This window comes from Salmo salar, chromosome 05, assembly GCF_965601325.2.
Source record: "Salmo salar chromosome 05, fSalSal1, whole genome shotgun sequence".
Classification (NCBI taxonomy): domain Eukaryota; kingdom Metazoa; phylum Chordata; class Actinopteri; order Salmoniformes; family Salmonidae; genus Salmo; species Salmo salar.
In genome coordinates, this window is record NC_138295.1 from 81,975,406 (window position 1) to 82,047,132 (window position 71,727).

General features: G+C 44.8%; 3 protein-coding genes across 8 annotated transcripts; 2 read left to right on the forward strand and 1 right to left on the reverse strand.

The window, feature by feature from the left end:
• The first annotated feature begins 7,119 nt into the window (after positions 1–7,119).
• Positions 7,120–14,534, forward strand: LOC106606067 (T-cell activation inhibitor, mitochondrial). 2 transcript variants are annotated; one of them, XM_014202150.3, is made up of 11 exons: positions 7,120–7,354; positions 7,695–7,799; positions 8,186–8,318; positions 8,707–8,857; positions 9,076–9,340; positions 9,628–9,750; positions 10,130–10,227; positions 10,395–10,486; positions 10,593–10,825; positions 12,078–12,209; positions 12,331–14,534. In XM_014202150.3, the coding sequence occupies exons 2-11, from the start codon at positions 7,765–7,767 to the stop codon at positions 12,554–12,556; spliced, it is 1,488 nt and encodes a 495-aa protein (XP_014057625.2). In that variant the 5' UTR covers positions 7,120–7,354; positions 7,695–7,764; the 3' UTR covers positions 12,557–14,534. The 2 variants fall into 2 exon arrangements, with proteins under 2 accessions (XP_014057625.2, XP_014057626.2); XM_014202151.3 differs by having other exon boundaries at positions 7,120–7,259.
• Positions 14,535–17,198: 2,664 nt separating this feature from the next.
• On the forward strand, positions 17,199–38,775 carry LOC123724061 (E3 ubiquitin-protein ligase TRIM71). Its single transcript, XM_082975725.1, has 4 exons — positions 17,199–18,946; positions 27,615–27,782; positions 31,779–31,913; positions 32,056–38,775. The coding sequence occupies exons 1-4, from the start codon at positions 18,218–18,220 to the stop codon at positions 33,505–33,507; spliced, it is 2,484 nt and encodes an 827-aa protein (XP_082831851.1). The 5' UTR covers positions 17,199–18,217; the 3' UTR covers positions 33,508–38,775.
• Positions 38,776–39,456: 681 nt separating this feature from the next.
• LOC106606068 (CCR4-NOT transcription complex subunit 10) lies at positions 39,457–55,783 on the reverse strand. Of its 5 annotated transcripts, none has more exons than XM_014202153.3 (20): positions 55,555–55,783; positions 54,837–54,880; positions 54,491–54,652; positions 54,150–54,300; positions 53,831–53,967; positions 51,999–52,100; positions 51,553–51,639; positions 51,363–51,446; positions 50,942–51,059; positions 48,196–48,354; positions 47,650–47,852; positions 47,420–47,541; positions 47,055–47,234; positions 46,769–46,849; positions 45,339–45,452; positions 42,010–42,140; positions 41,818–41,853; positions 40,975–41,102; positions 40,698–40,773; positions 39,457–40,285 (listed from the first exon to the last, which is right to left on the reverse strand). In XM_014202153.3, exons 1-20 carry the CDS (start codon positions 55,571–55,573, stop codon positions 40,119–40,121), a joined length of 2,301 nt encoding a protein of 766 aa, XP_014057628.2. In that variant the 5' UTR covers positions 55,574–55,783; the 3' UTR covers positions 39,457–40,118. The 5 variants fall into 5 exon arrangements, with proteins under 5 accessions (XP_014057628.2, XP_045575040.1, XP_045575042.1 ...); XM_045719084.2 differs by having other exon boundaries at positions 53,831–53,970; XM_045719086.2 differs by lacking the exon at positions 51,999–52,100.
• Positions 55,784–71,727: the final 15,944 nt, after the last annotated feature.

A 71,727-nucleotide genomic window follows, 5' to 3' on the forward strand; every position in this document is an offset into this window, starting at 1 on the left:
GTGTGTGTGTGTGTGTGTGTGTGTGTGTACATTACTGTATTGTTGGGATATTGTTTTTCAACAGGAAAAGTTCCAAAATAGCAGGAGTGCCTCTTTAATTGAGTCAAATGACTCTAGTTGGATTTCTAAACTTCACTCTAAATAAATGGACATTTGCACATTATGTGAAACCTCTCCCTCCCAATCATTTTACTTGTCCACCCCATCCCAAACCCAGTGTAAACAGAGGTGGATAGAGAACTACAGTCGTGGTCCCCAGTTATTCTCTGCTCCATCTATCTCTGACTTGACCTCAATACACTTCCAGACTCTAAAATAGAAACCTCTGCTCCACTCTGCATGTTGGTACAGTATCTGCCACATCTGAAGACTGCCCCTAATTTACCTGAACCTCCTCACACCCAATACTACACTCTAGATTTGGATAAGTATTTATTGTTTAGACATTGCATTTGTAGCCATGTTAGCAGTTTATTAAAGTGGTGATACAGTCTAACCTAAACTTTATTGTAATTATTTTTGCCACTATGGCCTATTTATTGCCTTACCTCCCTAATCTTACTACATTTGCACACACTGTACATAGATTTTTCTATTGTGTTATTGACTGTACGTTTGTTTATGTGTAACTCTGTGTTGTTGTTTTTGTTGCACTGCTTTGCTTTATCTTGGCCAGGTCGCAGTTGTAAATGAGAACTTGTTCTCAACTGGCCTACCTGGTTAAATAAAGGTGAAATAAAATTTAAAAAATGAACTGAATGGCACTGAATAGGAATGAGTGTTTACTGTAATAATAACTGTAATACTGATGAATGAATGAATAATGATGCTGTTGTTTTTATCAGACTTCCAGGTTCTCTGTGGATCAGCCCCTGAGAGCTGTAGGATCCACGCAGGAGGATGCAGGGCCTCAGGAGGAACAGCTCCAGCCAGCTCTGACTTCTGGTGGGGCAGGACAGCTGGTGTTGTGAATCAGGCCGCTATAGTGCCAGACACGGCTTCTTCCCAACACCAGGGTCACACCCCACTGTCCGCAGCACCGAAGCCCCGGAGCCCAGCCCTCTCCCTCACCGGCAGCAAGGCACAGCAGCAGATCACAGGAGGACAGATCAAAATGCATGCCGAGACTAGTGGAGGATGTCTTTCAAAAACAGACTAGTCGAAGTTAATTACAAATAAACTAAATATTCCACTGTGTGTCTGGGGCATAAGAGGAGGATTTGAGCATCGTCCGAAGCATAACCACCATTGTTTAATTCTCAATTGTGATTAAAGTAGAGTTGTATTGTATTGACTTGCCCTATGACAGTTTCTGTGTGTCTGCACACTAGGACTAGGATTCAACATCAGTGAACTATCAGAGCATAAGACAGTACAACTAGAGAGAGGACAGTGCCTCTCTGAACAAGTGTGATGGGAACAGTGGCGGTTCTAGACCATTTCAACTGGGGGGGGGGCCAAGCTGGGGCCAGTTGTACTGTTAGAGGGGCCAGTTACATTAGACGTTATTGTTGTCATATCGTTTTCTTCACTGCATTGCAGGCATTAGCAGGCAAAAGACCATGTTCATAATCATTAGTGTTCCGCGTTGCCACTGTCTAATAACAGATGTAAAAAAAGAAGGATAGCAAAAATTTGTTATGTAAAAATTATTTCATACTCCACAAAGCATGACAAATGAAAGGCTGGGTGTATTCCTTTGTCTGGGATTAAATTGAAAATGGATTTTGATGTTAGTCTCAGTCTTAGTATCAGTACGCTTTGTTGGCATCCCTCTGTGCTGCTTTTATTTCACTTTATATTATATACTTTTATTAAAACTCATCAAAGGACTTTTTATTTGTTATTCGTTACGGAACGAATGTTATGTTTTCATTGTGTGGTGGTAGTTTGTGAGTGAAAGTGTTTAAGTACAATTGTGAATTAGTTTTTGCATCATTATTCCAATAATAAAGCAGGATACATGTGAACAACTACATCTATGTATCTTGTCATTTATTTGATTATCTTTGCAAATTATTTGAGTATTTTATTGTGTAAATATTATTTCCATTCAGACTGTACGATACATTGGAAATTAATCGTATAATTCATACACCCATTTCATCATAAAATATATATAGAGTTGAAGTTCCCGTGCAGTAGAATTTCCAAATTCCATCCCCAAAGACCTGCAAGCTTGTCCACTACCGGTCAAAAGTTTTAGAACACCTACTCATTCAAGGGTTTTTCTTAATTTTACTATTTTCTACATTGTAGAATAATAGTGAAGACATCAAAACTATGAAATAACACATATGGCATCATGTAGTAACCAAAGAAGTGTTAAACAAATCAAAATATATTTTATATTTGAGACTCTTCAAATAGCCACTCTTTGCGTTGATGATGGCTTTGCACACTCTTGGCATTCTCTCAACCAGCAACACCTGAAATGCTTTTCCAACAGTCTTGAAGGAGTTTCCACATATGCTGAGCACTTGTTGGCTGCTTTTTCTTCATTCTGCGGTCCGACTCATCCCAAACCATCTCAATTTGGTTGAGGTTGGGGGATTGTGGAGGCCAGATCATCTGATGCAGCACTCCATCACTCTCCTTCTTGGTGAAATAGCCCTTACACAGCCTGTAGGTGTGTTGGGTCATTGTCCTGTTGAAAAACAAATCATAATCCCACTAAGCCCAACCAGATGAGAAGGCGTATCGCTGCAGAATGCTGTGTTAGCCATGCTGGCTAAGTGTACCTTGAATTCTAAATAAATCACAGACAGTGTCACCAGCAAAGCACCCCCACCCCATAACACCTCCTCCTCCATGCTTTATGGTGGGAAATACACTTGCGGAGATCATCCGTTCACCGACACCGCATCTCACAAAGACACGGTGGTTGGAACCAAAAATCTCAAATTTGGACTCCAGACCAAAGGACAAATTTCCTCCGGTCTAATGTCCATTGCTCTTGTTTCTTGGCCCAAGCAAGTCTCTTCTTGCTATTGGTGCCCTTTAGTAGTCGTTTCTTTGCAGCAAATCGACCATGAAGGCCTGATTTGCACAGTCTCCTCTGAACAGTTGATGTTGAGATGTGTCTCTTACTTGAACTCTGTGAAGCATTTATTTGGGCTGCAATTTCTGAGGCTGGTAACTCTAATGAACTTATCTTCTGCAGCAGAGGTAACTCTGGGCCTTCCATTCCTATTGTGTTCCTCATGAGAGCTAGTTTCATCATAGCGCTAGATGGTTTTTGCAACTGCACTTGAAGAAACTTTCAAAGTTCTTGAAATGTTCCATATTGACTTTCATGATTTAAAGTAATGATGGACTGTCATTTCTCTTTGCTTATTTGAGCTGATCTTGTCATAATATGGACTTGGTGTTTTACCAAATAAAGCTATCTTCTGTATCCCCCTACCTTGTCACAACACAACTGTTTGGCTTAAAGAAGGAAAGAAATTCCACAAATTAACTTTTAACAAGGCACACCTGTTAATTGAAATGCATTCCAGGTGACTACCTCATGAATCTGGTTGAGAGAATGCCAAGAGTGTGCAAAGCTGTCATCAAGGCAAAGGGTGATGACAATATATTTTGATTTGTTTAACACTTTTTTGGTTACTATGATTCCATATTTGTTATTTCATAGTTTTGATGTCTTCACTATTATTCTACAATGTAGAAAATAGTAAAGATTAAGAAAACCCTTGAATGAGTAGGTGTTCTAAAACTTTTGACCGGTAGTGTATGTGTTTGGTAAATGTGGAAACACCTCATACATAGTGTGTTGTGGTGAATTACACATTCCTAATGTAGGAGGTATGCATCCTATGGCCTGATTTGGGAATACAATTGTTTTATCTCTATGGAGGATACACTGTATTGTCAAATGTGTAATGAGGAAGAAAACATACGCTACTCTTAGAATATATATTATGCAATTTATTACTTTATAAAAATTGATGTTGAATTGTAAAATAGATTACATTTTGAACATTACATGTTATATTGTTCCATTTGGGTATATGAAAATATATTTTTGCTAATGTCTTAATACCCTATAATACTTAGCAAACCAAATAGATTTATTTTACAAGCACTTGACCACGAATGTAATCCATTGGTATTCACAGCACAGGAGTTGGTGGCACCTTAATTGGGGAGAAAGGGCTTGTGGTAAGGACCTGTGGTGTAAAGTGCTGAAGTAAAAATACTTTAAAGTGCTACATAAGTCGTTTTTTGGGGGTATCTGTACCTTACTATTTGTATTTTTGGCAACTTTTACCTTTACTTCACTACATTCCTAAAGAAAATAATGTACTTTTTACTCCTCGGCACCCAAAAGTACTCGTTACATTTTGACAGGAAAATGGTCCAATTCACACACTTATCAAGAGAACATCCCTGGTCATCCCTACTGCCTCTGATATGGCAAGAGTTTGCCCCTGGCTACCCGTCAATAAAAATAAAAAAAACGTCTGGTTTGCTTAGTATAATTAAGTTGGAATGATTTATACTTATACTTTTGATACTTAAGTACATTTTAGCAATTCTATTTACTTTTGATACTTAATTATACTGCTCAAAAAAATAAAGGGAACACTTAAACAACACATCCTAGATCTGAATGAAAGAAATAATCTTATTAAATACTTTTTTCTTTACATAGTTGAATGTGCTGACAACAAAATCACACAAAAATAATCAATGGAAATCCAATTTATCAACCCATGGAGGTCTGGATTTGGAGTCACACTCAAAATTAAAGTGGAAAACCACACTACAGGCTGATCCAACTTTGATGTAATGTCATTAAAACAAGTCAAAATGAGGCTCAGTAGTGTGTGTGGCCTCCACGTGCCTGTATGACCTCCCTACAACGCCTGGGCATGCTCCTGATGAGGTGGCGGATGGTCTCCTGAGGGATCTCCTCCCAGACCTGGACTAAAGCATCCGCCAACTCCTGGACAGTCTGTGGTGCAATGTGGCGTTGGTGGATGGAGCGAGACATGATGTCCCAGATGTGCTCAATTGGATTCAGGTCTGGGGAACGGGCGGGCCAGTCCATAGCATCAATGCCTTCCTCTTGCAGGAACTGCTGACACACTCCAGACACATGAGGTCTAGCATTGTCTTGCATTAGGAGGAACCCAGGGCCAACCGCACCAGCATATGGTCTCACAAGGGGTCTGAGGATCTCATCTCGGTACCTAATGGCAGTCAGGCTACCTCTGGCGAGCACATGGAGGGCTGTGCGGCCCCCCAAAGAAATGCCACCCCACACCATGACTGACCCACCGCCAAACCGGTCATGCTGGAGGATGTTGCAGGCAGCAGAACGTTCTCCACGGCGTCTCCAGACTCTGTCACGTCTGTCACGTGCTCAGTGTGAACCTGCTTTCATCTGTGAAGAGCACAGGGCACCAGTGGCAAATTTGCCAATCTTGGTGTTCTCTGGCAAATGCCAAACGTCCTGCATGGTGTTGGGCTGTAAGCACAACCCCCACCTGTGGACGTCGGGCCCTCATACCACCCTCATGGAGTCTGTTTCTGACCGTTTGAGCAGACACATGCACATTTGTGGCCTGCTGGAAGTCATTTTGCAGGGCTCTGGCAGTGCTTCTCCTGCTCCTCCTTGCACAAAGGCGGAGGTAGCGGTCCTGCTGCTGGGTTGTTGCCCTCCTACGGCCTCCTCCACATCTCCTGATGTACTGGCCTGTCTCCTGGTAGCGCCTCCATGCTCTGGACACTACGCTGACAAACACAGCAAACCTTCTTGCCACAGATCGCATTGATGTGCCATCCTTGATGAGCTGCACTACCTGAGCCACTTGTGTGGGTTGTAGACTCCGTCTCATGCTACCACTAGAGTGAAAGCACCGCCAGCATTCAAAAGTGACCAAAACATCAGCCAGGAAGCATAGGAATTGAGAAGTGGTCTGTGGTCCCCACCTGCAGAACCACTCCTTTATTGGGGGTGTCTTGCTAATTGCCTATAATTTCCACCTGTTGTCTATTCCATTTCCACAACAGCATGTGAAATGTATTGTCAATCAGTGTGGCTTCCTAAGTGAACAGTTTGATTTCACAGAAGTGTGATTGACTTGGAGTTACATTGTGTTGTTTAAGTGTTCCCTTTATTTTTTTGAGCAGTGTATATTTAAAACCAAATATTTTTAGTCTTTTCTCAAGTAGTATTTTACTGGATGACTTTCACTTTTACTTGAGTCATTTTCTATTAAGTTATGTTTACTTTTACTCAAGTATGACAATTGAGTACTTTTCCCACCACTAGTAATGACTGGAGTGGAATCACTGGAATGATATCAAACACATGGTTTTCAGGTGTTCGATGCCATTCCATTAGCTCCGTTCTGGCCATTATTATGAGCCATTCTCCCCTCAGCAGCCTCCTGTAATTCACAGGTATGATGAAGCACAAAAGGGGTTTGCTGCAAATAGACAACCTGGACTGGAGGGAAAATGTGACGTTTAAGAAACAAGCCAAAGAAAGGCAGTAAGGAACGTGTCAAAAAATAATTTTGTGGGTGAAGAAAATGAACATTCATGATCCATCAGAATCTGACATTGGTTAAAGATCCAATACAGCCGTTTTTATATCAATATCAAATCATGTCTGGGTATTAACCTTAATGTAATAGATTTCCATTAAAATGGTCAAAAATAAACAAAAATGTTTTTTTTTAGCAAAAAACTGTTTCTCAAGCAATATTTTTACTAGGACATAGTGGTCTGAGTGGGGAGGGGAAAACCCAAAAACTAGCTGTTATTGGCAGAGAGGTTTGGAACTATCTTTGTTATTGGTCTATTAACTCATTTACGCCTGATGTCACCATGGAAAAACGAAACTTCACCCATGCAAAAACCTGCTGATTAGAAGGTCCTGTGTAGATTGTAGTTTCAACCAGCAACTATCAGGAAATAACTTCTGATCACATTTTATCACTCTTTTACGGTGTTAGTTTCATCTGCTGTTGTTGTAAAATATCATACAAAATATAGAAAAAACTGAATTTGGACTGCGTTTAGAAGAGGTGCAATGATGAGCGAGATATTGCTTGTAGCTTTCTAAACTCACCAGCAGAGGTCATTAAACGTCCATATCAGAGCTATCGATGCTTTAGTATAGTAGTGCGATTGCTTTTGTCTGTCTGGTTGCTGTGAATGGACCACTAGCTGACATTGGACTCAAAATCTATGTAAAAAAATTCACTGCCATGTTACCAATTCAGCAATGCAGTCTTTAGAAGGTAATCTGTAGCCATTAATTTTGATAAATTCCCGAGCCAAACACTTATCGACATGTGGTTGCTTATGTTCAGCTCACAGCAAGGAAGCTAGCTAGGTGGGTAAACTAGCTGAACCTGTTTGTTGTTGTGATTTTCTGTTAGTTATAACAAGTCTCAGTTTTGTGCTGGAATAAACAGGATGAACTTGCAAGCCATACGATTTGATAGCGTTGTTGTTTGGAGTGTTTTCCAATATGTCCCCTTGGCCTTGCCTTAGGCTAGTCCTGTGAATGCCAGATATACTGTAAATAAGACCTATTGAGTTTGCCCCACAAACCAAGGCTTAGCTGGCTAGCTACTGCTGTAGTATAAATGCTACTACAATCTTTATTAAGATGTGTCAGTTTGGACCAGTTAGCCAGTCAGCTCATAATCTGTAAGCTATTTCATCAACAGGAGAGAATCAACACCTGTGGATGTCACAAGTCAGTGATTTGATGGTGTCCAGGTAGACCTAGCTACAGCTATGTCTGTGGCCTCTCTCCTGCGAAGTGCCATGAGGTAAGTAACCCACTATAGTACTTACATTATCATATTTACATCATCACCTGCACTCAGAGTTGATTTTGTGAAAAGGGCCACTGTTAGTGATGTAATCCTAAACTCGGTGCTGGGGCCTCCCTGGGTGCATGTTTTGGTTTTTGCCCAGGCACTACACAGCTGATTCAAATAACCAACTCATCATCAAGCTTTTACCATTTCAATCAGCTGTGTAGTGCTAGGGGGAAAACCAAAACATGCACCCAGGGGGGCCCCAGGACCCAGTTTTGGAAAAGTGGTGCGGCAGAAACCAAAACGTGCACTGGGGGGGCTGAGTTTGGGAGACCCTTTGGACTTCATGGTGACAACCCTTTATCCTCACTCTCTGGTCCATGTTGTTTTTCCAGAGTGGGGAACAGACATGTCGCAGCACATTTGGTCCATCAGAGAGCTCTTTCAGGGGCAGATGCTATCAATGCACTGAGACCTTTCTACTTTGCAGTGCATCCAGACTTCTTTGGCCAGCATCCCAGGGAAAGGGTGAATGATTATGTCCTGTTGTAGGCTAAAAGAGCAATAATGTCCATGTATCATAGAATTATGTCGTAGGGCAATTCCATGGTGACTTAACAATATCCATTTAACATTTTACAAAAACACATTTACTTGAAGAACAGTGTAGATGCAGCACAAACCGTCATTCTGTTACCAAACTTTGCATCTGCACTGTTATTCAAGTAAATGTGTTTTTGTAACATTTTCAATGGTAATTGTTAAAAGTAGTCCTTGTGCATAGAGTTGTATGGTTTGTTTAACTTTGCGTTCATTGTTTTTTGTTTGACATTTTAAAGTGAAAAATATGAGCCTCAGAATCATTCTGTTATTGTGGAATTGCCAATCAAAACGTTCTTTGTGTAATTCTCTTCAGGAAGTGAATGAAAATTCCCTCAAGAGACTCAGTGGTTATTTGGAAAACCTTCAGAAACCGGGGACCCGCTCAGTCCAACCAACAAAGCTCACCTTTTATGTCAGAGAAATAAAGGACAAGGAAGACATTCAGAAAGACATCCTTCCCCATGGTAACGTCCTTTTAGCCTGTGTAAAATATAGACTATACAGTATTGGTGTTTCTTGATCATTTGTTTTTTTCATACCGTTTCCTCTGAGAGAGTGAGTATTATGCATTCCAAATGACACCCTATGCACCCTGGTTAAATGTAGTGCACTATATAGAAAACATGGTGCAATTTGGACATTTGGAATGCATAATTTGAATACATTTGACTACATTTCCCAGGGTTCCGTTCGGTCAGCTTCACTCTGCAGACCAAGGATGTCCTGACCACCGTAATGGACGTGTTGAAGTCCTGCAGTCTGTCCACAGAGCACATGAAGGGACTCAAGGCCAGCTCAGAGTCACCCAAGAGCCGGCAGCCAGTGGCTGGGCATGGGAACCCTTTCTACAGACCCATCAAATGGGACAAAAGCTACTACAGCTTCACTGGCTTCAGAGACCCAGAGCAGGAGCTGGAGCAGGCCAAGAAAGTAGAGCCCACACTAAGGTACTGTATAATGACTACCTAGCCAAAGCAAACGCTAACTTCTTATGTATGTAGAATGACACATTAGACATTAGCATCGCTTTAGCTTGATCACTTTTTAACTGTCAACTCATTCACAGATGCATTCCGAAGACGGGTTTAAAAAGAAACAAATGATCTTGCTGTCTTCGTCACTGCCTGTGTACTTGCATTCTTCTAGTTGGCTCATTCCACTCACGCCTTGAGAGAAGTGACATGCTCTACAAGCGAGCCATTGGTCTGTCTGAAGAGTTGTCTTTCTGCTGCAGCTTGTGGCTGAGAAACCATGAGAAGGAGGCTACGAACAAGCAGAATGCCAGTGTCCCTCGACGGGAGGAGCTGAAGAGACTCAAGAAGGAATTGTGTCAGAAATTTGCCTTGGAAGATATCAGGTAATCATCAGCACTCTGAACAACAGCTATTCCATTATGATAGAAGATGAAAACATTGGTGAGTTTCATTAAGTGCACCAACTCCCATACAGATAGAAAATGGAATTGTCACCTGCACCGAATACAACATGACTCTGATGCAAAGTGCTGGTCCTATGAAGTTAAGTGCATGGACCCTTCAGCTTCATAGGGTGCATGTTTGAGTTACTGTTTGACTGGGTTCTACTGGCCTGCGGTACAACAGAAGGTGGTCAATGTCATTCCAAAGTAACGTATTATCAATGTTCTGGAGACTTTGAGCCTCCTCCTGTTGTTACATCACGACTGGCGACCTCTGCTTCCACTTGAACACCTGATCTGAGGACAATACCTCCTGCAGGTGGCAGCGCAGCTGGGGAGTGACTCACAGATGCTGTCAGCTCCAGAGTCTGAGCCGTCTCTCCCAGCAGAACCCTGAGGCTGTGCTCAACCTGCGAGGTATACACACCTGGAAGAGAGTCAATAAGGCTCTTTATGTCTTAAGAGTGGGCTTGAATTGTTCTATTCTGTTGACATTTTGAAAGATGTCCTGACTGACAGAGAATGATGAGTGAATTAAAATGATGTATGGTAAATTACTTTATCCATTCCTTATTTTATTTTAGGACACACTATAATATTCACTGACCAATCAGGGATGAATGCCTCAGGTCATGTGATGCTGGGAACAATGGATGTTCATCACCAATGGACAAAAGTAAGGTACATGTTACATTTCAGCTGGAAAAGTTACCAGTCTTTTTTATTTTCCTGTTGCTCATGTTCCATGTTTGTTTGTGTGTGCGTGTGTACATGTGTCCTAGCTGTTTGTGAGTCTCCCTAGCTACCGTAGCCTGCACCAGCAGACAGAGTGGCTGAAGGAGAGGATCAGCCATGTGTTGGGAGGTATTCAGGTGATTGACATAGAGAGACTGGGACCTGTACAGCCTATAGAGGAACACTTCAGCATCCTCAACACCTTCCATAAGAGACTACTGGCCCGACGCCTAGCCCTGCATCCCAGGAGCCTGCAAGGCCTGGCCATGACCCTGGAGAAGTAAGAGAGACTTCCCTATCCACCCAGAACACGTACCCGACTGTCTACCGCGTACCCGACTGTCTACCGCGTACCCGACTGTCTACCGCGTACCCGACTGTCTACCAGTGGGCCAAAATACTCTGTTTATGCAGCACATTGCTGTTCAAGGGTGTGATTTTGATGCTACTGTAATACCAGTCTGTAGAGTGGGGGTCCCCAATTACACTGAACAAAAATATAAACGCAACATGCAACAATTTCAATGGTTTTACTGAGTTCATATCAGGAAATCAGTCAATTGAAATAAATGTATTAGGCCCTAATCTATGGATTTCACATGACTGGGCAGGGGCACAGTCATGGGTGGGCCTGGGAGGGCATAGGCCCAGCCAGTTGGGAGCCCGGCCCACCCACTGGAGAGCCAGGCCCAGCCAATCGGAATGAGTTTTTCCCCGCAAAAGGGCTTTATTACAGACAAAAATACTCCACAGTTTCATCAGCTGTCCAGGTGGATGGTGCATGTAAAAATGCCGGATGTGGAGATCCTGGGCATGCCAATTGCATGCTCCCTCAACTTGAGACATCTGTGGCATTGTGTTGTGACAAAACTGCACATTTTATTGTCCCCAGCACAAGGTGCACTTGTGTAATGATCATGCTGTTTAATCAGTTTCTTAATATTCCACACCTGTCAGGTGGATGGATTATCTTGGCAAAAGAGAAATGCTTACTAACAGGGATGTAAACAAATGTGTGCACAACATTTTAGAGAAATAAGCTTTTTGTGCATATGGAACATTTTCTGGGATCTTTTTCAGCTCCTGAAACATGGGGCCAACACTTTGCATGTTGCGTTTACATTTTTGTTCAGTATACATTTAGCCGTGAGCCGACTTTTCCTGATGGCCGGAACATAGTTAGAAATTATTTGGATCCCAAACAGATATAGTATTTGACAAAAGCAGAATCATTTCAAACCTTGATTACATTGGGATAGGATCACATAAGCCTCGCTATTAATGTGTGGGAATACTTGGGAACAGATTTCCTAAATTAAAATCACGTTGAGCAAATTTCTTTGATTTTAGTCTTTTATGTCCAACAACAACAATTCCCAAAAACGTTTTTAATTATTATTGATTTATTTTGCTCAAAGAACTTGGAGGACCAAATGAAATCACCGGCGGGCTGCCTATAGGGGAACCCTGGTGTAGAGGCATGTGAGAGATTCCCCGGCCACTGATGATGTACCTGTGGTGTTTTGTCCCAGTGACCGCTCCAGCCCCAGCCTGCATGAGATGGGTCACTTCGTCATCCCAGCCACCTGTGAGCCTAGCAGACTACAGACATTCCTCCAGAGCATGGCCTGGGAGGCCCGACAACGAATCAAACACCGGAACCAGTGAGTGTCTCTGTCAGCCTTGTCTTCCTGCCCTCCTACTTCCTACATGTCTGTGTACATTGTTGTATTGATTATCTCTCTCTCTGTCTGTGTGTGACCCTGACCTGTGTCCGTCCCCCAGGCTGCAGGCGGAGGAGGAGGAGGTACTGCTCCACTGCCTGGAGGGTCTGGCCCTGAGGAATCTGTCCAAGGAGCCCAGTGTCAGACACAACCAGATGATCCCCTGCTGCAGGCGGTTGCTGGAGGAACGCTCCCCACTCATGGAGGGCCTCCGGGTGGAGGTCTCCCACTTCTACTCTGTCATGCAGGACGGGGACTTGTGCATCCCCTGGGACTGGAAGGGCTGAGGGGACAGGGCCAGGGGACATGCTGCAGCACGCCTGGTTGAGCCAGACTGAATGCTGTGCTCACCATGTCTACCACCAGGCTACACTGCAGCTGCCACACAGAGAAACAAACCAACCGACTCTCACAAGGTCAATCACGTTATCCTTCTACTGGAGAGGACAGATAAACAGACCTTTTCACACTATCGTGCTGAACCAGGCCCCGTTTCCCAACAGCATCTTAAGGCTGAGTTCATAGTTAGAACCTTTGTAGGAGCATTGTTGGATCTCTGACCTGTTTTCCAAAGCCATCCTTACTGAAGTTGCACTTGAAACCGCTTGTTATTTACCGCCTGCCTCAGATCACTCCTAGAACAGCTAGTGTTATTTTCCCCTTCCACTAAACATAGAATCAAGATGCTTATCCGTCTCTCTGTGACGACCGATAACTTCACAACGATGTTGACTACAAATATAAAGCTGCCGATGTCTATGCATTAGAAACAACCAAAGGATAAAATGATGCTTAAAATGAAAACCTATATGACTGCATTCAGATATAAATATCCTACCTACGGTATAGTCTACATAGGCCTATATTTCAATGAGTTTTATTTATCTATTTGGCTACCGTCTGTAATTTATGCCTCTATATATTTCATGATGTGTCAAATCTTGATTTAGTGTATTTATTAAAGGGTAAGCGTTAGAAAAAGCCGTCTCAATATTTGCATTCGTACAAGCTGATCTGTTGTCAGTATTGTGGAATCCTGATCCGAGAGCAGCAGTGCTCGGTTTCAATCTTGTCAGTATCGACACACTTAGCGAACGTTCTCTCTGCGTGGCGTTACATCTTCGGCTGTTGTAGGAAAGATGCATCGTTAAAACACTCGGAAGCCTAAATTCCATTCCATCGATATCGGGAAACCAGGCCCAGTACTGTGCTGGCTTGCATACGTTGTTTTCATAATGTCCTTTCCAGCACGTTCCAGTAACTATGGTGGATATGATGGGTAACCAGACTAGCTCAGCTTGGCTTGGTAGTGTGAAAAGATTTGGTCAGAGCAGGCTGGTGCAATAGTTAGTTTCTATTAACCAACAAGAAGGTCTAGTATCTTGAAGTCAGTCAGTGTTCAGGAGGGTGTGCGTGTGAAGAAACCAACACAGAGTAATAGTATTAATATTTTTATTAGGGGTGTATGAGGGGAAATAATCTGTTTGTTAATGTAGTACAGTAGCACTTTTTATTGATTGTTATTTTAATGAACATGTTGAGTATTATTTCCGAGACCATCTACGAAGACAACTATGACACTTATTCAAATCTATTACACTTTAAACTGTACAGGAACACACTTTGCTATCACAAAAGAAGAGCTAAGAAAAGAAAAGCCTTGGTATTACAAACTGTCTCATACGATGATCAGACGGGAGACGTCCTATACTGCTGCAGTGTTTAAACTCTCCACGAGATGGAGCGCTCTCACTAAACTCAGTATGGGGTTCATTGGTTTTTGTAATGATGTATATTCTTCCGAGTGAGAGTTGATGTTCTGGTGTTTCTCAGAGTAGGAGTGCGGATTTAGGATCAGTTTGACCTTTTAGATCACAATTTAAAACAATTACATGGACAGGAGAGACCTGACTCTAGATCAGATGTTTGATACTTAGAGCCTATGGTCAGTGGTCTACTGTAGGTTGACCTTGACTGAAATGGACAACAGCTATTAGAAGAAGAGCTATAGTTCTGGAAGTGGATCCCACCGCGTTGATGCAGCTCTCGGGCGACGGGACAGTCAAATGGAATGGACACTTTATACTGCAAGATCAAGTAATACTAACTGTATTTTGCATCAGTTACCTGACTAGCTAGAATACTGTCGTGACGGCTGGGAACAGTAATGATGAATATGTTTGTTTTTACCTCATGTTAACTTTAACACAACCAATACCACAGAATAAAGACCTGCTAAAATAAAGTGAGTGATTTTCAAGCGTTGGGAGAAGATGGATCATTTATTTCATCTAATATCATTTAGAGATGCTAAATGACTCGTGTGTATGACTATTGCTGGATTAACACTATTTTCAACACTCTTGTTTGTTTGCCATTGTCCTTCACAAAGTGTGTTGTAACTTATTGCAGAGCTGACTGACTCCATCCCGAATCAGCTCTGTGCTGAACGGTTGTCAAAAGCCAATTTGATCCAAACACACCCATTCATAAACTCTACATGAACATGTGGACGTCTCTCTCACTCTCCCAGAGTGATAAATGTGTGTTGAATTAGACGATATGAAGTCCCTTCCTCTGTACACTGAGCCAGAACTATATAGATAGATAATGTGTTCTTTATTTAAATCAGTGGTCAGAACAGCCTCTTCAAAGAAACAACAGATCATAGATCCACCATCACCTGTCTACCTGTCGGTCTGACTGTCCAACTCCTAGATTCAGGGCCTGTAAAAAGTAGTGCACTAGGGAATAGGGTGCCATTTGGGTGGGGTGGATATTAGCAGAGTAATTCCTAGCTTTTTAGGAGACATTAATAGACAGGGGAGGTTGTGTCCCGCCTGGCATGGGGTTGGCCTTCTAGCAGTGCTAGTGTTAGTCATCCTGCCTCTTCATTGTGCAGGATATGGGTTTGGTTGGTTAATGGCAAGCTGATCCTGATCGGCCACTTCCTCCTAGTTAGAGAGGAACCCCCTCTGAGTTTGAGTGTTGCCATGGAGGTCATGACGCTAAATCAGACTGTTTTGAAACAGGAAAGCCTTTAATGATTTATACCTGAGCTCCCACTGTTGTTACCATACCTCCCCTGATCTAATGTAGTCTGGGTACCAGTCTTTAGAACTAACATTCCACTCCTTCCCACTCTTGTCTTTGGCAAATGACAGGAGTGTCAAAGAGTGGAATGTTATAACTGAACAGAGACAGCAACCAGGCTAGCTCTAACACACTGTTATTACCATCCTGCTCCTTCTCTAATACGCTTCCACAGACCTGGGAGGGGAGCGGTCACTATCAATTACCCCATTTGATCATGACGAGGCGGCGACCTGACCAGCGTTTGGTCCTCTTGTGACTGTGGTAAAGGTTTTAATCAAGTGCAATAAAGTTGGCCATCATTCTGTAAAATAACAAGGGCCATCAATATCTTGAATGTCAAATGAAAAGTCATGGGGAGACAAACATGCTACCTTTCCTGTTATTTAGGTTGCTGGGAAAATAACTTGAATGTCCCTGGCTACTTCAAAGTAGATCATATTTCTGGTTCTGAACTGAATGTTTCTGATCACTCTACTCTCTTTCACAGCATCATCTTGTTTCCTTTTGTTACCAGAAAATACATCCTGGCATTATGATCAGAACATTCAGTTCAGAACCAGAAATATGATCCACTTTGAAGTAGCCAGGGACATTCAAGTTATTTTCCCAGCAACCTAAATAACAGGAAAGGTAGCATTTTTATCCACCCGTGACTTTTGATTTGACATTCAGATATTGATTGGGGCTTGGTAGAGTATTACTGGTGTTCATGTGATTCCCGTGTTTTATGTCTCCCAGTCTTTCACAGATTTTATTTACCAAGTTTAATATGACTCAGGGAAGGGAGACATCCATGTTAGAAGTCAACACCATGCCTACCCCGTCCATCAACACAAGTGTGGTGGAACTGTCCTCTTGGTCTAATGGTTAAGATTGGTTGGTTGGTTCCTCCCGTGGGAGACTCGGGTTCAGATCTCGGCTGGTTAGACGGACAACCAAGTTGTCTTTGGCCATTTCCAACACTGACGCTTCTTGACTCTTTCTTTTCATAGTGCCCCAGTCCTAGTAGCCTACACTCTTGGGTTTTTCCTCTGAGCAGGACTGGGCGGGGCCAGCTCCTTATCCAGGACTGGATAATGGGGTCAAACGGTTCCCTTCAGAGCTCTGTCACTCAGGCTGGCATCCCACTGCTTATTTTGGACTGCTAACATGTAAAGGATAAATCTCACTGGGGTTCTCCTGTCCTGGCCAGTGTGTGTGTGTGTGTGTGGTGTGGTGTGTGTGTGTGTGTGTGTGTGTGTGTGTGTGTGTGTGTGTGTGTGTGTGTGTGTGTGTGTGTGTGTGTGTGTGTGTGTGTGTGTGTGTGTGTGTGAGTGAGAGAGAGAGAGAGATATTCCAAGAGACTGAACCAAAAGCACAACATCAATGGCATGGCATTCACAGAGGCATGCATGAGTAAGCATTGCTTGTCAGTCTGAGACAGGATGAATGGATACAATCATGATCAGCAATTTATTTGTACACATTCAAAGTGGACATTAGAATTGTTTAAATAAAACGTTAGCATTAGGCTACTTACTGCAGTTTAAATAACAATTATTTAGTTTTTAGTTGTTTTAAATACACAAGCCAGAGAGAAAGTTTGATTTAGTTTGCCTGGTACCATGGAACCAATGGAATAGTCTCACAAGTGTCAAATTAAATTAAAGCCAAAGTCTATAATTGTTTCCAGGAAATTAAAATATTGAAATAGATCCCTTGTTTTTGCACAACTGCAGTTTGAGGTCTACTCCACGACATATTGCATACTATACTGTAGCATTTCCAATTCAAATGTTACTGTTAAAAATGGAATGAGTAGGGCGACGCTAGTATGTAACTGCCCAGCCCGGCTGTCCAACAAAGTCCCCGAGTCACCTTCCGTGTGATGAAACGGAAGTATGCTCACGGCTGTAGGATTAGAGACGTTCAGGGCATTTTCGAGAAACTCACGCCTTGCAGTTCACATGGCACAATTAGTAAAACCTACGTTGTACCTCTTGATATTTTGTTTAGTTCAACATGCGTAAAACGCGTGCACAAGGACACGGGCGCAAATGAACGCTTCATTGCACCGGACAAATGGATTAATTCTGCGCTGGCGGATGGTCAATGGAAGCCAGTGGAAAACGCTGTACATTTGATCTCAAGAAAGTGCAGCCTTTTATTAAGCACAACGAATGCATCGCAGAGCATTTCGTTCAGAGAAGGTATCATAGAGTAGCAAATCCTTTTTGGGAGACTGTTCAGCAACTGTTTGGCTATTTGATCTTATGCGCGCAAGTATCGCGCTAACTTATTACATCAAATGGATTCATTATTTAATTGTCTTCAACAGTCTCAGTTTGATGTGCATGGTTGGCTACATTTGAAAGAGGTGTGATGGTGGATTAGAATAATTGGACGGACACTTACTGTTAAAACACGTGTGTGCGTAATTGAACAGAGGAATTGATAACGAAAACCGGCAGTGGCCTTTCTCTGTACTTGGGGAGAATCGGAGTGGGGGACACGCAGACGATTTAATGTTTGCCACAATATTGGTTTATTCCCATTGACGTAAACAAGAACATACAACTCTGTAATATTAAGTTATAATTACTCTCAAATTTCAATACGTAAAATGTGAATTATGTATGCAAATAAGGAAGACCTGAAGTTTGTTCTATTCCAAAGAGCTTTCATTGACGTTGACTGCCATTCCAATTTCCTTCAAACGCACGTCCTTCACCGGCAGACCTATTTCATCACTTACACATTTTATTTGCTGTCAGTGAGTGGATACCAATTTTGCACAATAGGAGCAACATTTAATAGAAACATTTAATCTAGTCTATCGTCATTGCATCTATTTACAAAGGCAACCGTAGGCTATGTCTAAATGCGGGTTTAAAGACCCCTATTCCAAAGCAGTCGAGCAAATGGCTTCATTCCCTGACTCCGACTTGAAGACATGCCCCCTATGCAAAGAACTGTGCCGCTCCTCTGCTCCGCTCTCCTCCAACTCGTCTACCTCCTCGTCCTCGTCTCATACCTCAACTAGCTCATCTACCTCATCCTCCAGAAGGCTCCACGTCCTCCCATGCCTCCATGCCTTCTGCAGGCAGTGTCTGGAGGACCAGCGGAACCCCGGAGACCCCTTGAAACTCCGGTGCCCGACCTGTGACCAAAAGGTTCTAATGCCCGTATCAGGAGTAGACGCCTTGCCCTCGTCAAACTTTTTATTTAGCAACATGTTGGATGCCGTGGTAAATTCGTCTGAGGAGCAAATCAACAATACTGTTAGCAGCAGGGGCAACAACTTGTCTCACAGACATAGCAGAGCGCCCCTGTGCAGCTCTTGCAACGAGGGCAACCCCGCTACCTCTCACTGCCGAGACTGCCAGGAGTACCTTTGTAACAACTGTGTATGGGCACACCAGAGGGTCCGGCTTACCAAAGACCATTTCATTGATGGACTAATGGAGAGTCTGTTTCACCAGCACCTGGGGAACCGAACCAACAACTCTAACACTCCTACTGCCACTCTGAGCCGGTCGAGCTACTCTCTGCTGCCTGTCTTTCAGGACAGGCTGAGTTTCTGCCAGGAGCATGACAATGCGGTAAGTTTCTCCATCTGAGTCTAACAGCAGTAATGCTGTTTAATATCATCATGAGATAGCCCCCATCCTCCCATATCCTCTGTCTGACCCACCACCCCTTCACAGTCTAACATGTGTTTGGGTGTTATTGGACACCTCTTCACAGCCTAACGTGGGTTTGGGTGTTATTGGACACCTTCAAAGCCTAACGTGGGTTTGGGTGTTATTGGACACCTTCAAAGCCTAACGTGGGTTTGGGGGTTATTGGACACCTCTTCAACGCCTAACGTGGGTTTGGGGGTTATTGGACACCTCTTCACAGCCTAACGTGGGTTTGGGTGTTATTGGACACCTTCAAAGCCTAACGTGGGTTTGGGGGTTATTGGACACCTCTTCAAAGCCTAACGTGGGTTTGGGGGTTATTGGACACCTCTTCAAAGCCTAACGTGGGTTTGGGGGTTATTGGACACCTCTTCAAAGCCTAACGTGGGTTTGGGGGTTATTGGACACCTCTTCAAAGCCTAACGTGGGTTTGGGGGTTATTGGACACCTCTTCAAAGCCTAACGTGGGTTTGGGTGTTATTGGACACCTCTTCAAAGCCTAACGTGGGTTTGGGGGTTATTGGACACCTCTTCAAAGCCTAACGTGGGTTTGGGGGTTATTGGACACCTCTTCAAAGCCTAACGTGGGTTTGGGGGTTATTGGACACCTCTTCAAAGCCTAACGTGGGGTTGGGTGTTATTGGACACCTCTTCAAAGCCTAACGTGGGGTTGGGTGTTATTGGACACCTCTTCAAAGCCTAACGTGGGGTTGGGTGTTATTGGACACCTCTTCAAAGCCTAATGTGGGGTTGGGTGTTATTGGACACCTCTTCAAAGCCTAATGTGGGGTTGGGTGTTATTGGACACCTCTTCAAAGCCTAACGTGGGTTTGGGGGTTATTGGACAAACTCAAATGGGATCTACCATTTGGGCTTGACAGTCCATAGTAATATCACAGTCTTATAACACCAATTTCACAGTCTGTCTCATAATACCAAAGTCATGGATAAATAATATATGATATAAATGTACATTTGGAGAGTAGTTGGAGCAGTGTCTCTGCTGGGGTGTACTTGGACTAAGCAGCAGTGTAGTCCCTCACTCCTGTCCATTGTCTAACGTCACTACTGGGCGTCACTACTGGGCGTCATTCTGACGTCACTACTGGGCGTCATTCTGACGTCACTACTGGGCGCCATTCTGACGTCACTACTGGGCGTCATTCTGATGTCACTAGGTGCCATTCTAACGCAGTTGCCAGGAGCCAATGCAGATGTGAGACAATACACTCCTGTCCTGACTCCGGTGCAGACAGTGTGGCTGAGGAGTCCATGCTCCCAATAGAGAAACATACAGGAAGCCTTTACTCAGTGGAAGGCCAGTCGGAATGTAATGTCATGACGTTAGCCTTCAGCAGAGCAGTCATCTGGGAGACATGTTGAGGATGGGACTACACACACATTCTCTCTGTATTCCCCCGCCCCCACAGACACACTTTCTATTTGTTCTACCCATTCACCCTCTTCTCTACCAATTCTCTCTACAGTCTCTGGTGAGAACGTTGAATGTTACAGAGAACACTGTAACACCAGGTCAGTGAGATGGTTGAACATTCCTGCCTTGTAGTGGGGCAAAGCCAAAGAAATCCAGCATCTGAATAGCCTTCACAACAAGGTTGGGTTAAAGTTGGCCACCTCAGACATATGTACATCCCAAATGGCACCCTATTCCCTAAATAGTGCACTACTTTTGACCAGGGCCCATAGGGTGGACATAGTTTTGGTTAGATTTTTTTACATTTCCCCCATCAAACTTTGACTAGAAACTCAACTCACTACAATACCTTATGTAACTTATTGTCTAAAAAACAGTTTCCCTTTTCTAGTTGTGAATGGCCTTGGGTCAGAACTAGTAGGAGGCCTATATCCATTCAATGTTTAAGCTGAGAGAATGTTGTGACCTCTCTCTCTGTTGACTTTGATTCCAACAGAAGGTCACAAGGTGGAAGGGACGGAAGGCCGTCACTGCATTGTTGTCTGTTTTCTCCCTCAGGCTTGGGGTCAGGGGTTACGAGGGCGGGGCCACACTGGTTGCCATGTGGTGACGGTGTAGAACACTCAGTAAAGACTCACCTAACCCAAACCTTTTTGTAGATTACATTAGGATAGGAAGACTTGATTATTCTATAATGAGGAAATGTGGAAGTTGCTGGTATGTTTAGGCCTTGAGTCATTTGGATAGCCAACCTAGTTTGCTGTGCAGCTTAATGCCATGTTAGAGGAATGCATCTAACTCATCCTCTAATCAACAGGACAATAAGGGGTTAGTGGAGAAGCCTTTTGCATGATGACACTCCCAGCCTGTCACTAACCAGTTTAGTCTGTCTGTAACTCTCATCCAATGGCACGACGATCTGATGAGACACTGCTACAGGCTAGGTTAATGTGTTTTCAGATATTGTCTCAGTCACTGAAATAAAAGCCACTGTTGTTGCCGTTATTGACAACACTGACAGCTATGAACATTCAGTCAATGATTCCACAGTACATTAGACAGTTAACTATGGGGAAGAGGGGGGAGTGAGTAGTCCCGTCTCTCATTGACTACACAGGAGGCTGCTGAGGGGAGAACGGCTCATAATAATGGCTGGAATGGAATAGTATCGAACACAAGGAAACCATGGGTCTGATGTGTTTTATACCATGTAATCCTTTCTAGCCATTACTATGAGCAGCCATTACTATGAGCAGCCATTACTATGAGCAGCCATTACTATGAGCCTGTCCTCCCCAATGAAGGTGTCAGCTGCCGCTGGTGATTGACTACCATCGCTCCTACCAGTGCAGTGAACTCATGTAAGGAATCTTGTCTGGTTTGTAATTCTGTCTAGCTGGGGATATCCTCTGTGAACCAACCCCAAAAGCCTCCCTGTCAGTCACTATTTTATTATTCTGTTTCAGTTCTTCTTCTTCCCTGTGCCTCTTTTTCAGTTTTAACCCATTTCATGTGAGAGAGGGAGCCCCTCCTGGTGCTTTGATATTGAATCTGGCAGCTAGGGGCACAGACTTAAAACAACCCCACTGCCCTGGTCCAGCCCCAGCTTAGCCCCGGCCCAGCCCCAGCTTAGCCTCGGCTTAGCCCCAGCCCCAGCTCAGTCCCGGCCCAGTCCCGGCTCAGCCCCTGAGGATCAAGATGGGATGGATGGTAGCCATCTGGTGTTGTAGAGCTGCTTGTAGGCTGGGGTCTGCGTCTCAAATTCCACCCTATAGCCTGCATAAAGCCTACCTATTGCCCCATGGGCCCTGGTTAGAAGTAGTGCACTAAAAATGGAATAGGGTGTCATTTGGGACATAGCCAGAGAGAGGGGGGTTCCTCTAATGGGGGTACCTTTCCTCCTACGGTAGGACCAGACCTTCATCAGGAATGTGGAACGGTCTTCATTAGGGCTGAGGAGGAAGGCCTGACTGGCAGTATTACTAATAGACCTCTTATGTAACAGAATTAGAAGCCAGACAGAGAAACTGGAGATCTGTTGTTTTTATTCCCATGGAAAGTTCTCTCTATAATGTATCTCTATTCCTCCTAGTTCAGCTGGTTCTGAAGGTGGATGAACATTGCAGATGTAGTCCATATTGATTAGTTCTAGACCAAACCTTTAATACAGTTTAAAGTTCTACTGTAGGCTACACATGCACAACCATTGCACTGGCAGGATTCAGCTTTTTAATGAAAGGAATTATACATATTTTCTCCCCATGACTGCAAATCTCTGTGTTGAAGAGGCTTTGAAAATAGTTTTAACATGACAGAGTGGACGTTTGGTTTCCCTGCTGGTCCTACAAGGTGGCAGACATCAGCAGACATAGCATTAACGATGGGGCCCGCCTTCTCATTGGGAATATGAAAACAATGTCTAGCCAAAATAACTCTGTTTATATGTCCCAAATGGCACCTTATTCCCTAGATAGTGCACTACTTTTGGCCCGACCCCTAAGCGAAAGTGGTGCACCATGAAGGGAATAGGGTGCCATTTGGAACGTAGACTCTGTGTTGCCATAAAGCAGGCAGCACGGCCGGCGAGTCAGTGGAACATATGTCTGAACATTTAATGCTGTTGTATGAAGAAGACAGATGGAGCAGTCAGTCCACCAGTCCAGGGAAATAAAGAAAGCAGTTGGAATGGTCTGCAGATTGTGTTTCTGATGAACAGTGGAAAGTAGAAGGGTGATTCACTCAGTGTGGGTCACGTTTTTTCTTCTGCTGAGTCTAGATTTTAGTACAGATGGAATATCACCATTGTTTGAAACAGAATGGGTGTACACACAATCACAGCTGTGTGGAAGTGTTGGACACATGGATCAGTGTAGAGCTAGAGCTTGTCAAAGAGAGATGTGTCCATGAATGTGTTTTTGTTTTGACCGCCAGGTCTCTGTTTTGGCTCTGGAACTTCCGGGTGCTGGAGTGGACATTCCGTTTAAACACTTCCCTTTAGTTGGGTAGTTCCTTCACTCTTCCATTAACCAGGGGGCTCATATGGGGGGGAGGGGACTGTAGGGTAGTTCAGCAGACGCAGGTCTGGCTGCCCCCCTCCCACCAGCACGGCTCACATGGAAGCGCTTTCAGAATTCTATATACAAGAAACGTCTGGCATGGCATCAAAGCAGCTCTCTCTCTGGGATGGAAGCCCTATTCCTAGACAGCGATGGGCTCCGAAACATCTCATATGTTTCTGGCTCATGGTCAGTCCATGAGGAGGCACAGTTCTTTATTAGGGTTCTGAAAATCTGGGAACTTCCACAAAAACTTTTCCAGAAATCCTGGTTGGAAGATCACTGGAATCGGGAGGGGATAAGCAGGAAATCTAGGAACGCTCCAAACAGGGATGTAGAAAAACCTGTGAGTTTCGGTAAAGTTACAGGAATTTAGCAACCCCAGTGTATCAGAACTGGAGGTCATCAACACACAGAACAACTTGGTGTATAGCTTGTAGTGTTCTATTGTAGAGGCTGAGCCATAGAGATCAAGTCGTGCATGTTACTGGAACACACAAACAAATCAAATACAATTTTATCTTTCACATACACATGGTTAGCAGATGTTATTGCGAGTGTAGCGAAATGCTTGTGCTTCTAGTTCCGACCATGCAGTAATATCCAACAAGTAATCTAACAATTTCACAACAACTACCTTATACAAGTGTAAAGGAATGAGTAAGAATATGTACATAAAAATATATGGATGATCGATGGCTGAACGGCATAGGCAAGATGCAGTAGATAGTATAGAGTACAGTATATACATATGAGATGGGTAATGTAGGGTATGTAAACATTTATATAAAGTGGCTAGTGATACATTTATTACATCTAATTGTTAAAGTGGCTAGAGATGAGTCAGTATGTTGGCAGCAGCCACTCAAAGTTAGTGATGGTTGTTTAACAGTCTGATGGCCTTGAGATAGAAAGCTCTTTCTCAGTCTGATGGTGATGCATTGTGCAGACCTCACTACCCTCTGGAGAGCCTTCCGGTTATGGGCGGAGCAGTTGCCGTACCAGGCGGTGATACAGCCCGACAGGATGCTCTCGATTGTGCATCTGTAAAAGTTTGAGTGTTTTTGGTGACCAGTCGAATTTCTTCAGCCTCCTGAGGTTGAAGAGGCGCTGCTGCGTCTTCTTCACCATGCGGTCTGTGTGGGTGGACCATTTCAGTTTGTCCGTGATGTGTACGCAGAGGAACTTAAAACTTTCCACCTTCTCTACTACTGTCCCATCGATGTGGATAGGGGGGTTCTCCCTCTGCTGTTTCCTGAAGTCCACGATCATCTCCTTTGTTTTGTTGACATTGAGTGTGAGGTTATTTTCCTGACACCACACTCCAAGGGCCCTCACCTCCTCCCTGTAGGCCGTCTTGTCGTTGTTGGTAATCAAGCCTACCACTAGTGGAGAGGGTGGAGAGTTTTAAGTTCCTTGGCGTACACATCACGGACAAAATGAAATGGTCCACCCACACAGACAGCGTGGTGAAGAAGGCGCAGCAGCGCCAAAAAGATCAAGGACAACAACCACCCGAGCCACTGCCTGTTCACCCCGCTATCATCCAGAAGGCGAGGTCAGTACAGGTGCATCAAAGCGGGGACCGAGAGACTGAAAAACAGCTTCTATCTCAAGGCCATCAGACTGTTAAACAGCCATCACTAACATTGAGTGGCTGCTGCCAACATACTGACTCAACAACAGCCACTTTAATAATGGAAAAATTGATGTAATCAATTTATCACTAGCCACTTTATATTATATGTTTACATACCCTACATTACTCATCTCATATGTATATACTGTACGCTATACCATCTACTGCATCTTGCCATCTTGATGTAATTAAATGTATCACTAGCCACTTTAAACAATGCCACTTTGTATAATGTTTTCATACCCTACATTACTCATCTCAAATGTATATACTGTACTCTATACCATCTACTGCATCTTGATGTAATGTATCACTTGCCACTTTAAACAATGCCTCTTTATGTTTTCATACCCTGCATTACTCATCTCATATGTATATACTGTACCCTATACCATCTACTGCATCTTGCCTATGCCGTTCGGTCATCACTCATTTATATATTTTTATGTACATATTCGTATTCATTCCTTTACACTTGTGTGTGTGTGTATAAGGTAGTTGTTGTGAAATTGTTAGGTTAGATTACTTGTTAGATATTACTGCATGGTCGGAACTAGAAGCACAAGCATTTCGCTACACTCGCATTAACACCTGCTAACCATGTGTATGTGACCAATACATTTGATTTGAATCTCCAGAACTAACTAAAGAGCATCCAGTCTAAATGAACTCTCATTGTGAAAACTCTCTGACAACTTCACCCCTGCATTAAACCTTAGTATTGTCAGAGTATGTCTCCACACCAGCACCAAATGATATTATGACTGTTGCTATAGAGACATGTACTAGCGAAGTATTATACGGTGCTTGAATGAAGTTCTGGATACATGCCACACATCCATGCACTTTAGTGGTAATACATAGGAACATATCAAAGATAAACATCTTTAGGGGCTCTGTATTGTAAATATTGATGTTCTTGGCAACTGACCAATGTAATTGTTTATTGGCCTCCTTTCTCTATACAATGTAGTGATTGGCCTGCATCACTCACCCTGCTTTCTCAATCCTATCCTGTACGCTCTACCCTTTCACTCCTGCAGTGGTGGAAAAAGCAGCCAATCGTCATACTTGAGTAAAAGTAAAGATATCTTAATAGAAAATGACTCTGGTGAAAGTCACCCAGTAAAATACTACGTGAGAAAGTCAAAGTATTTGGTTTTAAATATACTTAACTATCAAAAGTAAAAGTGTAAATCATTTCAAATTCCTTGTTAAGAAAACCAGATGTCATGATTATTGTGTTTTTTTTGTATTTATTTACGGATAGCCAAGGGCACACTCCAATACTCTGACATAATTTACCAACAAAGCATTTGTGTTTAGTAAATCCACCAGATCAGAGGTAGTAGGGATGACCAGGGATTTTCTCTTGATAAGTGTGTGAATTGGACCATTTCCCTTTCCTGCTAAGCATTCAAAATGTAATGAGTACTTTTGGATGTCAGGGAAACTGTATGGAGTAAAAAGTACATTATTTTCTTTAGGAATGTAGTGAAGAAAAAGTTGTCAAAAATAAAGTACAGATACAAAAAAAACAACCTACTTATGTAGTATTTTAAAGCATTTTCACTTAAGTACCTCACACCACTGCACTCCTGCTTCCCCTCTTCATTATTTCTTACCCTTGTTTCTTCTTTCACTCTACTCTGCTTTAGACAGGACTGTGTCCAAAACACTGAGTATGAGATGCCGTTCAGTACATCGTTGTGCAGACCGAGGCAGAGCCATAGCTTAATGTCATTGTTACTATTATTAAATCTTCAGGACCTGACAGTCAACATGTTAGATACTGTACAGAATGTAACAATAGAACTGGCTGCGGTTGGTTGTTGCTGTATGTGAGAGGATAGCTGTTCTGTTGCTGACTGTCTGCTTCTGTGCCTGTCCCTCTGTAGGTTCTGTTGCTGACTGTCTGCTTCTGTGCCTGTCCCTCTGCAGGTTCTGTTGCTGACTGTCTGCTTCTGTGCCTGTCCCTCTGCAGGTTCTGTTGCTGACTGTCTGCTTCTGTGCCTGTCCCTCTGTAGGTTCTGTTGCTGACTGTCTGCTTCTGTGCCTGTCCCTCTGCAGGTTCTGTTGCTGACTGTCTGCTTCTGTGCCTGTCCCTCTGCAGGTTCTATTGCTGACTGTCTGCTTCTGTGCCTGTCCCTCTGCAGGTTCTATTGCTGACTGTCTGCTTCTGTGCCTGTCCCTCTGCAGGTTCTGTTGCTGACTGTCTGCTTCTGTGCCTGTCCCTCTGCAGGTTCTGTTGCTGACTGTCTGCTTCTGTGCCTGTCCCTCTGCAGGTTCTGTTGCTGACTGTCTGCTTCTGTGCCTGTCCCTCTGCAGGTTCTATTGCTGACTGTCTGCTTCTGTGCCTGTCCCTCTGCAGGTTCTGTTGCTGACTGTCTGCTTCTGTGCCTGTCCCTCTGCAGGTTCTGTTGCTGACTGTCTGCTTCTGTGCTTGTCCCTGTGCAGGTTATGCATTTCTTCTGTGATACGTGCTCTGTGCCTGTCTGGGGGGAGGGCAGTGTGGGTTGTCACTCGGGCCACAGCCTCCGCTACCTCCAGGATTCCCTGCAGGACTCCAGGACCCTCACCATCCAGCTGCTGGCAGACGCCCAGCGGGGCAGGCACGCTGTACAGGTGGGTAATGTGATGCAGGTCAGGCACGCTTTAGGTGGGTGATGCAGGACAGGTACGCTGTACAGGTGGGTACTAGGATGCAGGGCAGGCACGCTTTAGGTGGGTGATGTGATGCAGGGCAGGCACGCTCTAGGTGGGTGATGTGATGCAGGGCAGGCACGCTCTAGGTGGGTGATGTGATGCAGGGCAGGCACGCTTTAGGTGGGTGATGTGATGCAGGGCAGGCACGCTCTAGGTGTGTGATGTGATGCAGGGCAGGCACACTTTAGGTGGGTGATGTGATGCAGTGCAGGCACGCTCTAGGTGGGTGATGTGATGCAGGGCAGGCACGCTCTAGGTGGGTGATGTGATGCAGGGCAGGCACGCTCTAGGTGGGTGATGTGATGCAGGGCAGGCACGCTCTAGGTGGGTGATGTGATGCAGGGCAGGCACGCTCTAGGTGGGTGATGTGATGCAGGGCAGGCACGCTCTAGGTGGGTGATGTGATGCAGGGCAGGCACGCTCTAGGTGGGTGATGTGATGCAGGGCAGGCACGCTCTAGGTGGGTGATGTGATGCAGGGCAGGCACGCTCTAGGTGGGTGATGTGATGCAGGGCAGGCACGCTCTAGGTGGGTGATGTGATGCAGGGCAGGCACGCTCTAGGTGGGTGATGTGATGCAGGGCAGGCACGCTCTAGGTGGGTGATGGGATGCAGGGCAGGCACGCTCTAGGTGGGTGATGTGATGCTGGGCAGGCACGCTCTAGGTGGGTGATGTGATGCAGGGCAGGCACGCTCTAGGTGGGTGATGTGATGCAGACATGCTGTAGGTGGCGGGGACTCTACGTAGATCTATAGGGGGATATACAGCGGGGGACTCTACGTAGATCTATAGGGGGATATACAGCGGGGGACTCTACGTAGATCTATAGGAGGATATACGGCGGGGGACTCTACGTAGATCTACAGGGGGATATACAGCGGGGACTCTATGTAGATCTATAGGGGGATATACAGCGGGGACTCTATGTAGATCTATAGGGGGATATACAGCGGGGACTCTATGTAGATCTATAGGGGGATATACAGCGGGGACTCTATGTAGATCTATAGGGGGATATACAGCGGGGGACTCTATGTAGATCTATAGGGGGATATACAGCGGGGACTCTACGTAGATCTATAGGGGGATATACAGCGGGGACTCTATGTAGATCTATAGGGGGATATACAGCGGGGACTCTATGTAGATCTATAGGGGGATATACAGCGGGGGACTCTACATAGATCTATAGGAGGATATACGGCGGGGGACTCTACGTAGATCTACAGGGGGATATACAGCGGGGACTCTATGTAGATCTATAGGGGGATATACAGCGGGGACTCTATGTAGATCTATAGGGGGATATACAGCGGGGACTCTATGTAGATCTATAGGGGGATATACAGCGGGGACTCTATGTAGATCTATAGGGGGATATACAGCGGGGGACTCTATGTAGATCTATAGGGGGATATACAGCGGGGACTCTACGGAGATCTATAGGGGGATATACAGCGGGGACTCTACGTAGATCTATAGGGGGATATACAGCGGGGACTCTACGTAGATCTATAGGGGGATATACAGCGGGGGACTCTATGTAGATCTATAGGGGGATATACAGCGGGGACTCTACGTAGATCTATAGGGGGATATACAGCGGGGGACTCTATGTAGATCTATAGGGGGATATACAGCGGGGACTCTATGTAGATCTATAGGGGGATATACAGCGGGGACTCTATGTAGATCTATAGGGGGATATACAGCGGGGACTCTATGTAGATCTATAGGGGGATATACAGCGGGGACTCTATGTAGATCTATAGGGGGATATACAGCGGGGACTCTATGTAGATCTATAGGGGGATATACAGCGGGGACTCTATGTAGACCTATAGGGGGATATACAGCAGGGACTCTATGTAGATCTATAGGGGGATATACAGCGGGGACTCTATGTAGATCTATAGGGGGATATACAGCGGGGACTCTATGTAGATCTACAGGGGGATATACAGCGGGGACTCTATGTAGATCTATAGGGGGATATACAGTGGGGGATTCTACGTAGATCTACAGGGGGATATACAGCGGGGGACTCTACGTAGATCTACAGGGGGATATACAGCGTGTGTGTGTGTGTGTGACGGCCACTAGTCAGCTCTGACAGTTTGTATTCAGAGACTTGACGGCATCAGGAGCAGAATGGATCATTAGTGTCCCATATCACTCCAGCCTCACAGGGCCAGGAGAATGGGAGTGGAAGGGCGGGCGGGAGGGAGAGGCCATAGTGCCCATTTATAGCCCCTCTAATACCATGGCTGCATCCCAAATGGCACCATGTTCCCTACATAACGTACTACTTTTGACCAGAGCCCTATGAAGGGAATAGGATGTCAGCCCTATGAAGGGAATAGGATGTCAGCCCTATGAAGGGAATAGGATGTCAGCCCTATGAAGGGAATAGGGTGTCAGTTGGGATGCCGACAACCACTCAGAACATTAGGCCACTCCTCCTTAGGCGGCTGGCTGGGAGGTGGGCTGTCATCCAGCTGTGAATAGAGAGTGAAGGGTGTTGGGAACGGGATGGCTTTGGGAGGACGGACACAATGGAGAGGAATTCTAGGAAGACGCTACCTTCCCCCACCCTGTCACCATACACCCCTCTCCCTCTCCCATACACCCCCCTCCCACCCTCCAAACCAACTCACTCACATGCCAATGAAATATGTATGCCCCTCCCCTTTCTCAAAACACAATAGAAAAACACACCTCCCCCTACCCCCTTCAGTCCTGTGACACTCAGTTGGTGTTTTGAGGCTCACTTAACTTGAAGACCTAATTCACCAAATGCTGCTAACTCAATCTAGGCTTAGTGTTTTTAGCTCCTGTGAAGAGGCTGTACTATGACTATGACCAGCCTGATAATCCATTATCTCCTATGAAGAGATCTCATGGTCTGCGTTCTAAATGGCACCCCGTTCCCCATGGGCTCCGGTCAAAAATAGTGCACTACATAGGCAATGGGTGCAATTTGGGACACACATAATGTTCATGGGCTTGAATGGCACAAAGCCCGAGCTGTAGAACTCTGTCCTGAAAGGTAGAAGACCTTTGGCCTAAAGGGTCACATTAAAACACCATAATCTCATTTGCTGCCTTTTTCTGCCCGTTCTGCCACCCCCTTAACCTCTGACCCAGGATTTGTTACCCCTATAGATGATGTCATTGGTGCTTCCTCTCTGATTGACACCACCACCCTGGTAGTACCCCTCATTCCATTGGTTGAGCTCAGTCCTGCCGGGACGGATCAGGTTATGGACGGTTGTCAGCTCCCACCTAGTGAGAAGTTAATTTAACATTTCTGTCCTAGTCAGTCACACTTTACATCAAGGCCATTTAGCAGACACTTTTAGACTTAGTCATGCGTGCATACACTGTATTTACTCTCCCAACAGTTAAAGGCCTGTCTGCTGATAAAGCATTTTGATAGCAGATATTAACACAGTCTTAACTTAACGCTCTGAGCTTTAGTTCCGACCCCTATATCCACCAGAGGTGCCTCTATGGGGGGACTTCATGATGAGGACCAACTACTGGCTGGAACACAGCTGCTGTGTTGGCCTGGGGTCACCAGCCTCTCCAGCAGTAGTACTGGAGCCAGTCTGAGGGATTTCATTCACTTAACCAGCTGGCCTCATACTGAAAGGACTTTGAGAGGTCACTGATATGGAGGGGAGGGGAGGAGAGGAGAGCCATTTACACCATAGTCTCATGATACCCAGTAGCTTGCTGGTCCCTGGTGCAAAAATGTTGAGAAACACTGACCTACTGTATCTGATAAGGAACAATGTGTCACTATTTAAAGGTCTTAACCTGTCAGGACTTAACCTGTGAATGTGTCAATGTACCATTCAAAGGTCATGCTTTTGTTCCCACTAAAGCAGTTTCTTAATGATTTACCTGCAGCTGAGCATTGAGAAAGCCCAGGCCGTTGCCGAGCAGGTGGAACTGAAGGCCATGGTGGTCCAGTCAGAGGTCAAAGCCATCACAGAGCGTCATAAGAAGGCCCTGGAGGAACGAGAGTGTGAACTGCTGTGGAAAGTAAGTTGGTTTTCTGCTAATTGGTAACATACTGTAGGACCTACAGTACATTTACACATTCCAGCAGTGTTATAAAACCTAAGACTATCTTTTCTTTCTCCCTTCTGTCCCTTTTCCCTCTTCCTCCTTTCGCCCTCTAAAGGTTGAGAAGATCCGTCAGGGGAAAGCCAAGTCCCTCTATCTCCAGTTAGAGAAGCTGCACCAGAACCTCACAAAGCTGGACATGACCATCGCTACAGTAACCCAGGTCCTAGAGAAGGGCAGTAGTCTGGACCTGCTGCTGGCCAGAGAGAGCATGCTCCTCCAGATCACAGAGCTTAAGGCCCTCAGGGAGCTGTTACTACCGCAGGATGATGATCGCATCCTGTTCACCGCCCCCGACCAGACCTTGCTCCTCGCCATCCAGTCCCTAGGTCTGGTCAGCTCTGGGGCCTTCGCCCCCCTCACCAAGGCCCAGGGAGAGGGGCTTTGTCGGGGCTTGCAGGGTAAGCAGGCTTCCTTCACTGTGGTAGGGTATGATCATGATGGAGAGCCCAGGTTGTCTGGGGGGGACGGTGTGTCAGCTGTGGTGGTGGCGCCAGATGGTAACCTGCTAAACGCTGAGGTGTCCGACCATCAGAACGGGTTGTACACGGTCAGCTACCTGCCCAAGGTAGAAGGAGAACATCTGGTGTCAGTCCTTATCTGCAACCAGCACATCGAAGGCAGCCCCTTTAAAGCGCTGGTCAAGTCTGGCCGTAGCTATGGAGGTATCCCCTTGCCGGCGGCGTCTTTCGGCAGGGAGGGGGACGGAGACGGGCAGCTGTGTCGCCCCTGGGGGGTGTGTGTGGACAAAGAGGGCTACATAATCGTAGCTGACCGAAGCAACAACAGGGTGCAGATCTTCAAGCCGTGCGGTTCCTTCCACCACAAGTTTGGTACGCTGGGCTCCAGACCAGGCCAGTTGGACCGACCAGCTGGGGTGGCCTGCGACAGCCAGAGGAGAATCATCGTTGCCGACAAGGATAATCACCGCATCCAGATCTTCACCTTTGAAGGCCGGTTCCTCCTCAAGTTCGGGGAGAAGGGAACCAAGACCGGTCAGTTCAGCTACCCCTGGGACGTGGCGGTCAGCTCTGAGGGAAAGATCCTCGTCTCAGACACCCGGAACCACCGCATCCAGCTCTTCAGGCAGGACGGCACCTTCCTCAACAAGTACGGCTTTGAGGGGGCTCTATGGAAACACTTGGACTCCCCTAGGGGTGTGGCCTTTACTCAGGAGGACCACCTGGTGGTGACAGACTTCAACAACCACCGTCTGCTGATCATCCGGTCGGACTGCCAGTCGGCCCGCTTCCTGGGATCAGAGGGAACCGGTAACGGTCAGTTCCTGCGACCGCAGGGCGTAGCAGTGGACCAGGAGGACCGCATCGTGGTGGCCGACTCCCGGAACCACCGGATCCAGGTGTTCCAAACCAATGGTAATTTCTTATGCAAGTTGGGGACTCAGGGTAGCAGCTTTGGACAGATGGATCGCCCGTCGGGTATAGCTGTTACTCCAGACGGAAGGATTGTTGCCGTGGACTTTGGAAACAACCGAATCATTATGTTCTAGGCTAGGCAGTTTGTCTACTGGTTTGCAAAGAAAGAAACATTGAAGAGGAGATTTTGAAACACACCCATCAGATGCAAATGTCTTTGTGAGCAAATGGAGACAGTAATATTGAAACTTGACCTTTTCTCTCAGTTATTACCTCTATTTTGAAAGAGCAAATCAATGCAGTACATGAACCAATGCCAACATGGGGTTATTGTCATAAGCTGACATTTTGAACCCTATCGTAGGCCTTCTGTGACAGTATCTGTCTCGATAGTTGTCTTTGCTCCTGATGTGTGTGTCTAAATCTCTGATTTTCTCAGGGAATTTCTTGCATTCTTGAAAGATTTCCACTGCATCATACCTACCTCATGTATCTGTGTATGAATGTACTCCTTTATTATTTGATGCAGAGATTTCGCCAGTGGAGTTTTGATGAAGTAACTACCTCAATGCAAGAGAAAAGTATAGTTAATTAACATGAAGCAACATTTGGTTGATATTTGCACAGAAAGCGCGCACACATTTTCTGTAATTGTTACTGTGCACATAAAGCGTGTGAAATCCCAGAATGTTGCTGAGAACAATGTATAATAATGACTCGGTGTTACATACATGTGGAAACGTGGAGTCAGACGTTTCTTATAAACTCAGCAACTGTTATTTTTCCATTTTGTTTTTGAATATGCCTCCATACCTCTGTAAAACCTTTTTACCTCATGTCACGACCACATAGTACCTCAGAACTCCAGTGTCCTCAGGTCTATAGTACGGTTGAGTCCCAAATGGCACCCTATTCCCTAAATAGTGCACTACATTTGACCAGAGCGCTATGGACCCTGGTCAAAAGTAGTGCACTAAATAGTGAATAGATTGTAATCTGAGACTCTAAAATGGATTCTCTCCACAAAATGGCTGCTGCCAGTTTGCTATAGGCAGGTTTAATATTTGATATCAGTGACCATTGTCAGTTCAGTCAGTCGTGTGATTTCAGCTTTAAGGGAAAAAACATTTAACAAGGAATTGACCACCTTGAATTGGGTGAATCATCAGAAAGTTAACCCACACCACTGCTGAGTCTAAATCTATTTACTGATATCCATTTACAAATCAATGAAATCTGTGTAGACTAACTTACCTAAGAGTAGAGGGGTCTAAGAGTAGTGACGTTTCATTCTGATATGTTTGAAGAACAACGTTTCTGCACATGTTTGGTGGTTTAGGTTGGCACCCTAATGATGCTACCATGTTCCTTTCTTTGTGATCGTTGTTTGAAAAGTCTAACGTTGCCTCTGTGCCTCGGCTCTGTTCCCGTCAAAGTCATCCGTTTAGCTTTTTTCCCTTCAAAATAGAATGAGTCATTCATGGGAAACCGCTCTGAAAGAGAATATTGTTTTATCCTGGTGGCAAATAAAATAATTTTTAAAAGTAAAACTGACCAGTAAATTAAAAGTGACAGCATTGATGTTGATCTCCATTGCCTCCATAGTATTTTCAATAGATATTCTCCATAGTAACCCCTAGCTGCTGGTCAGTTGCCTGATGACCCACTCATGTAGCCTACAGATGGCTGAGTAACCAAAGCAAAAGGCTCCACATAATTAGAATTCCATCAGCTGCTGCTCCCACACCCACATTCACCCTGCTCTGAACTGTGATGGCAGTGAGTCGGTTGGTCACATTAGACGTTGTAATTTCAGTCAGCACAGCAGTTCCTCTCTATTGTACCTCCGTCTGAGAGAACATAACCAGGTCATTCATGGTTCCACAGTGGCTATTAACTACAGAACATCAAGAACCAGTAAAAATGCAAATGTTAAAATTGAATTAGTTTTTTCCCCCCACTTTAGCCTGCCCTGTGTTATAAGCTATCTGTTCATAGCTATTAATATTGTGCTTATAGCTTTAACTGTTAAAGCCAAGTCCCAGCCTCTACTCCCTGTGTCTCTGACTGCGTCTAATGGGCCAGTATTTCCTGTCTGTTGAGCCACATTGCCACAAGTGCTGGTTTACGAGGAGAGCTCGGTTCTGTTCCAAATGGCACACTAATCCCTATATAGTGCACTATTTTTGACCCGAGCTTTATGAGCCCTGGTCAATAGTAGTGCACTAAATAGGGACTAGGTAGCCATTTGGCACACCGCCCTCCTCTGTGAGTTGGTGAGGCACCATAGCTGTCGGTCTCCAGCTGCTCTAACCCCCAGAAGAGTTGGAAGGCATGCCAGACACACCTCATATCTCCTTTACCTTAATAATCACAGCTGGGTGTACAGGGGGACCAGTGAGACGTTGGGCTCCAGACACTGCTTACTCGGTTACATCCTCTTGAAGATTGAACCAAAATGGCCTCTTTTTAGATATTGAGTTTCCAGGTGTTTTAGTGGATTATTCACATTGACACTGTTCCAGTGTTGTAGCTTGTGCCTTTTGTTATACAGGAGATAAATTACACAGTTTCTGGGCCATTTGTGACCAGCAGGAAAGCCATTGTGACAAAAACAAACGGTATAAATGGACTATTTGAAGTTTTATTTATAAATGGACTTCAAATAGTCCATTTATACCGTTTGTTTTTGTCACAATGGCTTTCCTGCTGGTATGACCCCTGGAAAATAAATATCTATATCTATATCTATCTCTATCATAAACCAGGCAAGTCAGTTAAGAACAAATTCTTATTTACAATGACAACCCACTGTTCCCCGGTAGGCCAACTGCCTTGTCCAGGGGCAGAATGACAGATTTTTACCTTGTCAGCTTGGGGATTCGATCCAGCAACCTTTTGGTTACTGGTCCAACGCTCTTAAACACTAGGCAACCTGCTGCCCCATATATATACCTCATTATACAGAAATATATAGGTATAATGTACATCTTTACCTCAGTATTACTGAGCTACGCCCATTACCTCATTGCTGAACTGTTAATACCTCGTTGGCATGGTTGCATTTTTCAAACCTCAGATGTGTGGTCTTATAGTGTACTGTTACACTAGAGAATGGAAAGGGAAGGCTTGGAGAAGTTATGAACAGTTTGATCAAGTAGATTAAACCGAGGACAATGCTGCTTCAAATCCACACTGATCTGATGTATTTTCAGTACGTTGTTGGTTCCTATATTGTTCCTATAGTTTGAACTTAAGTTTGCAGTTTCTTAAAAGACCTCAAGGTCTTGACACTTAGAAGACAAGACTTGTATATATTCATTTTAATGCATGATTCAAAAAGTAATTGTGAGAAAGATTTGTCACTGCTTTTTAATTATTTTAGGGTTATATACAGTTATAGTATGTTAGGTTGAGGAGGATGGCTTCCTTTGACTATAAGATAGGCTATTCAGAAAATAGACATACTGGGCCCAATCAAGTTACCTCATGATGTCAAACAACAACACATTTGCCTTAAGTATTTCAGTTGGACCCTCATTAGCTACTGCTAAAGCAGTACATAACACTATACTAGTAGAGGACATTCAACATGTACTCTGTCTATACTTCCACAGTTGGAAGTATCACAATTAATCAAGAAAACTACCAAGGGCTTAAAGTAAATGTAACCTTTTTGTTGAACTTTGTTATTTACCTGTTTCTGTATCTGCTGTTTGTTTTTTATTGTCAGGTTGCAAAATTCTGGTAACTTCACAGGTTTTCAAGAATTCCAGGTTGGAGGATTCCTAGAATCAGGAGTGGATAAAGAGGGAGGGAATCTTCCAAATGGCATTTCTGGGAATTGGGGGAAAGTTTCTTTGCAACCCTAGCCGCAAGTATACTTTGGGCTCCATTCGATCCGTATGGTGGAAATTCAGCACTGTAGAGAAATGAAAGGCAACGTTCCCACATTTCGTGGAGACTGCATTCACGGTTAACGCTGCATATGTCGACTCAAATCAGAAATGTCCTTTTTACATTTTAATTGCACTATAGCGCTGAACTTCGATACAGATGAAATCGAGCCTCAGTCTATCCAGACTATTAGAAATGCTCTGTGTACAGTCATCCACAGTAACTTATCTGGGTGATCAGTATGGGAGGATTCCAGCATTAGTACTTTTCCTCTCATGGAGATAAACAACAGAAGCCTATCAGTTCATAAGAACATGGTCTTAAATTGACTACATGATCACAGTCTAAGTCGAACTCCGGTAGGTATAATGCTAGTGTTCCACGTTTTGAATAAGCAGCTTTGACCTATTCTGATGAAAAAAGTTTTTTAAATGACATAAGATGCTTAATCGGATAATTTTTGATGGAAAAAAATATTGATTATGAGGGAGTGGACTCAAACAGATTTGTTTTACTTTTCCAATGTATAATTTTCGTTGGGGTGTGTCTCATAGTATGTGAGGAAAAATGGCTCAAGGAAAAAATATTCTGTATCATGACAACTCTATGGTGTTGTAAAATATACATTATACTGTCAGATGTCTCTGATCCTGATCCCAGTCAGGCCATTTCAGCATGGTGAATGGGGTTTATTAATCATTTGATACTTTAGGCCATTTACTCTGGAATTGTGTTGAACCCAAAAAATTCACTGTATGAAAAACGTTGAGGTTGTTTGACCCTTTTGTGGGGTTTATATCACCTGGAGTCAAGCCTAAATATTGTGCTGTTTCATTTGAAGTGAAATGGAAGGATGCTCCATATGGATTCCACTTATGAGTGTTTGAAAGGGATAGCAGTGAGATTAGGGGACTCTAAAAGAGTTCTTCCAATACTCCCTCTTCCCTATACCCTTTAGTGACTGGTTGGAAGTGTTGGTGTGAGCCCTAAATGCCACCCTGTTCCCTAGAGCACAGGTGTTAAACTCATTCCACGGAGGGCTGTTTGTTTTCACTTCTTCCTTGTACTTGATTGAGGAATTTAGGTCACCTGGTTGTCTTATGTTTTAGCAGACGCTCTTATCCAGAGCGACGTGCAGTACTCTTCTGTACTGGTCCCCCGTGGGAATGGATCCCACAACCCCGGTGTTGCTAGTGCCATGCTCTACCAACTAGACACACGGAACCTGGGTTGTCTAGGTCTTAATTGAAAGGAAAAACCTGCAGACACTAGACTAGGCCATCCATGGAATGAGTGACACCCCTGCCCTATAGAGGGCACTACTTTTAACTAGTCCTATCAAAAGTTGTGCATTATATAGGGACTAGGGTGCGATTTGGGACTCAGGAAGAAGCATTCTGAAGGATGTTAGGCAACTGTTAACCTGCCGTCTGCTTCTCGTCTATATGGACTTAACATTTCCTATGCAGTTTGGGATTTCAATAAAATGGGATTCTTGTACCCAACATCCATTTCCTGATCTGTCTTTTTGAATCCACTATTATTCAGGCACAGTAGAAAAGCGGTGTGTCCGCATACCAAGAGGGGAGGGCAGTGATCAGGCAAGGCCATTTGTTTTTATTAGTGAGAGTATTCTCATGGCTTAGTCTGTCAGCAGTGAAGGGGCGGCTTTAGAAAGTAACACCCCAGTCTCCTTTTCATCACCTGATTTACATAAGGTACATTACAATGGATGGTCCAGGTATCATGACGTGGCCCATGTGGGGGGAGGGGGCCTTCCTCTCTATTGTTCAAGTAAGAAGGTGCAAATGACAGAGCACCATCAGACCAACTCCTTGAATGCCTACTCCATGAAATTTGCATTTGTCTAAAACTTTACTGTTACGTTTGTGTACATTACCTGTATTTACAGTTTTAACAGGAAAAGATCAATAGCACCCTATTCCAAAAACAATGGGCCCTGGTCAATCAAGTGTTGTACTATGTACCAATACCAGGTTTTAGTTTGTGTGTGTGTGGTCCTTGTGCCCTCCTCTAAAAGCACAGACAGCCAGCTCTTAACCCCTCCCCCACACAAAGCATTAAACACATTCCTCCTCTGACATGACAGCAGCACAACTCCACCTTCTCCCTCAACGGTCTGAGAACTATTACAGACCCACCAGCCATATAAAATGCAAGTCAGCTTATTTCTGTAAATAAAATTTATTTTTATACAGGTATTTCATTTGCCCCAAGCAAAAGTCGGTCAGTATATATCATAACGGATGTTGCTGTCCCAAATGGAAAGTTAAAACTCTCAGAGAACAGAGAAATCATGTCAGATCTACCCCAAAGACACTGCAGGTGATAGCCACTGAATAAAGGCTCCGTCCCAAATGGAACCCAGTTCCTTATATAGGGCACTACTTTCATTAGGGCCCCATAGGGCTCTGGTCAAAAGAGTGCACTTACATAGGGGATAAGGTGTAATTTGGGCCGCATCCGAGGCGGGTCCATACTGTGAACGCACCCTTCGTCCACCCGACAGGAGACCTCTGCATTTCATACCAGGACCTGACCTGGAGGGGCTCCGTCTGGGCTCTGAGGGGTTCAGTTTCCCCTAGGTACAGATCTAGGATCAGCTTCCTCTCCACCAATGTTAACCTTAACCATTAGTGGGAGGAAATGAAAAGCTGAGCCAAGATCAGCATCTAGGGACAACTTCACCCTACACCGGCACTGAGTTGGGGTCAGCTTGCCTTAAATAAATAATACACTGAGGTGAAGTGATGAGAGGTGGACAGGTGCGTGTTGATGTTGGTGTGCAATGGGGCAAGGAGGGTTAGGGGAACCCAGGGTTGAGGGCTCATTTGCGCTGGACTGTTGTGAACGGTGAGGGCATCTGGATGGGTGGTTGGACAGGCTGGAAGGAGGAGGGAACGGGCTTCTTTCGTGTGTCTGGAGAGGGCGTCTGGAGCACTGAGGGGAGGAGCTGGTTACGTTTGATGATCTGCAGGGCGAGCTGCGTGTTCCCTGAGAGGGGGGGTGGGGGGGGAGAATCAAAAAGAGAGGCCGAGGGAAACAGTGAGATCATACACAGCTCTTAGTAAGGTCATAATGTCTTGACCCCTGACCTTTCTACACAGGACAGAGGTTGACTGACAGCAGCAATCTGTCATCACTGCCTTTGTGCCAGACTGTGGCCTTCGGCATTCTACCTGGAGAATTCTAGAACTGGAATGTCAAGAGTTTGATTGACATCAGCCCCAACACTTCCTTGGAACCCCCCCCCCCCCCCCCCCAACCTCATACTATGCTAGAAAACAATAGTCAAGAAGAATCTATTAAAGACAACTATCATAAGGGCCAGATTGGAAAACCTGAGGGCCCCACGTCACAACTTTGCAGGTGGGAATGAGAACCCAGAGAGATGTAGCTGACTCACCGTTCTGCAGCTCCAGGTAGACAGCCAGTAAGATGGCTTCAGGAGGAATCTCCTTGGTGTTCACCATGGAGGCGGCCTGGGAGAGAGGAACAGGTTCACAAACATCTAAACAGTCATGTTTGGAACAATAACACATCTGAATGGTTTCAAGAGATAAGTATGTACTGTAGCTGTGTGTGTGTGTGTGTGTGTGTGTGTGTGTGTGTGTGTGTGTGTGTGTGTGTGTGTGTGTGTGTGTGTGTGTGTGTGTGTGTGTGTGTGTGTGTGTGTACCGTACCTGATGCAGGCACTTGCGGGCCTTCTCGTACTCACTCCTCAGACAGTAGGCACTGCCCAGGTTGAACAGCATTATGGCCCGGGCTGAGCTCACTGTGCTGGGGTAACACAGAGGAGTCTGCTTCCCTGCTGTACCAACACACAACACACCCTGTCAACAGAGGAGTCTGCTTCCCTGCTGTACCTACCAACACACCCTGTCAACAGAGGAGTCTGCTTCCCTGCTGTACCTACCAACACACCCTGTCAACAGAGGAGTCTGCTTCCCTGCTGTACCTACCAACACACCCTGTCAACAGAGGAGTCTGCTTCCCTGCTGTACCTACCAACACACCCTGTCAACAGAGGAGTCTGCTTCCCTGCTGTACCTACCAACACACCCTGTCAACAGAGGAGTCTGCTTCCCTGCTGTACCTACCAACACACCCTGTCAACAGAGGAGTCTGCTTCCCTGCTGTACCTACCAACACACCCTGTCAACAGAGGAGTCTGCTTCCCTGCTGTACCTACCAACACACCCTGTCAACAGAGGAGTCTGCTTCCCTGCTGTACCTACCAACACACCCTGTCAACAGAGGAGTCTGCTTCCCTGCTGTACCTACCACACACCCTGTCAACAGAGGAGTCTGCTTCCCTGCTGTACCAACACACCCTGTCAACAGAGGAGTCTGCTTCCCTGCTGTACCAACACACCCTGTCAACAGAGGAGTCTGCTTCCCTGCTGTACCAACACACAACACAACCTGTCAACAGATGATCACTGGATGTTACCTCACACACAGATGGGGAGTCTCTACTGAGACTGCAGGGAGTGTGTTAGGTGTGTGTGTGTGTATACACTCACATGACTCGACAGGCTCCAGATCCCCTTTATCTGGCCCTGTGAACACAAACACACTATCAAACAGTGATCCAGTCATCATGTGACTCAGACATCAAACCATCATGTGGTTAAATGGATAGGTCATTTCAGTTAGGGCAGAATACTGGTTGGGGTGCATCGATTGGAGCGAGAGAGGTGGGTGTGAGGACTAACCTTGGTCCTGCTCGCTGGACAACACCCCCATGGAGACATCAGTGACGTTCTCTGGGTTGAGGTGACCGATGGCCTCTGAGATCCGGTCCAGGGATATGAGGGCCTCTGCAGCATACAGGTGGCCCAGGAACCTGGAACAGAGAGACAGAGGATGTACCGTCAGACAGAATCAGATGCACCATTGACTCACTAGTACTGGGGCTTGTTCATGGGGATGTGAACATAGTTCATCGTATATACTGTCAAAAAAAATGATATACCGTAAAACTTACATTAACAGCCCGAGCGTTAAATCACTCAACACAACACACTTGGAGACAGGCTTCTATCTGAGCCCGGCGTCTTTGATCTTAATGAGCACAGCATTTGCATTGTTAATTGTTTAATTCCAGCATTCATTTTAATCAATTTCCTGCACGAATGTGTTATCATTTATACACGGTCAGGTTTATTTTGTCTTAGTATGCCTCCATAAAAATGTACTAGTCTCCTTTATGACTGTGCATTTTCAGCAGTTCTTACTTTTGCCACTAGAGGGTGATCAGACAGTTTTCTGTACTCCAAAGTTGTGTGTTTTTGTGCTGGCCAGTTAGCTAGCCGTTATTAGCCGTTTCTTCCTGCCGATAAAAACTGATGATTGCAAGAATTGATTTTTTTATGTCACAAATCAAACAATGAATGGTAACCTGGTAAACAGTTCATTTTCTGAAATGTCTGCTGTTGCCCGGCTATTAAATGGGACTGGTGGCTATTTGATACTGAGTTTTACAGTATGTACAGGTGCGACCAAATATACTGGCACCCCTGCACTTTCCTTAAATAATTCCCCTATTCTCAAATAAATTTGACATAATGTTTTTTTTTCTTCATACTTTGTTATTGGATTTTCAACATTGCAGAACCAATTTTAGTTTTGTAAACTTAAGCCAAGATAAATTTACAATTTTAATTTAGAAAATAAAGACAAATGACATGGACAAAATGATTGGCACCCCAGAGCTGTAACTTGCACAGCCTTTAGCCAAGATAACTGCAGACAAACACTTCTTGTAGCCATCAATGAACTTGCTGCTTTCTACTGACAATTTGGCCCCCTTTTCAGCAGCAACCAGCTCTAATTCTTTCATGTTTGAGGGGTGCCCTCCACCAACTGCTGTTTTCAGATCTCACCATAGGTTATGAATGTACAAGGTGTGGTGAGCAAAAGTTTATATTTCAACTTCTTTTAGAAGAAATACATTAACCCGCCACATTCTGGGGTGAGGATTACACCAGGATACCCCCCCTAGTCTGTCATTAACCCACCACATTCTGGGGTGAGGAGGACAGCAGGATACCCCCCCTAGTCTGGGGTGAGGAGGACAGCAGGATACCCCCCCTAGTCTGTCATTAACCCACCACATTCTGGGGTGAGGAGGACAGCAGGATACCCCCCCTAGTCTGTCATTAACCCGCCACATTCTGGGGTGAGGAGGACAGCAGGATACCCCCCTAGTCTGTCATTAACCCACCACATTCTGGGGTGAGGAGGACAGCAGGATACCCCCCTAGTCTGTCATTAACCCACCACATTCTGGGGTGAGGAGGACAGCAGGATACCCCCCCTAGTCTGTCATTAACCCACCACATTCTGGGGTGAGGAGGACAGCAGGATACCCCCCCTAGTCTGTCATGCCCCCCCTAGTCTGTCATGAACCCACCACATTCTGGGGTGAGGAGGACAGCAGGATACCCCCCCTAGTCTGTCATTAACCCACCACATTCTGGGGTGAGGAGGACAGCAGGATACACCCCCTAGTCTGTCATTAACCCACCACATTCTGGGGTGAGGAGGACAGCAGGATACACCCCCTAGTCTGTCATTAACCCACCACATTCTGGGGTGAGGAGGACAGCAGGATACCCCCCTAGTCTGTCATTAACCCTCCACATTCTGGGGTGAGGAGGACAGCAGGATACACCCCCTAGTCGGTCATTAACCCACCACATTCTGGGGTGAGGAGGACAGCAGGATACCCCCCCTAGTCTGTCATTAACCCGCCACATTCTGGGGTGAGGAGGACAGCAGGATACCCCCCCTAGTCTGTCATTAACCCACCACATTCTGGGGTGAGGATTACAGCAGGATACCCCTCCTAGTCTGTCATTAACCCACCACATTCTGGGGTGAGGAGGACAGCAGGATACCCCCCCTAGTCTGTCATTAACCCACCACATTCTGGGGTGAGGAGGACAGCAGGATACCCCCCCCCCCCTAGTCTGTCATTAACCCACCACATTCTGGGGTGAGGAGGACAGCAGGATACCCCCCCTAGTCTGTCATTAACCCTCCACATTCTGGGGTGAGGAGGACAGCAGGATACCCCCCTAGTCTGTCATTAACCCACCACATTCTGGGGTGAGGAGGACAGCAGGATACCCCCCCTAGTCTGTCATTAACCCACCACATTCTGGGGTGAGGAGGACAGCAGGATACCCCCCCTAGTCTGTCATTAACCCACCACATTCTGGGGTGAGGAGGACAGCAGGATACCCCCCCTAGTCTGTCATTAACCCTCCACATTCTGGGGTGAGGAGGACAGCAGGATACCCCCCCTAGTCTGTCATTAACCCACCACATTCTGGGGTGAGGAGGACAGCAGGATACCCCCCCTAGTCTGTCATTAACCCACCACATTCTGGGGTGAGGAGGACAGCAGGATACCCCCCCTAGTCTGTCATTAACCCTCCACATTCTGGGGTGAGGATTACAGCAGGATACCCCCCTAGTCTGTCATTAACCCTCCACATTCTGGGGTGAGGAGGACAGCAGGATACCCCCCCTAGTCGGTCATTAACCCACCACATTCTGGGGTGAGGATTACAGCAGGATACCCCCCTAGTCTGTCATTAACCCACCACATTCTGTGGTGAGGAGGACAGGAGTGCAGTCCAAGGAAGGAGGAGGGACTGATGGGAAGTCTGTGGTCATGAAGTCATGAAGCAGTCTGAAGAGTCAAGAGGTCTGCTAGGGCCACATTACCATTACCAGACGGTGAGTCATGTTAAGTCCCGTAAGCTTTGGGGGAGGGGGGGTAAGTCATATGGAGGTTAATGAAGTGATAACAAGAGCTGCATGGATAGCAGGAAGGAGGGGGAAGAGGAAGAAACAGAAAGAGGTGTTGAGAGGGGAAAGGGGGAGTGAGGATGAAAGGTTAAGGGGATAGAGGAATGAAGTCCATCTGGTATAAGACTTTATCTGAGTGGGGAAAGAGATAGAGAGATAGAGAGAGAGGGATGGATAGAGAGAGAGGGATGGATAGAGAGAGAGGGATGGATAGAGGTCTTACTTGAGTGATCCAGACAGCTTGGTCTGGTGAAGGAGCTTCTCTGCATGGTTCAGGGCCATCAGGTTGTCTCCTAACACCAGGGCCACGTAGGCACTGCAGGCCAGGAGGGAACACCTAGAGAGACAACACCACATAGGAGAACCCAGTCAGCACAGACAGGACAACATAACAGATCACACCAACCCTGCACTGGGAAACAGTGGGTTGCATAACATTCAGATGTGGGGGAAATTAATTCTATATTGAAATGAAACAATTCATTTAATTATTTGTGTTAGTTAAAGAAAAGTGCAGGTGGGGAGAGTCTGCACTGTAGTGGTCGTGTCCCTCCCAGGCCTCTCACTGGTTGGCAACAGAACACTCAGGGATTCCAGGAAATAAACCCAAGAAGTTAACGGGGCTGCTCCTAAACTTTCCCTGTGGGGTCAGCCCTTCATTCAGCACATCCTCCCCAACTCTACCCCCTCCTAATGAAAAGTGGAAGGAAGGAGGGCAAGCTTTATCCAATTAGTCCAGAGAACAGAGACCCAGGAAGACCAGGGCAACAGAGACCCAGGAGGACCAGGGCAACAGAGACCCAGGAGGACCAGGGCAACAGAGACCCAGGAGGACCAGGGCAACACAGAATGGAAAAAAGAAAGAAGGGGAGAGAGGGTTATTAACTGAATGGGGGAGACAGGAAGGGGAGAGAGGGTTATTAACTGACTGGGGGAGACAGGAAGGGGAGAGAGGGTTATTAACTGACTGGGGGAGACAGGAAGGGGAGAGAGGGTTATTAACTGACTGGGGGAGACAGGAAGGGGAGAGAGGGTTATTAACTGACTGGGGGAGACAGGGAGGGGAGAGAGGGTTATTAACTGACTGGGGGAGACAGGAAGGGGAGAGAGGGTTATTAACTGACTGGGGGAGACAGGAAGGGGAGAGAGGGTTATTAACTGACTGGGGGAGACAGGGAGGGGAGAGAGGGTTATTAACTGACTGGGGGAGACAGGAAGGGGAGAGAGGGTTATTAACTGACTGGGGGAGACAGGAAGGGGAGAGAGGGTTATTAACTGACTGGGGGAGACAGGGTTATTAACTGACTGGGGGAGACAGGAAGGGGAGAGAGGGTTATTAACTGACTGGGGGAGACAGGGTTATTAACTGACTGGGGGAGACAGGATGGGGAGAGAGGGTTATTAACTGACTGGGGGAGACAGGGAGGGGAGAGAGGGTTATTAACTGACTGGGGGAGACAGGGAGGGGAGAGAGGGTTATTAACAGACTGGGGGAGACAGGGAGGGGAGAGAGGGTTATTAACTGACTGGGGGAGACAGGGAGGGGAGAGAGGGTTATTAACTGACTGGGGGAGACAGGGAGGGGAGAGAGGGTTATTAACTGACTGGGGGAGACAGGAAGGGGAGACAGAAAGGTACAGAGGTCTCTCTTACCTGAGGTTTTCAACCTCCTGTTTCCTCAGAGGTGAAGACGGTGCTGCAGAAAGGAACTTGTCTCCTTCTTGACCCTTCCCACTGTCAAACCAACGATAAGGAAGTCGGGGAAATGGAAAGAAACATACTCCCTGTAAAGTTCTTCTATAAGAGGACATGGAGAGCTGAATCCTTGTTAATAGTCTATAACCTTAATAACCACAGTACGCTACAAAAATAGATTTGGAAGATTTGACAAGGCTTGTTTTAGCAACAAGCCAATCTCAGGGTGAGATGAGACACTGACCTGCAGGCGTCGCTGTTCTCTGAGCCGCTCTCTGTGCTGCCTGACTGGCTGGGTGTCTTGGGGCCGTTCTCTGCCTTATTCTCCTGCTGCTGGTGATCAGGGAGGAGGACCAGGCCGTTCCTCAGACAGATCGCTGCAAACTCCATACTGGCCACCGGAATGGCTGCAGACTGCCCATCACTACACACACCCACATTTAGGAGAGGAAAGAGTAAACCATGAGGTTAATGGAGATATAGCAATGATCAACATCTTGGGTTGTCTCAGTACCCTCTAATTTCAGCAATCACTACCATGTAAACAAATGTTTTAGCGCCATCTCCTGGACAGTACTGGTTTGGTCCATAGGGAGAGGGAAAACTGACCTGTAGATTGTGTTCTGGGTGGACTGTGACGCCAGGATGATCTTGCGATGGTAGCCCTGCCCAACGATGGCCTGAACGATACCTTTTTTACTCGGAAGACCCTTGTTGTCTTGTTCTAAGCTCTGGAAAAAAAACAAAATGCAAAATTTGAATGTTGGTAAGTTTTATTTCACGGTAAGAAAACAAGTGAGCGTGTGTTTGTGAGTGTGTGTGTTTTTATCACAACTCACACCCTTGTTGGCAGCGATGCAGCACTCAGCCAACCGTAACCAGAGGCCAGGGTTAGAGTGGTACACCTGCACAGCATCCATCAGACAGTCGAAGGCTGCCAGGGGCCGGCCGATGTGCAGCAGCTGGATCCCACAGTTATACAGCAGCTCATAACGCTTGTTGGCTAGCAGCGCACACATGGGGATGCCCGAGAACTGCTTAGCTGGAAGGACAGAGAGACAACAGAGCTAGTCGGCGTACAACAGAGCTAGTCGGCGTACAACAGAGCTAGTCGGCGTACAACAGAGCTAGTCGGCGTACAACAGAGCTAGTCGGCGTACAACAGAGCTAGTCGGCGTACAACAGAGCTAGTCGGCGTACAATGACGGAAGAAACATGTAGGATCAGTTTCCCGGACACAGATTAAACTAGTCCTGCACTAATACACACTTTTGATGGAGAATCTGCATTTAACATACTTTTAAATCCAAGACTAGGCTTAATCTGTGTCCGAGAAACTGTCCTGCGGCTTTGAAAAGTGTTAAACCCAGTTTATGTTGACTCACATTGCCCGTTACCCGTCGCCCCGCCGTCCCCCAGCTGTGCACATGTGTGGTCGTTCTCCTGCAGGGCCTTTTTGAAGTAGAATATGCCTAGGTTGTGTTTCCCCATGGCAAAGTGTATGCAACCCAGATTGTTCCAGAACATACAGCGCACACATTCACCTGATGGTAGAAACAAACAAGACAGAACATTTAGTGGCCCAAGGGCGTGGTCCCAAACTTTTTATAGTCCCGTACCCCTTCAAACATTCAACCTCCAGCTGTGTACCCCCTCTAGCACCAGGGTCAGCATACTCTCAAATGTTGTTTTTTGCCATCATTGTAAGCCTGCCACACACACACATACGCTATATGATACATTTATTAAACATAAGAATGAGTGTGAGTTGTCATCACAGCGCAGCTCGTGAGAAGTGACAAAGAGCTCTTATAGGACCAGGGCACAAATAACATAATAAATCAATAATTTAGCTCTTTATTTAGCTTTCTTACATGTAAACTTAATTTGTTCATCGAAAATTGTGAATAACTCACCACAGGTTAATGAGAAGGGTGTGCTTGAAAGGATGCATATAACTCTGCAATGATGGGTTGTATTGGAGAAAGTCTCAGTCTTAAATCATTTTCCACACAAGGTCTGTGCCTGTATTTAGTTTTCATGCTAGTGAGGGCCGAGAATCCACTCTCACATAGGTACGTGGTTGCAAAGGGCATCAGTGTCTTAACAGCATGATTTTTCAAGGTAAGAAACTCTGAGTGCAGCCCTATCCAGAAATCTGGCAGTGGCTTCTGATTGAATTACATTTTCACAGAAACGCTTGTTGCAATTTCGATGAGGCTCTCTTGTTCAGATATCGGTAAGTGGACTGGAGGCAGGGCATGAAAGGGATAACGAATCCAGTTGTTTGTGTCATCCGTTTCAGGAAAGTATCTTCGTAATTGCGCAACCAGCTCACTCAGGTGCTTCGCTATACCACATTTGAAATTGTCCGTAAGCTTGAGTTCATTTGCACAAAAAAAAAAATCATACAATGATGGAAAGACGTGTGTGTTGTCCTGGTTAATGCAGACAGAGAAGAGCTCACACTTCTTAATCATAGCCTCAATGTTGTCCCACACATTGAATATAGTTGTGGAGAGTCCCTGTCATCCTAGATTCAAATCATTCAGGCAAGAAAAAACATCACCCAGATAGGCCAGTCGTGTGAGAAACTCGTCATCATGCAAGCGGTCAGACAAGTGAAAATGATGGTCAGTAATGAAAACTTTAAGCTTGTCTCTCAACAGAAAAAAAACGTGTCAATACTTTGTCCCTTAATAACCAGCGCACCTCTGTATGTTGTAGTCTTCCCTGTGGCTCAGTTGGTAGAGCATGGTGTTTGCAACACCAGCATGGTGTGTGTGCAATGCCAGGGTTGTGGGTTCGATTCCCACGGTGCGCCAGTACAAAAACCAAAAAAATTCAAAAAAGGATGAAACGTATGCATTCACTACTGTAAGTCGCTCTGGATAAGAGCGTCTGCTAAATGACTAAAATGCAAAATGTTGTAAAAGCATTACACGGTCGCTGCCCATATCATTGCATAATGCAGAAAATACACGAGAGTTCAAGGGCCTTGATTTAACAAAGTTAACCATTTTCACTGTAGTGTCCAAAACATCTTTCAAGCTGTCAGGCATTCCCTTGGCAGCAAGAGCCTCTCGGTGGATGCTGCAGTGTACCCAAGTGGCGTCGGGAGCAACTGCTTGGACGCGCGTTACCACTCCACTATGTCTCCCTGTCATGGCTTTTGCGCCATCAGTACAGATACCAACACATCTTGGCCACTAAAGTCAATTTGATGTCACAAAGCTGTCCAGTACTTTAAAAATATCCTCTCATGTTGTCCTGGTTTCCTTAATTGACCTCCCATAAACGTAACGGACATATACTAGGAGCTGTGCCAGGCCTGCCACGTCGGTTGACTCATCTAGCTGTAACACATATAATTCACTAGCTTGTATAAGAAGCAGTAATTGTTTCAAAACATCTCCTGCCATGTCCCTGATGTGCTGTGAAACAGTGTTGTTTGATGAAGATAATGTCTGTATAGTTTTGGGGGCCTTTTCCCCCAGCATTGTCCCAGATATATCCGTGGGAGTAGGAAGAATTAAGTCCTCCACAATAGTATGGGGCTTGCCTGTCCTAGCCACTCAGTAGCTCACCATATAAGATGCTTCTAGCCCCTTCTTATTAATGGTATCTGTTGCTTTTATACATGTCTTACTACTCGAAAGTTGTCTTTATTCTCGCTCAAAAAACTCCTGTGGCTTATTTTTGAAATTGTCATGTTTCGTTTCTAAATGTCTGCACAAGAGTGAAGGTTTCCCGCAAGAGAGTAACGGTTAATGTGATTGGATGTTAATTATTTGACTAGGCTACCTGTGTTAGACATTGTGTTGTTATTTCGCTGAACACTAGATGGTTTCATTTTATTTCTGTTATTGAAACGAGGCTACTCAGACGAGAAAAAGACCCTCACCCAAATGTATAGACCCATTGGAAAAAATAAAAGTACTGTTTACATTTTTTATTTGGCGTACCCCCGATGGCATTGCGTGTACCCCAGTTTGGGAATACTTGATATAGGTAATACTCAATTGTAATCTGTCACTGACAGGACAGTCTGAAACCCTTTTAACACCATCTAGCCAACCTGATCCATAGTCCTGAATCGGATATATACTTTTACATAGGGTCTAAACGTACCTGTTTTGATGGCCCCAGGGTGCTCTGCGATGTTGGAGCTGTTTAAGAGCTTCACTGCTTTGCGGTAGTTTCCTCTCAGGTACTCAAAGTTACTCTTGAGGAAGAGTGAGGAAGCAGACTAGTGGGAGATGAAGGAAAAACAGGTTGGCATGGAAACATTGACATTCTAGTCATTTAGCAGATGCTCTCATCCAAAATGACTTACAATCAGTGCATTCGACTGAAGCAGGGAAAGGTAGGAAGTGGATGTTTGGGAGAGAGCAGGTTTAGTAAGGTAGTTTAATAACCTGGTTCCAGATCGTTTCGTGCCGTCTTGCCAACTCCTATGGTCATTGTCACGCCATTGACCATAGGAGTTGGTAAGACAGCACAAACAGGCTAGTTTAGTCATGGGTTTAGCAACGCAAACATCATGACTCACATTCCCTGCTGTGTTCATCACAGACTTGATCTCCCTTTTGCATGCCTTTGATGACTTCATCTGAATGTACGCTCGCACTTTGTACTGTGAACGAGAAGAACAAGAAGTGTGAAACAAAAGCAGCAATACAAAAGCTGCTTTCCCGTCTTCATTTCCGCCACCTCAGGAAAAGGATTGGTGTTAAACGTACCTGGTGCATTTTGGATTTTGCCGCTTCGATCATGCCAATGAACTCTGCCTTCTGGTTCCGACCATCTTTATTGGCGCTGTTGACACTCTGCAATATCAAGATAGACACCAACGTTTGAAAATAACCACATTGCATTAAGAAACTATAGACTTCAAATGTCTTCTCATAGTAAGTGAAGTTTAAACCATTAGTATAATAGCCTGCACTCAGATGTAACTAGCGTAACTGCATAACCTCAGTAAAATATTTTTTTGGGCAGGCAAAAATGACGTGGACATCCAAAGTAGGAGTGTGGTGTGTTTGGTTCTAAAGGCACCTTTACACTGACCCAACATTGACCAACGCTCCAACATTTGCCAACAACCACCAAATCACATCTATCCAATTCTGTGTTTGTTGGTCAATGTTGTGTCAATGTGTAAGCGCCTGAAGTATATTTTAGTAACCTGTCCTCCAGTAAGCTCCCTGAGATTATCCTGAATGAGGTCTGCTGCCTCCACTACCGGGTCCCTGTGAATGTAGAACTTGCACTGTGCCTGAAATATTACCTGGACATGACAGACAACCTCAATGTAAGTACACACACAGCAGCACATCTTTGCTCTCAACACAAGAACCTTAACTTCTCTAGGGTAGGGGGCAGTATTTTGACGTCCGGATGAAAGGCGTGCCCAAATTAAACTGCCGGCTACTCAGGCTCAGAAGGTAGGATATGCATATTATTAGTAGATTTGGATAGAAAACACTCTGAAGTTTCTAAAACTGTTTGAATGATGTCTGTGAGTATAACAGAACTCATATGGCAGGCAAAAACCTGAGAATAATCCAACCAGGAAGTGTGGAAATCTGAGGTTTGTAGTTTTTTCAAGTGATTGCCTTTACAGTATACAGTGACTTAGGGTTCATTTTGCACTTCCTAAGGCTTCCACTACATGTCAACAGTCTTTAGAACGTTGTTTCATGCTTCTACTGTGAATATGGAGCAAACAAGAGGGCCTGGAGTCAGATGAGTGAGGAAATGACATGAGCTCAGAGGCGCGTGCTCACGTGAGTGTGAGCTGTGTTCCTTTTCTTTTCTGAAGACATTGGAATTGTCCGGTTGGAATATTACTGAAAATTTATGTTAAAAACATCCTAAAGATTGATGCTATACATCGTTTGAGATATTTCTACGAACGTAAATATAACTTTTTTTGACTTTTTGTCGTGACATTTTCACACGCTTCCTGCATTTGGAGTAGTGGACTGAATGCGTGAACAAAAAGGAGGTATTTGGACATAAATGGACTTTATCGAACAAAACAAACATTTATTGTGGACCTGGATTCCTGGGAGTGCATTCTGATGAAGATCATCAAAGGTAAATTAATATTTATAATATTATTTCTGAGTTTTATTGACTCCACAAAATGGCGGGTTTGGTTTCGTGTCTGAACGCTGTACTCAGATTATTGCAAAGTGTGCTTTCGCTGTAAAGTTTTTTTGAAATCTGACACAGCGGTTGCATTAAGGAGTACCTGTGAGTATCTATAATTCTTTGAATTACAGTTTAATATTTTATCAACGTTTATGATGAGTATTTCTGTAAATTGATGTGCTCATTCACCGGAAGTTTTGGGAGACAAAACATTTCTGAACATTACACGCCAATGTAAAATGGGGTTTTTGGATATAAATATGAACTTTATCGAGCAAAACATACATGTATTGTGTAACATGAAGTCCTATGAGTGCCATCTGATGAAGATCAAAGGTTAGTGATTAATCTTAGCTGTATTTCTGGTTTTTGTGACGCCTCTCCTTGCTTGGAAAATGGCTGTGTGGTTTTTCTTGTCAAGGTGATGTCCTAACATAATCTAATGTTATGCTTTCGCCCTAAAGCCTTTTTGAAATCGTACAATGTGGTTGGATTAACGAGAAGTGTATCTTTAAAATGGGATATAATAGTTGTATGTTTGAGAAATTTGAATTATGAGATTTGTTGTTTTGAATTTGGTGCCCTGCTATTTCACTGGCTGTTGAATAGTGTGTCCCGCAGGTGGGACGGTCACGTCCCACATACCCCAGAGAGGTTAATATCTCACAACTTTACAGTTGCCACCAATAATAACAATAACATATCTGCTTAGGAAGAACAGTCATTTCTCTAAGAGGTGGAAAATAACATTCAACATACATGAGCACAGTAAAAAACATCAGAACATCATGGGTCAAAGTCAGAAACATGACACCCGAGAATGGTGCATGCTAGCACACCCCTCTTTAGAGGGACACGTACCTCCCCTTTGCCGTTCTTGTTGTTTCCCTGTACAGACAGTTTCTCCAGCACAGCAAGGAGATGGAGGGCCTTCTCTGGCTGGTATGTTAGCAGGTACAGATCCACCAGCAAGAAGCAGACCGCCAGAGCAAACTTCTCTTCTAGGACAAATAACACCATCAAGCCATGCTAAACTGTGGGGCTGCAAAGGCCGATTCATCAGGAACATTGCCAGTTGCTGTGACTAAGTGTATGTGCGTACTGTGTAGTCATGCAATACATTTCAATGTTTGTGTTCTCTGACAATTACGAATGTCCATATAAAAACACCAAAACCTACCAAACGGCTCCAGAAACTGGTACAGCCTCTCTCCAATAGCAATAGCTTCGGAGTACTGTCTCATGTGGTAGTGAATGATAGCTTGATTGTAGTAGAGCAGACTGTTTTCTACATCATCCAAACCATCAATATCCTCCATTGAAGTGTGAACCTTGATAGACAAAAAAATGCATGAATGTTAAGGATTAGCCAACTTAATGACTGAACTATTGTGTGCATGTGTGAATATATTGATGAAGAATCAAGACATTTAAAGCAGGAATCAACGATACTAGAATATGTTTAACATTTATTTGGCGTGTCATTGAGAGAACTGGATAAAAGGTTTCAACGATAGTCACCTGGTTTTTCATTGCAATAAGAGTCTGCTTCAGGGTGCATGTGGTGGTTTGGCCGCTCTTGTAGAATTCAGCTATTGCTTTATTCAAAGCAATCTTGTAGTCCTCCTTGTTCAACTCTTGCAGCTTCCCAAGGTGTTTCAAAGATTCCTCATAGTTTCCGGCCTGTGAGTAAACAAATTAAAATCAACAAATGTAACAAAAAACTTGTGAATAGTTGCATCAACAAATGTAAACAAACATTGTAAATCAGATAGGTTTGACAGATGGAGTTGTAGCCAAGTTGGCCAACTCCCTAGGATTGCACAATTTGCCGCAAACTGTTGATGGTAAATAAATGCGACGTTACCGTAAACGCCTCCAACGCATTTGCAGCTATTGCTTTTTCTTGGTCTGAAATCCCAGGGGAAGAAGTGTTATCATGCTTGACTTAATTTAATTCTGGTTGAATAAAAAAAATATATATATATATATATATATATATATATATATATATATATATATATATATATATATATATATACAGCCCATTTAGCTAGCTAATAATGACAATTGTTTGCTGCCAAGCCATAACAATGTTAAAACAAGTTAGTTAACGTAAGCTAGCTAGGTCCAAATTCTGGTGGGCGTGTGTTGACAGTTAGCATTCATGACACGCAAGTCAAGATTGTTGACATGACAAGTTAGGGAACTTGCTAGCTAGTGCATAGTTAGTCGAGTGTGCCAATGTTGGTCACACGTGACACAATTAACAACTAACTAGTTAGCCAACTAAATAGTTGTTTATTGGCATGTTTAGTTAGTGAATATCAATTCATAGCTAGTTAGCTACCAACGCAGCTAGAGCAAGGACACTGGAAGGATGGCTAGCTAACAACACTGGCGTTTACTAATATTACCTAGCAAACAACCGATGGTTGGTTAAATGTAAAGCCCATGTAAATGCTAGTGGATTAAAACTAGTGTTTGTACTAGCTAGCTATCCGTATATAGTTAGTAAGATAGAAATAACCTAGTTAGCATACCACTTTAGTTAACACATATTAGCAAGCTAGTCACTCTCCCACCTGTGTTGTTATCTGCCATTTCGGGGATCTCGTGCTTTAATTGTTGGAAATGCCCCAGCCAGAAGGTTTACTAAGATAAATATTGGGACAAAACGATTCGTTTACTATGTTAGCTAGCCAAGATGAGAAATGTAAGTACTCCGCTCGTTCGTAACTAGAACAAGATATCCGAAATCTGACCGCTCTCAAATGCTTTTTTTCAGTGTTCCGCCATTGAAATGACGCTGAAGTAAACAAATCTGAAAGGGCAGTTCGTGACGCAGATGCCTGTCAACACAAATAAATAGCACCATCTACCGGTATGGAGGGATGCAAGAAAAGTGCATCCACCCCAATCCTGGTCCCCATCTCATACTTCAAATAATGTGGTCACTCTCACTGTCAAATAAAATAATCCTACGTATTCATTTGCATTAACGGGTTATCAGAAGACATACATCATCTGCTCAACTTACTAAAAAAACCAAAGCTAATGAAGTATTATGCATCAGTTTTCAATAATTCGTACCCCTAACTTATCTCCACATGGTGGCAGTAAATTATCATTATTGATACATGATGATGCCCTGCAGACTGGTAAGTAAGAAAGTCAGATTAACAAAAATTGAATATAAAATAGGCCTGATCGTTGCATTGCTTCACTTCACAATCATGCATATTTGACACCATTTCAAATATGATGTAAAATGTTATTTACAAAATTGTTTTCTCACTATAAAAGGGCTGCACTATACTGTCGTGAAGCTCCAGGGAGGACAATATAACAAAGTAAACCAATTGTGTACTGCAGGCTAATAATGAAAATCAATTAAGCATCGTTACAGAATCTCTCTCTCTCCATCTCTCTCTGTCTCATCAAAAAGGAAGTTAATAAAAAAACACTAATGGCTTTTTAATTGTATTTCACTCAGGCAATTCCACACAGTCTGTGGTTCTTTGAATAAAGGAACCAGAGTAAGATCGGTTATTTGACAAAGTCAAAAAGAAATAGATGATGCTGAAAGATGTTTGAAACCCAGTGGCAGTTCCTGCTCTCAATAGTGAAGACTTGAAGGAGAGACTTGGCAAGAACAGCTCAAATATGCAAAGGGAAACGACAGTCTATCATTACTTTAAGACATGAAGGTCAGTCAATCCAGAAAATGTCAAGAACGTAGAAAGTTTCTTCAAGTGCAGTCGCAAAAACCATCAAGCGCTATGATGAAACTGGCTCTCATGAGGACCGCCACAGGAAATTAAGACCCAGAGTTACCTCTGCTGCAGAGGATAAGTTCATTAGAGTTACCAGTCTCAGAAATTGCAGCCCAAATAAATGCTTCAGAGTTCAAGTAACAGACACATCTCAACATCAACTGTTCAGAGGAGACTGCATGAATCAGGCCTTCATGGTTGAATTGCTGCAAAGAAACCACTACTAAAGGACACAAATAATAAGAAGAGACTTGCTGGGACCAAGAAACACGAGCAATGGACATTAGACCAGTGGAAATCTGTCCTTTGGTCTGATGAGTCCAAATTTTGTGAGACGCAGAGTAGGTGAACGGATGATCTCTGTATGTGTGATTCCCACTGTGAAGCATGGAGGAAGAGGTGTGATGGTGTGGGGGTACTTTGCTGGTGACACTGTCAGTGATTTATTTAGAATTCAAGGCACACTTAACCAGAATGGCTACCACAGCATTCTGCAGCGATACGCCATCCCATATGATTTCCGCTTAGTGGGACTATAATTTGTTTTTCAACAATATAATGACCCAACACACATGAAATGTTATTAGTCTAGCGAGAATATATACGGGGGGGGGGGGGGGGGGGGGGGGGGTTGAGGTAATATGTACATGTAGGTAGAGTTATTAAAGTGACTATGCATAGATAACAACAGAGAGTAGCAGCGGTGTGAAAGAGGGGGAGGGGGGGCAATGCAAATAGTCTGGGCAACCATTTGATTAGATGTTCAGGAGTCTTATGGCTTGGGGGTAGAAGCTGTTTAGAAACCTCTTGGACCTAAACTTAGTGCTCTGGTACCACTTGCTGTGCGGTAGCAGAGAGAACAGTCTATGACTAGGGTGGCTGGAGTCTTTGACAATTTTTAGGGCCTTCCTCTGACACCGCCTGGTATAGAGGTCCTGGATGGCAGGAAGTTTGGCCCCAGTGATGTACTGGGTCATTCACACTACCCTCTGTAGTGCCTTGCGGTGGGAGGCCGAGCAGTTACCATACCAGGCAGTGATGCAACCAGTCAGGATGCTCTCTATGGTGCAGCTGTAGAACCTTCCGAGGATCTGAGGACCCATGCCTGTTACGCTCATCGATGGAATTGGACCAAGGTGCAGCGTGGTAGGCGTACATTTTACATTTATTAAATGAACACCGAAACAAAAGAAATACAAACAAAAATGTAACGTTCAGTAGGGCATACAGCACAGTACCAAAAACAAGATCCCACAAACTAAAGATGGAAAAAAGGCTGCCTAAGTATGATCCCCAATCAGAGACAACAATAGACAGCTGATTGGGAACCATACCCGGCCAACAAAGAAATAGAAAAACTAGGTTGCCCACCCAAATCACACCCTGACCTAACCAAATAGAGAAATAAAAAGGCTCTAAGGTCAGGGCGTGACAATGCCAAATCTTCTCAGTCTCCTGAGGGGGAATAGGTTTTGTCGCTTCACTCTTCACGACTGTCTTGGTGTGCTTGGACCATGTTAGTTTGTTGGTGATGTTGACACCAAGGAACTTGAAGCTCTCAACCTGCTCCACTGCAGCCCCGTCGATGAGAATGGGGGCATGCTCGGTCCTCTCCTCCAGGCTGTGTAAGGGCTATTTGAACAAGAAGGAGAGTGCTGCATCAGATGGAGTGCTGCATCAGATGACCTGTCCTCCACAATCACCCGACCTCAACCAAATTGAGATGGTTTGGGATGAGTTGGATCGCAGAGTGAAGGAAAGCAGCCAACAAATGCTCAGCATATGTGGGAACTCCTTCAAGACTGTTGGAAAAGCATTATCGCCCTCCAGGTTCCCTTGGAGAGTTCATCAATGAGCTTGATGCCTTGATAAGTTCCTTTCCTGAGGATGGCTCACCCCTCACAGTTCTGGGTGACTTTAACCTCCCTACGTCTACCTTTGACTCATTTCTCTCTGCCTCCTTTCCACTCCTCTCCTCTTTTGACCTCACCCTCTCACCGTCCCCCCTACTCACAAGGCAGGCAATACGCTTGACCTCATCTTCACTAGATGCTGTTCTTCTACTAATCTCACTCCAACTCCCCTCCAAGTCTCCGATCACTACCTTGTATCCTTTTCCCTCTCGCTCTCCTCCAACACTACTCACTCTGCCCCTACTCAGATGGTATTGCGCCGTCGCAACCTTCGCTCTCTCTCTCCTGCTACTCTCTCCTCTTCCATCCTATCATCTCTTCCCTCTGCTCAATCCTTCTCCAACCAATCTCCTGATTCTGCCTCCTCAACCGTCCTCTCCTCCCTTTCTGCATCCTTTGACTCTCTATGTCCCCTATCCTCCCGACCGGCTCGGTCCTCCCCTCCTGCTCCGTGGCTTGACGACTCATTGCGAGCTCACAGAACAGGGCTCCGGGCAGCCGAGCGAAAATGGAGGAAAACTAGCCTCCCTGCGGACCTGGCATCTTTTCACTCCCTCCTCTCTACATTTTCCTCCTCTGTTTCTGCTGCTAAAGCCACTTTCTACCACTCTAACTTCCAAGCATCTGCCTCTAACCCTAGGAAGCTCTTTGCCACCTTCTCCTCCCTCCTGAATCCCCCCCCCCCCCCCTCCCTCTCTGCGGATGACTTCGTCAACCATTTTGAAAAGAACATCCGACATCCGATCCTCGTTTGTTAAGTCAAACGACACCGCTGGTCCTGCTCACATAGCCCTACCCTATGCTTTGACCTCTTTCTCCCCTCTCTCCAGATGAAATCTTGCGTCTTGTGACGGCCGGCCGCCCAACAACCTGCCCGCTTGACCCTATTCCCTCCCCTCTTCTCCAGACCATTTCCGGAGACCTCCCTTACCTCACCTCGCTCATCAACTCATCCTTGACCACTGGCTACGTCCCTTCCATCTTCAAGAGAGCGAGAGTTGCACCCCTTCTCAAAAAACCTACACTCGATCCCTCCGATGTCAACAACTACAGACCAGTATCCCTTCTTTCTTTTTTTTACATTTTTAGTCATTTAGCAGATGCTCTTATCCAGAGCAACTTACAGTAGTGAATGCATACATTTCATCAATTTTTTTTAAACTTTTTTTCCCCCAGTACTGGTCCCCCGTGGGAATCGAACCCACAACCCTGGCGTTGCAAACACCATGCTCTACCAACTGAGCCACACAGGACCATTACATCAGGGTCTCCCAAACTCCCAAACTCTTGAACGTGCCGTCCTTGGCCAGCTCTCCTGCTATCTCTCTCAGAATGACCTTCTTGATCCAAATCAGTCAGGTTTCAAGGCTGGTCATTCAACTGAGACTGCTCTTCTCTGTGTCACGGAGGCTCTCTGCATTGCTAAAGCTAACTCTCTCTCCTCTGCTCTCATCCTTCTAGACCTATCTGCTGCCTTTGATACTGTGAACCATCAGATCCTCCTCTCCACCCTCTCCGAGTTGGGTACCTCCGGCGTGGCTCACTCTTGGATTGCGTCCTACCTGACAGGTCGCTCCTACCAGGTGGCGTGGCGAGAATCCGTCTCCACACCACGTGCTCTCACCACTGGTGTCCCCCAGGGCTCAGTTCTAGGCCCTCTCCTATTCTCGCTATACACCAAGTCACTTGGCTCTGTCATATCCTCACATGGTCTCTCCTGTCATTGCTACGCAGACGACACACAATTCATCTTCTCCTTTCCCCCTTCTGATAACCAGGTGGCGAATCGCATCTCGAATCGCATATCTGGCAGACATATCAGTGTGGATGACGGATCACCACCTCAAGCTGAACCTCGGCAAGACGGAGCTGCTCTTCCTGCGGGGAAGGACTGCCCTTTCCATGATCTCACCATCACGGTGGACAACTCCATTGTGTCCTCCTCCCAGAGTGCTAAGAGCCTCAGCGTGACCCTGGACAACACCCTGTTGTTCTCCGCTAACATCAAGGCGGTGACCCGATCCTGTAGGTTCATGCTATACAACATTCGCAGAGTACGACCCTGCCTTACACAGGAAGCAGCGCAGGTCCTAATCCAGGCACTTGTAATCTCCCGTCTGGATTACTGCAACTCCCTGTTGGCAGGGTTCCCTGCCTGTGCCATTAAACCCCTACAACTCATCCAGAATGCCGCAGCCCGTCTGGTGTTCAACCTTCCCAAGTTCTCTCACGTCACCCCGCTCCTCCGCACACTCCACTGGCTTCCAGTTGAAGCTCACATCTGCTACAAGACCATGGTGCTTGCTTACGGAGCTGTGAGGGGAACGGCACCTCCGTACCTTCAGGCTCTAATCAGGCCCTACACCCAAACAAGGGCACTGCGTTCATCCACCTCTGGCCTGCTGGCCCCCCTACCTTTGCAGAAGCACAGTTCCCGCTCAGCCCAGTCAAAACTGTTCGCTGCTCTGGCACCCCAATGGTGGAACAAGCTCCCTCACGACGCCAGGACAGCGGAGTCAATCACCACCTTCCGTAGACACCTGAAACCCCACCTCTTTAAGGAATACCTGGGATAGGATTAAGTAATCCTTCTAACCCCCCCCCCCCCCCCCCCCAAAAAAAAGATATAGATGTACTATTGTAAAGTGGTTGTTCCACTGGATATCATAAGGTGAATGCACCAATTTGTAAGTCGCTCTGGATAAGAGCGTCTGCTAAATTACGTAAATGTAAATGTAAGCTGGTTGGGAGAATGCCGAGAGTGTGCAAACCTGTCATCAGGGCAAAGGGTGGCTACTTTGAACAATCTAAAATCTTTTTTTCTTTGTTTTTTGGTTACTACATGATTCCATGTGTGTTATGTCATAGTTTTGATGTCTTCACTATTATTCTACAATGTAGAAAATATTAAAAATAAAGAAAAACCCTTGAATGAGTGTGTCCAAACTTTTGACTGGTACTGTATTTCAAAGTTTAAGATGTGAACCAAATAATTATCTTGATTCAAGCATAAACATTTTAGGATTTTTTTTCTCCATCAATAAAATAGTTTGAAAGTGAGTGATAACAATATGGAACATATGTAATATTACTCTCTAGAACCACTGTTTAGAATCATTGAGATCTTAATTATACAGTCGCACCACACTAATGACTATGTTTGTATGTATTACCAGTAGGAAATTCCTGTATTCCTTGTTCCTGGAGTATTCTAACCCATGAGGGTCTCATCCTGTTCTCACTATGCAACACAATAGCTACCCATGAGAGAGGGCCAGCAGACTGTGTATGGGGATTGGTTAGATTCATATGCAGCTCAGCTCTGCAATGTAGTATATGGTTAAGCCCACAGATACCCACAGCTTTTTGAGTTGTTATTTATTTTTGATAAAACATTTTTTTAACCTTTATTTAACTAGGCAAGTTTGTGAAGAACATATTTTTATTTACAATGACAGCCTAGGAACAGAGGGCTAACTGCCTTGTTCAGGGGCAGAACGACAGATTTTTACCTTGTCAGCTCAGGGATTTGATCTAGCAACCTTTTGGTTGCTGGCCCAGTGCTCTAACCTCTAGGCTGGTTTGACTGGGGAAGTCAAAAGGGTAAAGGTTCTAATACACAATATGCTTTCCCTCTCAATCCTGAAGAATACTTTTCAATGAAATGTCAAAGTTAACTCAGACTCTCTGTCAGGTATAGATGTCACACAGTATTGGATATAATTGTGAAAAGGTCAATGGAAGATGAAACATAACATGATCAAGCTATGCTACGGACTGGGGCCATTTTTTACTAATATCTGACACATATTTGACATATATTGTCCACTTTCTCAAAGGTGGTGGCTATATGTTTTCATTCACAATCCCTCACAAAGCAATTTTCATTAAAATGTCAGACAATATTGTATAACTTTTTAAAAAGGAGAGTAAAGAAAGGAATGAGGATAGTCAATGGCGAATATAACAGGGCAGTATCTCCTAAAACTGCTGCACTTCTCCTGAACTTCTGACTTGAAGGAAATGATGACGCTGAGACAGAGAGATATACTACTCGGGTTCAGGTGGAATTGTGATGGATAGCTCGATTGACTGTGGAGAATGGGAAAGGATGACTATTTTATGTATTTGGGCACAGGGGAAATTAGACATTCTGGCTAAGTGAGTCATTACACCAATACCATTTTTAACAAGAAAACGAGGACATTGAAATGAAGAGCTCAAAACGTAAGAAATTATTATTTAATGCGGTTAAGTCAGTTCTTGAGATAAAGTGGCTCTGTTGGTCTGGATGTCACGGCTGTCAAACGGAGAGGACCAAGGTGCAGTGTGTGTGTAGTTCCACATTTTATTTACTCTGTGAAACTATGCAATACATCAAATAAACTGAAATGACAAAACAACAAACCGTGACGCAGAGGAGAAACAAACACTACTCAAAAATAATCACCCACAAAACCCAGGAAGAAAAATCCCTACTTAAGCATGATCTCCAATTAGAGACAACGAGGACCAGCTGCCTCTAATTGGAGATCATCCCAAACAAACCAACATAGAAATACAAAAACTAGAACCTAAGAACATAGAAATAAAAAACATAGAAAAACACAAAACACCCCCTGTCACGCCCTGATCTACTCTACCATAGAAAATAACATCTTACTATGGTCAGGACGTGACACTGGTAATTGATTCCACTGTGATTTGGAGCAGAGGATCCTAGGTAACTGCTTGGGGTGCACAATCAAAATCAAATCAAAATCAAATCCAATTTTATTGGTCACATACACATGGTTTGCAAATATTATTGCAAGTGTAGCGAAATGCTTGTGCTTCTAGTTCCGAAAGTACAGCAATATCTAACATATCTAACAATTCCACAACAACTACCTAATACACACACATCTAAGTAAAGGGATGGAATAAGAATATATACATATAAATATATGGATGAGCAATGACAGAGCAGCATAGGCGAGATGCAATAGATGGTATAAAATACGGTATATACATATGAGATGAGTAATGCCAGATATGTAAACATTATTCAAGTGGCATTATTAAACTGATCCATTTATTAAAGTGGGCAATTATTTAAAGTCTGTATGTACTGTAGGCAGCATCCTCTCTGTGTTAGTGATGGCAATCAGACAGTGCCTTAATGATAGCTCCCCAGAGACTATCATCACAACTCTGAGACAAGTCATTGTGGACGCTACAGCACCATTGAGATGTGACAAGTTAGTGACAACTAGCCTGGTTAAACCAGACTGAACACTGTCCTCAACATTATTTCACTTGAAACAACACTAAAATATAGCGAAATCAGCTTGGATGCCAAGCTACGGGAAGCCCCCTCTAATTATAGCAAAGATGGAGGGTTGAACTGTACTATGGTAGTGGTCTCCTAAGGACAGTAACTTACTTTTTCATTTAGCAGACACTCTTATCCAGAGTTACTCACAGGAGCAATTAGGGTTAAGTGCCTTGCTCACGGACACATCGGCAGATTTTTCACCTAGTTGGCTAGGGGATTTGACCAACCAGCGACCTTTCGGTTACTGGCCCAACGATCTTAATCGCTAGGCTACCTGCCGCCCCATACCCCATACAATTCAGGATATCCCCAGTGTTAGAATAAATAAAGACCCATGACAGCTCTGGGGGTTCAATCATGGATGCTCAGCTGTACTGTACAAACTTGTGTCAGGTAACATTGTCCTACCCTTGTCACGGTACTTCCTGCTTCAGACTTGAACAATGTATGACTAATAGGATATTAGATCAACGAGAGCAAATAACACATTGACACATTTCAATATAGATACTCTGGCCAAGCTTGGCCTGCAAGAAGTGAAAGCTTCTTGTTGTAATTTACAATCTAAGCAATTACATGGAATGACTGTAATTTGCAATAGACAAGGAAGTCATTATGGAAAGGAGGTGAAGCTTTTATTGGGCCCAGAGGGCCTTTGGACTGCACAGACACACATCCTACCCCGGAGAGAACCTGTGCACAGCTTTGGCCATTAGGATAAAGTGTTCCATTAAAACGCATGTCGGCTTAGAACAAGGGAAAGGGATGTATCTGCTTTGTCCAATCATATCGGTCTGTGCTTCTCCAAGGGCATGATGTGCAGACACAGACAGTTGCTGTTTGATAGAGGCTGTTTCTAGCCGTGTTGACTGTATTGTCATTAGGGTGTCCACATGGTACTTTCCAGGGCTGTCCATCTTTAACAAGACACACTGTAGTGGCCTGCTGAGACAATAAGAGAAAGAAGCACAAACCTACAGAGGAATATTCTCAGAGATTCATTGAGCGATAGGCACGGATGGCTCCTCATTTACAAGCTCTTCATGTTCTGAATTAGGTTGTGAAGATTTGAGGAGAGGTCATTGCTCATACTGTAGAGATAAGGTGTTGCAAACACACGTGGTCCTAGTTCTTCATAGTAAGTATTCACCATAGCCAAAGTCGAAAGGGAATACAATTCCTTGAGTGAAAAATATAGTTTTTTGTAAATTATTTGATAAAGTTGCTTGTTTACCAGCAATAGGTGGGCCCTGCCACCTTCAACAAGGGGTAGAGATGAGTGCAGAGCTACACTGGGGCTTTGTAATAATATAATAAGCACCAGTCTGAGGTTAAATTGGAAAAAAACCTGCTAATACATCAAGTGAAGTCACCACTCACCTTTGCTCACGGCAAAGGAAAAATGTCATTATGGGGAAAAATATTGAGGGAGGTTGCTTTACTGCAGGGATCATCAACTAGTTTCAGCCACAGGCTGTTTTTTTTCTTGAGCGGATGGTCAGGGGGCCGGAACATAATTACAAATAATTAGTAGACTGCAAGAAGCCCAAACAGATATAATATTAGACTAAAACATAATCATTTAAAACCTTGTTTACATTTGTATATAATCACATCTCTCTATTATGTGTGGGAATACTTGGGAACAGATTTCAAAATGAAAATTGCTTGGAGCTGATTTCCTGGTGTTTTTACAGTCTTTTATCTCCAACAATCAAAAAATAGATGTTTTGTTTTTTAACCAGTACCTATTTCCGTCCAAGTCAAGCACTGCTCTACTGCATGTTACAGGTAAGCGACAGGAAGGGGAAAGTTCCCACACATCAACAAAAGACTCAAGGCAGTTGACTAAAAAGTAGACTTACGATGCCCCTGATGCTGTTGGAGGTGTTTCTCCACTTCTCCAACTGTATTAGTCAAGTAAAGAGAGAGGGAAAATTGAAGGTGCCATTGTATGGGGGAGCGAAGCCCTTGAGGCATTGAAGGTTCTCCACTGTTCTGAGAGACTGAGTTTATCCTCGGAGGACTGAATAGAAATGCCTCAAATTGCTTTGAACTCCACAGTCACCCCATTTCACTGACATCTTCCTACTGTGCCTCGAGGCAGGAGGGAGAGAGAGAGAGAGAAAAAGAGAGAAAAAATGAAAAAGGAAGACAGAGAGAGAGAGAGAGAGAGAGAGAGAGAGAGAGAGAGAGAGAGAGAGAGAGGGGAGAGGATGAATAACTGATGAGTGTGTTTTGACCAGGGGCAGTGCCAGGGGACTGACCATATGTAGGGGCCTGTAGGGTCCTCCCTAGCAGCTGATGTTTTATTGAACTTTGGGAGCCCAGAGCCACTAATAAGCAACCTGTGCCACGTGGCCCCTGGAGTATGGACAGACGTATACGCTCGGAATAACCATCAAAGAGGAGCATTGAATGTTCTGGTTTCTTTGATATACCCTCCTCCCCATCGCTCTGCATTCTGTTACTCTGACAGAGTGTATGAGGGAGGATGGAACTACACAGCAGGCAGCAGAAGGGGAGAAGCGGAGGAGTCCATTTTTGTTTGCATTGCAGAGTGGTGCCATGCAATGAGCAATGTGCCCAAAGGGAATGTTGCCTGCTCCAGACACTATACAGATGCACTATCTTAATTTGACCCTGCTTCTCACAGCAGGAAAATAATCCTGCAGTAACAGGAAATGTGAATTATTATGTGCATTTTAATTAATGGTCATCATTGTAGGAATCGGAGGTGAGATAGTTTTCTTCCACTGTCATTCTCTGTGAAGCTCTGTTTTATTTATTTATTTAACCTTTATTTATCCAGGTAGGCAAGTTGAGAACAAGTTCTCATTTACAACTGCGACCTGGCCAAGATAAAGCAAAGCAGTTCGACACATACAACAACACAGAGTTACACATGGAATAAACAAACATACAGTCAATAATACAGTAGAAAAAGTATATATACAGTGTGTGCAAATGAGGTAAGATAAGGGAGGTAAGGCAATAAATAGACCATGGTGGCGAAGTAATTACAATATAGAAATTAAACACTGGAATGGTAGATGTGCAGAAGATGAATGTGCAAGTAGAGATACTGGGGTGCAAAGGAGCAAGATAAATAAATAAATACAGTATGGGGATGAGGTAGTTGGATGGGCTAATTACAGATGGGCTATGTACCTGTACAGGTGCATTGATCTGTGAGCTGCTCTGACAGCTGGTGCTTAAAGCTAGTGAGGGAGGTAAGAGTCTCCAGCTTCAGAGATTTTTGCAGTTCGTTCCAGTCATTGGCAGCATAGAACTGGAAGGAGAGGTGGCCAAAGGAAGAATTGGCTTTGGGGGTGACTAGTGAGATATACCTGCTGGAGTGCGTGCTACGGGTGGGTGCTGCTATAGTGACCAGTGAGCTGAGATAAGGCGGGGCTTTACCTAGCAAAGACTTGTAGATGACTTGGAGCCAGTGGGTTTGTGAGTATGGGTTTCGACGAGTATGAAGCGAGGGCCAGCCAACGAGAGCGTACAGGTCGCAGTGGTGGGTAGTATATGGGGCTTTGGTGACAAAACGGATGGCACTGTGATAGACTGCATCCAATTTGTTGAGTAGAGTGTTGTAGGCTATTTTGTAAATGCCATCGCTGAAGTCAAGGATCGATAGGATGGTCAGTTTTACGAGGGTATGTTTGGCAGCATGAGTGAAGGATGCTTTGTTGTGAAATAGGAAGCCGATTCTAGATTTAATTTTGGATTGGAGATGCTTAATGTGAGTCTGGAAGGAGAGTTTACAGTCTAACAAGATACCTAGGTATTTGTAGTTGTCCACATGTTCTAAGTTAGAACTGTCCAGAGTAGTGATGCTGGATGGGCGGGCAGGTGCTGGCAGCGATCGGTTGAAGAGCATCCATTTAGTTTTACTTGTATTTAAGAGCAGCTGGAGGCCATGGAAGGAGAGTTGTATGGCATTGAAGCTAGTCTGGAGGTTAGTTAACACAGTGTCCAAAGAAGGGCCAGAAGTATACAGAATGGAGTCGTCTGCATAGAGGTGGATCAGAGAATCACCAGCAGCAAGAGCAACATCATTGATGTATACAGAGAATTGAACCCTGTGACACCCCCATAGAGACTGCCAGAGGTTCGGACAACAGGTCCTCCGATTTGACACATTAAACTATCAGATAAGTAGTTGGTGAACCAGGCGAGGCAATCATTTAAGAAACCAAGGCTGTTGAGTCTGCCTATAAGATTATGGTGATTGACACAGTCGAAAGCCTTGGCCAGGTCGATGACGACAGCTGCACAGTATTGTCTCTTATCGATGGCGGTTAGGATATCGTTTAGGACCTTGGGCGTGACTGAGGTGCACCCATGATCAGCTCTGAAACCAGATTGCATAGCAGAGAAGGTACAGTGGGATTCAAATTGGTCAGTAATCTGTTTGTTAACTTGGCTTTCAAAGACCTTAGAAAGGCAGGGTAGGATAGAATAAAGTTTGTAGCAGTTTGGGTCTAGAGTGTCTCCCCTTTTGAAGAGGGGGATGACCGCAGCTGCTTTCCAATTGCAGCCAGCTGTGACAGAGCCTGGGCTTGAACCCAGAATCTCTGGTGGCACAGCTAGCACTGCGATGAAGTGCCTTAGACCCCTGTGCCACCCAGGAGGCCCAGTTCAATTTTTTTTGAATGGGTCATGCTTATTTAAGATCGTGAGGAAGGCACTTTTGAAGAATAACGAGGCATCCTCTACTGACTGGATGAGGTCAATATTCTTCCAGGATACCCGGTTCAGGTCGATTAGAAAGGCCTGCTCACTGAAGTGTTTTAGTGAGCGTTTGACAGTGATGGGGGTGGTCGTTTGACCGCAGACCCATTACGGATGCAGGCAATGAGGTAGTGATCGCTGAGATCTTGGTTGAAAACAGCAGAGGTGTATTTGGAGGGCAAGTTGGTTAGGATGATATCTATGAGGGTGCCCATGTCCCAGTTTAGGTCACCTAGCAGCACGAGCTCTGAAGATAGATGGGGGCAATCAGTTCACATATGGTGTCCAGAGCATAGCTGGGGCAGAGCGTGGTCTATAGCAAGCGGCAACAGTGAGAGACTTGTTTCTGGAAAGGTGGATTTTTAAAAGTAGAAGCTCGAATTGTTTGGGTACAGACCTGGATAGTAAGACAGCCTGCAGAGTTCTATCTCTGCAGGAGATTGCAACACCGCCCCCTTTGGCAGTTCTATCTTGTCGGAAAATGTTATAGATAGGGATGGAAATTTCAGGGTTTTTGGTAGTGTTCCTAAGCCAGGATTCAGACACGGCTAGGACATCCGGGTTGGCAGAGTGTGCTAAAGCACTGAATAAAACAAACTTAGGGAGGAGGTTTCTAATGTTAACATGCATGAAACCAAGGCTTTTACGGTTACAGAAGTCAACAAATGAGAGTACCTGGGGAATAGGAGTGGAGCTAGGCACTGCAAGGCCTGGATTCACCTCTACATCACCAGAGGGACAGAGGAGGGGTAGGATAAGGGTACGGCTAAAGGCTATAAGAACTGGTCGTCTAGTACGTTCGGAACAGAGAGTAAAGGGAGCAGGTTTCTGGGCACGATAGAATATATTCAAGGCATAATGTATAGAAAAAAGTATGATAGGATGTGAATACAGTGGAGGTAGGCCTAGGCATTGAGTGATGATGAGAGAGATATTGTCTCTAGAAACATCATTTAAACCAGGTGGTGTCATCGCATGTGTGGGAGGTGGAACTAAAGGGTTGGCTAAGGTAAATTGAGCTGGGCTAGAGGCTCTACAGTGAAATAAAACAATAATCACTAACCAGAACAGCAATGGACAAGGCATACTGACATTAAGGAGAGGCATGCATAGCCGAGTGATCATAACGGTCCAGTGAGTAGTGAGGCTGGTTGGAGACACGGCGATTCAGACAGCTAGCGGGCCGGGGCTAGCAAGCTAGCAGAAGGGACTCAGAGGGACGTCCCGACGGGGGAAGTCTGTTTATAGCCTGTGCCAGCGTAATCCTTTTGAGTTTGGTCTGCTCTACCCTACCCAGAGGTGTTGGAATGAATGCCATGCCACACAGCTCACACTCACATTCATAGTAAGTAGCCTTACACAAGCCTTGGCTGGCGTGAACTGGAATGGCTCATAGGAGCAGGAGCATTCTGGGGCGGCAGGTAGCCTAGTGGTTAGAGTGATAGACTTGTAACCGAAAGGTTGCAAGATTGAATCCCTGAGCTGACAAGGTAAAAAAAATAATCTGTCATTCTGCCTCAGAACAAGGCAGTTAATCCACTGCTCCTAGGCTGTCATTGAAAATAAGAATTTGTTCTTAACTGACTTGCCTAGTTAAATAAAGGTAAAAATACTGTATCTTGGTTTCTGTAGTGTGAGTACAGCTTGATGTAGTACACCCCCTGGACAGGATGCTAGTCTATTGCAGGGACTATAACATGGGACTGTGAATGAGTTGACATACTAAAGGTAACTGCTAAAAATAAAGGAAACACCAACATAAAGTGTCTTAATTGTCACGCCCTGATCTGTTTCACCTGTCCTTGTGATTGTCTCCACCCCCTCCAGGTGTTGCTGATTTTCCCCAGTGTATTTATCCCTGTGTTTCCTGTCTCTCTGTGCCAGTTCGTACTGTATGTTTCCAAGTCAACCAGCGGTTTTCCTGTTCTCCTGCTTTTTGCATTTCTCCTTTTTCTAGTCCTCCTGGTTTTGACCCTTGCCTGTTCTGGACTTTGTACCCGCCTGCCTAACCATTCTGCCTGCCTTGACCATGAGCCTGTCTGCCACTCTGTACCTCCTGGACTCTGATCTGGTTTTGACCTTTTGCCTGTCCACCACCATTCTCTTGCCTACTCCTTTTGGATTAATAAACATTGTACGACTCCAACCATCTGCCTCCTGTTTCTGCATCTGGGTCTCGCCTTGTGTCATGATATTAATAGGGCGTTGGGCCACCACGAGCCGCCAGAACAGCTTCAATGCGCCTTGGCATAGATTCTACAAGTGTCTGGAACTCTATTAGACACCATTCTTACACAAGAAACACCACTTGGTGATTTGTTGATGGTGGTGGAAAACGCTATCTCAGGCGTCGCTCTAGAATCTTCCATAAGTGTTCAATTGGGTTGAGATCTGGTGACTGACACACACACACACACACACACACACACACACACACACACACACACACACACACACACACACACACACACACACACACACACACACACACACACACAATGAGATCTCTTCTTCTAACCATGGTAGCAACTGGACATTTTTATACATGACCCTAATCATGATGGGATATTAATTGCTTAACTCAGGAACCACACCTGTGTGGAAGTACCTGCTTTCAATATATACTGCTCAAAAAAATAAAGGGAACACTTAAACAACACATCCTAGATCTGAATGAAATAAATAATCTTATTAAATACTTTTTTCTTTACATAGTTGAATGTGCTGACAACAAAATCACACAAAAATAATCAATGGAAATCCAATTTATCAACCCATGGAGGTCTGGATTTGGAGTCACACTCAAAATTAAAGTGGAAAACCACAGTACAGGCTGATCCAACTTTGATGTAATGTCCTTAAAACAAGTCAAAATGAGGCTCAGTAGTGTGTGTGGCCTCCACATGCCTGTATGACCTCCCTACAATGCCTGGGCATGCTCCTGATGAGGTGGCGGATGGTCTCCTGAGGGATCTCCTCCCAGACCTGGACTAAAGCATCCGCCAACTC

Bases quoted from the DNA above. Each gene is read 5' to 3' on its own strand.
- LOC123724061 (XM_082975725.1), top strand. From the start codon at position 18,218: ATGTCTAAATGCGGGTTTAAAGACCCCTATTCCAAAGCAGTCGAGCAA. The intron at 27,783-31,778 runs GTGGGTAATGTG...ATTTACCTGCAG, and splicing joins GGGGCAGGCACGCTGTACAG to CTGAGCATTGAGAAAGCCCA. The intron at 31,914-32,055 runs GTAAGTTGGTTT...CGCCCTCTAAAG, and splicing joins AGTGTGAACTGCTGTGGAAA to GTTGAGAAGATCCGTCAGGG.
- LOC106606067 (XM_014202150.3), top strand. From the start codon at position 7,765: ATGTCTGTGGCCTCTCTCCTGCGAAGTGCCATGAG. The intron at 10,228-10,394 runs GTATACACACCT...ATTTTATTTTAG, and splicing joins GGCTGTGCTCAACCTGCGAG to GACACACTATAATATTCACT. The intron at 10,487-10,592 runs GTAAGGTACATG...CATGTGTCCTAG, and splicing joins TTCATCACCAATGGACAAAA to CTGTTTGTGAGTCTCCCTAG.
- LOC106606068 (XM_045719084.2), bottom strand. The intron at 54,653-54,836 runs GTAACGTCGCAT...GTTTACTCACAG, and splicing joins ATGCGTTGGAGGCGTTTACG to GCCGGAAACTATGAGGAATC. The intron at 48,355-50,941 runs GTACGTTTAGAC...TTCTACCATCAG, and splicing joins CCCTGGGGCCATCAAAACAG to GTGAATGTGTGCGCTGTATG.